The sequence below is a fragment of the Oryctolagus cuniculus genome, chromosome X (genome assembly GCF_964237555.1).
Source record: "Oryctolagus cuniculus chromosome X, mOryCun1.1, whole genome shotgun sequence".
NCBI classification, from domain to species: domain Eukaryota; kingdom Metazoa; phylum Chordata; class Mammalia; order Lagomorpha; family Leporidae; genus Oryctolagus; species Oryctolagus cuniculus.
In genome coordinates, this window is record NC_091453.1 from 11,498,274 (window position 1) to 11,570,362 (window position 72,089).

Consider the following 72,089-nt stretch of genomic DNA (forward strand, 5'->3'; position numbering starts at 1 on the left):
ATACAAAATGTTTATATAGTCTCATTTGATAATGAAGAAACATGATTGAAAACAGCTGGAGAAGAATAGTATGTAGCTGTTTGCCCTCATGTGGGAGATTCAGTTTAAGGGAAGAAACATTGGTTCACCTATTGGGTTAAACTAATGATTAGAAGGAAAGATTGAACCTTTATTTACTATTACCTACCTCCTCCTTTCTCTTAAAGCCTGAGAATTAGCTGAATGGGAACTCAACATGGTGAGCAAATAGAAGATTGTGGAGTAGAAGACTGCTGTTTAATTATTTACTGTGCATCTGTATTATGTAGCCATTAAAATTATATAGAATTCAGCATATGATAAGGGTCATATATCATCAAATAGGTTTTACCCATGGGATACAAGGAAGGTTCAACATAGGCAAGTGAAAAACTGGGATATGCCACATAAAGAAGATGAAGAGAAAATCATGATCACTTAAAAAAAATCAGAATATTTGACAAAATTCAACATCCTTTCATGATAAAAAGTCTCAACAGATAGACTGTATTTTAGGGTCATAAAGGACATATATGACAAGCTTATAGGTAATATCACACTAGAGGTGGGAAGCTGAAATTTTTTCTTTAGGATCAGCAGCAAGACAAGGATTCTCAGACTTCACCACTTGCATTCAACATAGTAGTAGAAGTAACACCTAGAGAAATTAGGCAAAAAAAAAAAAAAAGAATGAAAGGCATCCAAATCAGGTGGAAATAAAATTGTCTCTGTTTGCAGGTGACATGATAATATATACATAAAATTCCTGCAACCTGTTAACTAATGATCAAATTAAATAGTGTTAGAGGATACAAAGCACACAAAAATAAATTACATTTCTATGTAATAAAAAAGAACTATCTGAAAATGAAATTAAGAAAGGAATGCCACTTAAAATATCAAAACAGTGGTTAAGAATAAATTAAGAGCAGTGAATCATAGATGAAAGAGATTGAAGAAGAGTCAAATAAATGCAAAGATACCTGTTAATGGATTGAAAGAATTAATAGTGTTAAAATGTCCGTATCACTCAAAAACATCTGGAGATTCAATGTAATCCCTATCAAATTTCCAATGACTGCCTCCATAGAACTAGAAAATATTCATAAAATTCACACAGAACTACAAAAAATTCCAAATAGACAATGCAACTTTAAGAAAGCCAAAGCTGAGGCACCACAGTTGTGATTTCAAACTGTACTACAAAGTTACAGTAATCAAAACAGAATGGTACTACAATACTAACGGACATGTAGGCCAGTAGAATGGGATAGAGAGCCCAGAAAAGAATTCACACATCTATAGTCAAGTGATTTTCTTTTTTTAAAATTTTATTTGAGAGGTAGAGTTACAGAGAGGAAGACCGAGAGAAAGGTCTTCCGTCTGCTGGTTCACTCCCCAAATGGCTGCAATGGCTGGAGCTGCGCTGATCCGAAGCCAGGTTCAGGGGTCCAAGAATTTGGGCCATCTTCCACTGCCTTCCCAGGCCATAGCAGAGAGCTGGATGGGAAGGGGAGCAACCAGGACCAGAGCCAGTGCCCATATGCCATGCTGGCGCCACAGGCGGAGGATTAACCTACTGAGCTACAGCGCTGGCCCCAAGTGATTTTCAAGAGTGTAAGGGACACAAAGTGGGGAAAGGAAAATCTTTTCAATAAATGGTATTTATGACTACCTACATGAGAAAAATGAAAGTAGACTCTTAACACATGAAAATGAACTGAAATTATAGTAACAGCTTAAGTATAAGACTAGAAGCTTTAAAACTAGAAGAAAACATACAGGAAAAATGGGATAATGGTTTTTTGGATATGATTCCAATAGCATGAGCAGCAAAATCAAAGTTGCAAAAAGAATTCTAAAATTCATATGGGAACAGAAAAGACCTCATATAATCAGTCTTGAGAAAGAAAAACAAAATTGGAGGCTTCACTCTTCTGATTTTAAATTATATAGCAAGCTATAGTAGTCAATACAGTATGATACTGGCATCAAAATGGACAGTCTGTAAACCCAAGCATATGCAACCAAATTTTTGACAAAGCTAATTTTTGACAAATCCAACAAGACGGCACAATGTGTGGCAAGAATGGCCTCTTCAAGAAATGGTGTCGGAGCAGCTGGGTGTTCATTTGCAGAAGAATGAAACTAGAGCTTTTTCTTACTATGTGCACAAAAATTAACTTACAGTGATTTAAAGATTGAAATGTAAGATGCAAAACCAGAAAATTGCTAGAAGAAAACGGGAAATACTTTGCAATTCTATGGCTGTACGTGCTAGGTTCTCTTACTTCAATAAATAAGATATCTATGGAAGGTAGGGATATACTAATTCACTTAATGTAATAATGATTTCACTATGTGCATATGTCAAAATACCCTGTTGTATATTTGAAGTGTATTTAATAAAATAATGTGTATTTATGTATATACAACCGAAAAAAAAACAAAAATAGACAAAAGGAATGATACCAAATTGAAAAGCTATATAGCAAAGGAAACAATAGACATAATGAAGAGGCAACTTACAGAATGGGATAAAATATTTGCATATTGTATTTGATAAGAGGATAATAAAAAATATGAGGAACACGAGTGACTTAGTCACATGAAAAGAACCCAATTTAAAAATGGGCAGGTAGGGGCTGGTGATCCGGTATAGCAGGTAAAGCTGCCACCTGCAGTGCTGGCATCTTGTATGGGCACTGGTTTGAGTCCTGGCTGCTCCACTTCTGATTCAACTCTCTGCTGTGGCCTAGGAAAGCAGTAGCAGATGGCCCAAGTGCTTGGGCCCCTACACGTGCATCAGAGACCTGGAAGAGGCTCCTGGCTTTGGATTGGTGCAACTCCATCCATTGCAGCCATTTGGAGAGTGAACCAGTGGATGGAAGACCTCTCTCTCTCTCTATCTTTGCCTCTGCCTCTCTATAACTCTGCCTTCCAAATAAATAAACACATCTTTAAAAATGGGCAGGGGCCGGTGCCATGGTGCAGTAGGGTAATCCTCCGCCTGTGGCGCCGGCATTCTATATGGGCACCAATTCTAGTCCCGGCTGCTCCTCTTCCAATCCAGCTCTCTGCTGTGGTCTGCGAAGGCAGTAGAAGATGGCCTAAGTGCTTTGGACCCTGCACTCACATGGAAGACCGGGAAGAAGCACTTGACTCTTGGCTTCAGATCGGTGTAGCTCCAGCCATTGTGGCCATTGGGGAATGAACCAACAGAAGGAAGACCTTTCTTTCTGTCACTCCCTCTCACTGTCTGTAACTCTACCTCTAAAATAAAAAACTTTTGAAAAATGGGCAAAGGATCTGAAGTTTTCAAAACAGGATCTTGATTCTTCATCAGTGGAATAGGAGGACACTTAAGAAATCATCATGGAGATGAAGATTTAGTGATGTGGGAGAACATTCATTTTGTATTAAAAGGACATCAAATTACAAAAATGTGTACTACGACCCCAATTTTAGAAAGCAAAATATAGGTACACATGTGCATGGGGAAAAGACTGCAAAGATCTACTTGAAAGTGTCAACAGTGATTATGTTTGGATTTTTGAGTTATTTAATTTTTAAAAAGCTGTCTAAAATTAGGACTTGGAGAAAATTGTAGAGTTCTGAAGAGTTGATAGTATTTTGGGACTAGACCACAAATACCAGTATATTATATTTACATAACACTTGGTTAACAGATTAAATATATAGTTGATGGTTTTAGAAGCTGGGGTCTGACTTAGGTCATTTGAGTGATTTTTACTGTCACACAACAAGGAAGGGTAAAAGTTGAACCTTAAGGCACCATATTGGCAGGTCATGTCAAAAAAGAAATAGGTTTTTTTAAAAAAAATACTGGTTATGTTTGACCTGTATTTACACTCCAACTCTGTGCCTAGTACTGTACTAGATGCTGGAGTGGTTATAAATGCAAATTAGTAGAGATATTGTAGAAAAATGTGAAAATTCCTTTAAAAACTAAAAATAGTTCTATCATATTGCCCCAGCTATACTACTTCTGTGTATATATCCAAAGGAAATGAATTCAGCACATGAAAGAAAAGCTGTGCTACCATGTTCATTGCAGCAAATCAATAACAAATTAATGGAATCAACCTAAGTGTCCATCACTGGGTGATTGAAGAAACATTTTGTATATACATGAGGGAACATTATTCAGACATCAAAAAGAATGAAGTCCTGATGTGCAAAAAATAAGAAGTGAAATAAGCAAAAATAAGTGACAAAAGCCAGACACAAATAACATACTCTTCTCATATGTGGAAATTAATATATCTATGTGTAGGTATACATACATATAATAAAAATATAGATGACATATTTGTATATACACATTTATAGATGCTTAAGATATTTATAGATATTTAAGATACTTGTATATACATATTTATAGATATAAATATTGCCTCTACTCAATTATACCCAACATAAAACTGCACCTGTTTTTGCTTATTTTACAATCTTTTTCATAAATCCCATGTTATGTGATATCAATATATACACCCTGCTGTAAAAATTGTATGTTTGTGTGCATATATATACATATGTTTACATATGAGGCAAATATAACATGTTAAGAATTAAATCTATGTGCCCACTGAATTCTGTACCTCTCTATATTGGCAATATTTTAAAATTGGAAGAAATAAGTGTACTTAATAGTTTTCAGGCTGATTAGGGAAGCAAAGCATGAGCACATGAGTGCATTAGTGCCCTACCTCCATGGCTTACATCTTAAGACACTCAGCTTTCTTATGAAGACTTATTTGATGTCTGTCTTCCCACTTACACTGTCATTTCCATGAGGATGGTGTGTGTGTGTGTGTGTGTGATTTTTTTTTTCTGGTATCCCTGGAGCCTGACTTCCCAGCATAGGCAGGTAATAAATGTTAGTGGATTGGAATGGGGAATATCGTGAGAGTTTCGGCAGGGAGAAAAAACGCAGACCAAAGCAGATGGAGAAGGCCTATGGAAGAATTGGGGCTAAGAATGAAAAATGGCAGATGGGACCAGGAAGATGGTATTTGGGTATTGGATAGGGAAGAATAGGAAGAAACCACTTTGTAAATTCAGATGGAAGAATAGAGTCCAAATGACTGGGCTTTGACTTTTTGGTAATGGAGAGGGAAACCATGGTTACAAGAGACTAACCAAAGAAAAGGGAAAGCAGAACATCATAGAAAAGGGGTTATAAAGTTATGAAGAAAATAAATTTGGGGTATTATTAAAAAAACAATAGTTAACATTATAAGTGACTGATTCCTTTAGGAAAGCTTATCATATGAATCGGCTTATTTGAAGAGTGGCAAAATTTTAAATGCACATAGAGTTGATAATTCTTAAGATTTCCAGAATCTTTGAAGGTGTCAGATGTTCATTTTTCTCTTTTATGCTGTCAAAAATAGTCAGTCAGCTGTATAATTAATGTTTTCTAATTGCTAGGCGTTGTAATGAGTGATTTAATATATTAACTTGTTTTATCCCCTTGGTAATCCTTTTGTTAGTCTCAAATTACATTTGAAACAGATACAAAAAGAACTGAATACTTTTGCCCATGGTTACACAGCTAGTCAGGAGCAGGCCTAGGATTTGAATTCCACCAGCTTGGCTTCAGAGCCCACCAGTCAAACCCCTGAACTATGCCTCTCTATTTATGTTGTGCCTTTATAAGCAACAGGTAGTAGTAGAAACTGTAATTGCTAATCTTAATTTAAAATAAGATGATATACGTAAACGTGAAAAGGCAGGCAGGATGGCCAAGACAGATGAGGAGTAGATATAGATATTAAGATGAGATGGTATGCAAAATGATGGTAAAAGTTTTGATGTGTAATAACATGTGGTCATTCTTGCATATTGCTTACTGCAAATCCATATGAGAAGACTGCATGAAGTTCATAGAAAACTAATTGGAGAATTTTTATGGGTGCAAATATTTTTAAATCCATGTATCATTTTTTACACAGTATGATTTTTCTGAGTACTTTTTGAAGTACCCTCATGTATAATTAGAATGGCTATCTTAGAATTGTATCTATGAAATATATGAAAACTGTTCTGTTTATGTTAATAAAAAACAGGTAAAATGATTTTGGCAATGTATTTCATTTAACCAGTTGCATCCAATGTGTTCACATTTTAAATTATGTAAAAACTTTGCAGCTTTTTTTACATTAATGAATTTTATATATTTACTATGTACAACATGATTTGAGATACATATATATATATATATATATATATATATATATATATGTGGGATGTCATCATATACTTTGTGGGATGACTAAATGTGCATTACCACACATAGTTACCGTTTTTTATGGTAAGAACACTTTACATTCTACTCTTAGCATTTTTTTTAACAATAGTCAACATGTACAAAAATCTCTTGAATTTATTCTTTGTGTTTAACTGAAATTTTTGCCTACTTCAGCTGACATCTTCTCAACTTCCACCTCTAGCCATCCTAGCCCCTGGTAACCCCCATTGTATTCTCCACATTATGAGATCACCTTTTTATATTCCACATATAGAGAAAATGTCCAGTTTTTCTTTCTGCACTTTTTTATTTACAAAATGTCCTCCAGATTCACCCTTTTTCTCTATGGCTTGATAGTATTTCATTTGCTCCATGTTTAATTGACCTGTTCTGCCATTCATGATCTGCTTTTCCATTGGGTTATGTGTCTACATTTATGCAAGCACCATATTGTTTTGATTACTATATTTTTGTGGTATATATACATACTACAAATATAAGTATTTGCAATATATATATAAATAGTTTATTTAAAAGAGTGACAGGGAGGCATAGGGATATTGAGGGTACATGAGACACACATACACACAGACACAACTTCCATGTGCCGCTTTACTCTCTAAATGTCCACAACGGCGAGGGCTTTGCCAAGCCGAAGCCAGAAGCCAGGAAATACATCTGGGTCTCCCACGTGAGTGATGGGAATCCAAGCACTTGGGCCATCATCTGCTGCCTTCCAGGTGCATTAGCATGAAGCTGGATTGGAAGCTTAAGTAGGAATCAAGATCAGGGATGTGGACATCCCAAGCAACAGCTAAACCCACTGTACCAGGATACTTAGCCCAGGTAGTATATTTTGAAGTCAGGTAGTGTTAGGTGTCCAGTTTTATTTTTTTCTCAAGATTGCTTTATTTATGGTCTTCTGTAGTTCCATGCAAATTTTAGGATATTCTTGTTTCTAGGAATAATTTCATTTGGTTTTTCATAGGGATTGTGTCAATCTGTGCATCACTTTGGGTAATATGGACATTTCAACAGTATTCTTTGAATCTATGAACAGATTCTCTTCCCATTTACTTGTGTCTTTCTCAGTTTCTTTCAACGTTTTATAGTCTTCAGTATGCAAATAGAATGATTTTTGTGTTTTGATTTTGTATTCCGTATTTTTACTGAGTTCATATATTAGTCCTAATAGTTTTTTGGTTAATTCTTTAGGGTTTTCTGCATAAAAGACCTTATTGTCTGCAAACAGGACAATTTAACTTCTTTTTATATTTCATTCTCTTGGCTAATGAATCTGGCTAGGTCTTCCAGTGCTAGGTTGGACAGAATTTGTGGGCGTGGGTATTTCTGTCTTATTCTGTATCTTAAAGGAAAAGCTTTCAATTTTTCCCTATTGAGCATGTTAGATGTAGGTTTGTCTTTGTTGTGAGGGTTTTTATTACTGACTGAATCACATGTGGTTTTTATTTCAATATGCAATTATTACTGTGGTATTTTATATTCCACTTTTGTGTTTAGTCTTAAAAATATGAATATATTTTAAACTTAGTAATTATCAATTCATATTGGCCACATATCACATATTCAATAGCCACATAGCCACATATACCTAGTTTTTGTCACATTGGATGGTCTGGGCTCAGCCAAAACTGAGCCAGATTCATTAGGCAAGAGAAAGAAATTAAATGTCTTAGAGTAACCTGTTCAATTTTTATGTTTCAGTGCAAAGAAACGCAGATATCTTTTGCATTTTTGGGTATATTATATGCTGTAATTTAGTTCGCCTAAAAGATTTAATGGGTCTATTCCCATAAGTCTTAAGACACTGCTGTATTAATGGCAGAACTCAGGAATCCTAGACTTCCAGTAGGCTTTGAAATAATATTAATGTTGACTTTTCTGTATAATGAATTGTATACATCTTAATGGATCACTTTTTTGGAGTATTCACATAAGAGTCACTGGATATTCTTTCTCCATTTCAGAAGTCCTGCTTTCTTTATTTCAAAGAGAGTGCATTTGAGCTAATGAACTGAAATCACAAAACACTGTAAAGTCATATTCTCTCAGGAATGCAGCAGTATTCACATCTCTTCTTACAGTTTCTCAGGATCCAGGTAATTAACCTTTTTCCACTGAGCCTGAGGGATTCATATCTATGGGGCAATTAGTTTCTTTAAAACTTTTATAATTCTGTGGTATCTATTTGCCAGAACCTAGATTGACATATGTTCAGAGTTTTAAAACTGAAATGACAGCTGTGGCATACAATAGTGATATTAATGGATTACTGAAATAAAGTCTGGAAATCCATGAACATTGTAGTTGTTTTGTGTAATCCTATTAGCCAGAAATGTAATAAAAATGTAGATTGATTATGAATATTTGTATTTAACATATATATTATAAATATACCTATAAATATGAATATAAAGAATGTGCAAAAAGAAAGCCTAATTAAATTTCTTCACTTGAAGTTTTTGATAATTAGAAACAGTTCAGGTGATAAACGATGTCAAATGAAGCAGCTTACTGAGAAGCTACAGAAATGTTGAAAGAATGTTATTTATAAAGTGAATAATAGTTTCTTTTGTAGCAGTGAGTAACATTGGCTTGAGAAGGAACCTTAGTAACATTTTGATCAGTTAGACAAGATTGGACTTTGCTTTGTCTGTTAACTACTATAATAAATGAATTGTTATCCCAAGAGAATAAAAAAAGTATGCTTTCATACTAAGTACCATAGATAGACAAAACCAGTTTTTGGGATATCCTAACCTTCCTTCACTGAGTTTACACAGAATTTTGGGGTTAATCTTGCTACCCACTGGATGTCACTGTTGCTGCACCAAAAATGTCAAGTATTCAAGCATTTTTTTCAGTCCCCCAAAAGGCACATAAGGAAGCTTCAATTAAGAATATCGGTGATAATGTTGTGAGATGGAATAGAGAGGACCAATAGCTCAGTTTTCAGACTGATAAAATATCAGTCTGTATTATTCTTGATTTTCACCACAATGACAGTCGATAAAGCACTTTCATGTTGAAACTAGAGACTCTAGTGAAGTGACCCAGAGCTGTCTTTGATAGCACGGGGATGTTTTCATCATTCTGAAGCAGGACAGATGTTTTTACATCTGTTCCTTCTTGTCCCAATGAGGGTTGAAAGGAGTCTTGCTTGATTGAGTCCCTTTAGATAAGGAATATGGAAATTATATTTTTTAACCTTGGTGTGTCTGGACTGCTAACTAACAAATGGAAGAAAATGTCTTTCTTTTGATGATTCATTTGTGAAAGTTTTCCATTCCAATGATAATTACTCTAGAGCTGTCAAATCTCAAGAACTGAGAATATAGCTTTTGTTACTGAAATTGTTCTCTTTTATTTACATCTGGTCAGTTCAAATGCTGTCACTTAATGATGTGTGATATGCCAAAGCATTGGAATCACAAAAGAGTTCTGGTCTTTGAAGTCATAGTTTCAAAAGAATTAAAGTCATGTGGAGCTTATAGGGGGTGATTTGGGTTTGAAGTGTTAGGATTAGAAATTAACATATTTACGTTTATAAGGTGATGCTTCCTGTCTAGTGCTGGCTTTATTTATATTTCTAATACATGCTGTATTTAAGAGATTCAGAGAGAATATTCTGTTCTCTGTTAAACTTCTGGAGAGCATGTTGATTTTTCCTTGTTCCTTCAGCATCTTCAGTGCCCAGCATGGTGTCAGTTGTACAGTAGACATTCAGTAATGTTGGTTGGAATGGGTTTGATGGTGTGCTAAGTGAGAGACTATGAAGATGAACTAGTAGCTATCTCTTAAAGCTGTAGAGAGCTTATGATCTAGATGTAGAGAAGACATACTGAAAATAAACACAAGACTTCTTTTATAGAATTAATAAGTGTGCTTTGATATTTACTTTATCAGTTAGTGGGAATCTTATGGAAGGTGTTAAAATTTAAAGGGAAGTAACATGTTGAGAGGTAACATAGGGTGAAAGCATCAGATTCATCTACATTAAAATATGTAGAATGATTTTAAATGTTATCTTTGTTTATGTGGGTTTCTTAATTGCTTTGTGTGATTACTTGATAAGGGAAGATTTTGCTACTCAAAGGGAGGTCTGTGGACACTATCACTAACATCACTTTTAGCTTGCAAGAAATGCAGAACCTCCAGGCCCTGCCTCAGGCCTGTCAAATCAAAATCTGCTTTGTTACAAGACCCCTAGGTGGTTCCTGTGCTTACTGCAGTTAGAGAAGCACTGATTTAAGGGTGTCTGTTATGTTAGTCATAAGTGAAGGGCGCATGATGGTCTTTGCTTAGAAGAGAACAGAATTTTTTTGTCAGAGTGGTAAGTACTTAAAATGCTTTTTACTAGAGAATGATTAATGAAGGGAAACAATAAAAATGTTGTGAGTGAAATTTTTTTAACTTTTATTTAATAAATATAAATTTCCAAAGTATAGTTTATGGATTACAGTGGCCTTTCCCCCCCATAACTTCCCTCCCACCCACAACCCTCCCATCTCCCACTCCCTCTCCCCTTCCATTCACATCAAGATTCATTTTCAATTCTCTTTATATACAGAAGATCAGTTTAGTATAAATTAAGTAAAGATTTCAACAGTTTGCACCCACACAGAAACACAAAGTGTAAAATACTGTTTGAGTACTAGTTATAGCATTAATTCACATTGGACAACACATTAAGGACAGAGATCCCACATGAGGAGTAAGTGCACAGTGACTCTTGTTGACTTATCAAATTGACATTCTTGTTTACGGCGTCAGAAATCTCCCTAGGCTCTTGTCATGAGCTGCCAAGGCTATGGAAGCCTTTTGAGTTCGCCGACTCAGATCTTATTTAGACAAGGTCATAGTCAAAGTGGAAGTTCCCTCCTCCCTTCAGAGAAAGGTACCTCCTTCTTTGATGGCCCGTTCTTTCCACTGGGATCTCACTTGCAGAGATCTTTCGTTTAGGTCTTTTTTTTTTTTTTTTTTTTTTTGCCAGAGTGTCTTGGCTGTGAGTGAAATTATTATGAAATAGTTAGGAGAAGGTTTACCAGCACATGGAGGGGGCCATTTTGAATTGGCCAAGAAATGGAAAAAGTCAACAAGTGCAGACTGATCCCTGCTTCTCTCCAGCTGCTTAATTTGCATAGTGAGGCTGTTCTGTTGATTCTCCAAGATCAGATGAACCTTGCTGATTTTTCCTTTATTCCCCCGTCCCCAGCCCTGGAGACAACAATAGCTCAGATTTTGCTTTATTGCCAGATGCTTCTTTGGGAAAAGATTTGCTCACTTTGTGTAGTATTTTACATATTAACTTGCCTCCTCCCAGAAATTATTTCCACAATGAGATGACCAAGGACCTGTGGATTGTGCAGAACCTTTGCTCAACAGGATGCCTGTGAGCGGAGATGCACAGATGGGCTGGGATGAGCTTAATTCATTATTGCACACACATTACAGCTTTGTTTATTATTAATGACAGGCAGACATTTTCCTTAGCTTTGAAACTGAATAAAGCAATAACCCTACCATAAGGGAGACAGGAATTGGAAGATAATAAATATTTATCACCAAATCTCTCACTTTCCTAGCAACCACAAATGCAGGAGGAAATGAGTGTCTAATTTTTTGGAGAGCCAGTACCAGGAAAACAAAAGCTTAAAAAATTTCATTAATCAAGCAGATTGATTGCTATGGGTTCTAGAAATCTCAATACTTTAATAGAGGGAGATGCAATGATTGAGCACAGTTGAGACACTTGGAGACTCGCAATCTTGGCCAGATGCCACTTGTAAAAATGACTCTCATCTATCAGGAGTATTAAATAATACAATCTGGTGGCTCTGTACACAGAACAGTATTTTGTTTGTTTTACTGGACTGAATACACAGTACAGCAACAAAACCATAAAACTGCATTGCCTCACAGAGCAAGTTGAGTTCATTTCAGGGAATTTACTAAAACACAGGAATTGTGTTTGAAGATTATATATGTAAATATAGATGTGTTATACATACTTTTTGCACTTTCTATGGCATGCGATGGTGACCTGGAAGGAGCTCAAGATGTTTAAACTGTGTTAGAAGAATGGCTAAGCTCCTTTGGGCCAAGAATCAATTCTCCCTGTTGCTTCTCTGCCTAATACTACATAGGAAAAAAAAAACACCACCCAGAACTACTATAGGTTTTAAGTCCATCACTAAAACCAGTAATCTCTGTCACTTTGAACAAGTTGGTTTGTTCCTCTGGAACTTAGTTTACTCTTGATAAATGATGGAATGGACTCGGGTTTCCTGAGGCCCCATATTGTATTAGAATTCTAACTGTACAACTCTATTGCTATTCTTGGTTTTCTCATCAGAACCCTCATCCTTCAATACCTGTATAACTTGGGTGTCCAAACCATAACAGATTTATTTTTTATAGTATTTTCTTTTAAGACTTATTTATTTGAAAGGCAGAATTAGAGGCAGAGAGTGAGAGCAAGAGTGCATGTACTTCCATCTGCTGCTTCATTCCCTACATGGTTACAATGGGTGGAGCTGGGCTGATCCGAAGCCAGGGGCCAGGAGCTTCTTCCGGATCTCCACATGGGTGCAGAGGCCCAAGGACTTGGGCCATCTTGTGCTTTCCCAGGCCATAGCAGAGAGCTAGAACGGAAGTAAAGCAGCTGGCACTTTGAACCGGCACCCGTATGGGATGCCAGCACTGCAGGTGGCAACTTCACCTGCTATGCCACAATGCTAGCCTCTAATTTTACTCTTTTCTAACTTTGTTTTAATTCAGCTCAACTATAGTTTCTATAGTTTCACATTCATCAGTAAACCATGACATCACCACAATTTGGCGTCTTTCTGGATGGATACATAATAACTTTAGTTAGGGCAAACAGCACCACCGCTAATGGTATCCCAGTGAATTTTCTTTGTGGCTGTTGGGTGGCTTTAGTGTGATTCATGCTTTGGGGCTAGGTTCTCAATGAGTGAAGAAATCCTTAGGAAAGCATCCTATGACTTTGTCAGTGAAGAAAGGGAAGACAAATGGGAAGATGGATAGAGTTGAGATGCAAACATGGTCCATTAATTTTAACCATCTTTTTTGGTGGTGTTTTTTTTTGTTTTATTTAATAAATATAAATTTCCAAAGTACAGCTTTTAGATTAAGTGGCTTCATCCCCATAACTTCCCTCCCACCCACAACCCTCCCATCTCCCACTCCCTCTCCCATTCCATTCACATCAAGATTCATTTTCAATTATCTTTATATACAGAAGATCAATTCAGTATATATTAAGTAAAGTTTGCACCCACACAGAAACACAAAGTGTAAAGTACTAACACAAAGTGTTTGAGTACTAGTTATAGCATTAATTCACATTGTACAACACATTAAGGACAGAGATCCTATGTAGGGAGTAAGTGCACAGTGACTCCTGTTGTTGACTTAAAAATTGACACTCTTGTTTATGGCATCAGTAATCTCCCTAGGCTCTTGTCATGAGTTGCCAAGGCTATAGATGCCTTTTGAGTCCGCCGACTCAGATCTTAGTTAGACAAGGTCATAGTCAAAGTGGAAGTTCTCTCCTCCCTTCAGAGAAAGGTACCTCCTTCTTTGATGGCCTGTTTCTTTCTACTGGGATCTCACTCGCAGAGATCTTTCATTTAGGTACTCTTTTTTTTTTTTTTTTTTGCCAGAGAGTCTTGGCTTTCCATGCCTAACATCATACTCTCATGGGATCTTCAGCCAGATCCAAATGCCTTGAGGGCTGATTCTGAGGCCAGAGTGCTGTTTAGGGCATCTGCCATTCTGAGTCTGCTGTGTATCCCGCTTCCAATGTTGGATCGTTCTCTCCCTTTTTTATTCTATCAGCTAGTATTAGCAGGCACTAGTCTAGTTTATGTGATCCCTTTGACTCTTAATCCTTTCATTATGATCAATTGTGAACAGAAATTGATCACTTTGACTAGTGAGATGGCATTGGTACATGCCACCATGATGGGATTGAATTGGAATCCCCAGGCATATTTCTAATTCTACCGTTTGTGCAAGTCCGATTGAGCATGTGCCGAACTCCTCCCTCTCTTATTCCCACTCTTATATTTAACAGGGATCACTTTTCAGTTAAATTTAAACACCTAAGAATAATTGTGTGTTAATTACAGAGTTCAACCAATAATATTAAGTAGAACAAAAAATACTAAAAGGGATAAAGTATTAAGTTGTTCCTCGACAGTCAGGACAAGGACTGATCAAATCACTGTTTCTCATAGTGTCCATTTCACTTCAACAGGTTTCCTTTTTGGTGCTCGGTTGTCACCAATCAGGGAGAACATATGATATTTGTCCCTGTGGGACTGGCTTATTTCACTCAGCATGAAGTGCTCCAGATTCCTCCATTTTGTTGCAAATGACCGGATTTCATTTTTTTTTTTTACTGCTGAATAGTATTCTATAGAGTACATGTCCCATAATTTCTTTATCCAGTCTACTGTTGATGGGCATTTGGGTTGGTTCCAGGTCTTAGCTATTGTGAATTGAGCTGCAATAAACATTAATGTGCAGACAGCTTTTTTGTTTCCAATTTCATTTCCTTTGGGTAAATTCCAATGAGTGGGATGGCTGGGTTGTATGGTAGGGTGATATTCAGGTTTCTGAGGAATCTCCAGACTGACTTCCATAGTGGCTTTACCAGTTTGCATTCCCACCAACAGTGGGTTAGTGTCCCTTTTTCCCCACATCCTCGCCAGCATCTGTTGTTGGTAGATTTCTGAATGTGAGCCATTGTAACTGGGGTGAGGTGAAACCTCATTGTGGTTTTGATTTGCATTTTCCTGATGGCTAGAGATCCTGAACATTTTTTCCTGTGTCTGTTGGCCATTTGGATTTCCTCTTTTGAAAAATGTCTATTGAGGTCCTTGGCCCATCTCTTAAGTTGGTTGTTTGTTGTTGTGGAGTTTCTTGATCTCTTTGTAGATTCTGGTTATTAACCCTTTATCTGTTGCATAGTTTGTAAATATTTGTTCCCATTCTGTCGGTTGCCTTTTCAATTTGCTGACTGTGTCTTTTGTAGTACAGAAACTTCTCAATTTGATGCAATCCCAAATGTTAATTTTGGCTTTGACTGCCTGTGCCTCTGTCGTCTTTTCCAAGAAGTCTTTCCTTGTGCCTATATCTTACAGGGTTTCTCCAATGTTCTCTAATAATTTGATGGTGTTGGGTTGTAGATTTAGATCTTGAATTCATGTTGAGTGAATTTTTGTGTAAGGTGAAAGGTAGGGGTCTTGCTTCATGCTTCTGCACGTGGAAATCCAGTTTTCCCAGCACCATTTATTGAATAGACTGTCCTTGTTCCAGGAATTGGTTTTAGATCCTTGATCAAATATAAGTTGGCTGTAGATGTTTGGATTGATTTCCGGTGTTTCAATTCTGTTCCATTGGTCTATCCATCTGTTTCTGTACCAGTGCCATGCTGTTTTGATTATAACTGCCCTGTAGTATGTCCTGAAATCTGGTATTGTGATGCCTCCAGCTTTGTTTTTGTTGCACAAAATTGCTTTAGCTATTCAAGGTCTCCTGAATCTCCATATGAATTTCAGCATCTTTTTTTTCCAGATCTGAGAAGAATGTCTTTGGTATTTTGATTGGTATCGCATTGAATGTATAAATTGCTTTTAAGAGAATGGACATTTTGATGATATTGATTCTTCCAGTCCATGAACATGGAAGATTTTTCCAGTTTTTGGTATCCTCTTCTATTTCTTTCTTTAAGGTTTTGTAATTTTCATCGTAGAGTTCTTTAACATCCTTGGTTAAGTTTATTCCAAGGTATTTGATTGTTTTTGTAGCTATTATGAGTGGGATTGATCTAAGAAGTCCTTTCTCAGCTGTAGCATTGCCTGTGTATACAAAGGCTGTTGATTTTTGTGCATTGATTTTATATCCTGCTACTTTGCCAAACTCTTCTATGAGTTCCAGTAGTCTCTTAGTAGAGTTCTTTGGATTCCCTAAATAAAGAATCCTATCATCTGCAAAGAGAGATAGTTTGACTTCTTCCTTCCCAGTTTGTATCCCTTTAATTTCTTTTGCTTGTCTAATTGCCGAACAATATTGCAGAACAATATTGAATAGCAGTGGTGAGAGTGGGCATCCTTGTCTGGTACCAGATCTCAGTGGAAATGCTTCCAACTTTTCCCCATTCAATAGGATGCTGGCCGTGGGTTTTTCATAAATTGCTTTAATTGTATTGAGGAATGTTCCTTCTATACCCAGTTTGCTTAGAGTTTTCATCATGAAAGGGTGTTGAATTTTATTGAATGCTTTCTCTGCATCTATTGAGATAATCATATGGTTTTTCTTCTGCAATTTGTTAATGTGGTGTATCACATTGATTGATTTGTGCACATTGAACCATCCCTGCATGCCAGGGATAAATCCCACTTGGTCTGGGTTGATGATCTTTCTGATGTGTTGTTGCATTCTATTAGCCAGATTTTTATTGAGGATTTTTCCATCTATGTTCATCAGGGATATTGGTCTGTAATTCTCTTTCAATGCTGCATCTTTTTCCGGCTTAGGGATTAAGGTGATGCTGGCTTCATAGAAAGTATTTGGGAGGATTCCTGTTTTTTCTTTCTTTCTTTTTGACAGAGTAGACAGTGAGAGAGAGAGAGAGAGAGAGAGGGAGGGAAAGGTCTTCTCCTACCGTTGGTTCACCCTCCAATGGCTCCTGCGGCTGGCGTGCTGCGGCCGGCGCACCACGCTTATCTGAAGCCAGGAGCCAGGTGCTTCTCCTGGTCTCCCATGTGGATGTAGGTCCCAAGCACTTGGGCCATTCTCCACTTGATTCCCGGGCTGCAGCAGAGAGCTGGACTGGAAGAGGAGCAACCGGGACAGAACTGGCGCCCCAACTGGACTAGAACCCAGTGTGCTGGTGCCACAGGTGGAGGATTAGCCTATTGAGCCATGGCGCCGGGCAGATCCCCTCTTTTTCGATTGTTCTGCATAGTTTGAGAAGAATTGGAGTTAGTTCTTCTTTAAATTCTGGTAGAATTCAGCAGTGAATCCATCTGGCCCTGGGCTTTTCTTTGTTGGGAGGGGCTTTATTACTGATTGAATTTCTGTCTCAGTTATGGGTCTGTTTCTGTTTTCTATGTCTTAATGTTTCAATTCAGGTAGGCTGCATGTGTCCAGGAATCTATCCATTTCTGATAGATTTCTCTGTTTGTTGGCATACAACTCTTTGTTGTAATTTCTGATGATTCTTTTTGTTTCTGTGATATCTGTTGTTAGTTTCCTTTTTCATCTCCGATTTTATTGATTTGGGAGAAAAGTAGAGAAAAGTCTCTACTTTTTTTAGTTGGGCCAGTGGTGTGTCATTTTTGTTTATTTTTAAAAAAAAATCTTCAATTGGCTGATCTTTTGTTATTTTTTTGATTCAATTCTGAGATTTCTTCTCTGATTCCAATTATTTCTCTTCTACTGGTTTCGGGTCTAGTTTTCTGCAGTTTTTCTAGATCCTTAAGATGCATTGAAAGCTAATTTATTTGGTGCCTTTCCAATTTCTTGATGTAGGCACCTATTGCTATAAACTTTCCTTTCAACACTGCTTTTGCTGTATCCCTAAGTTTTGATATGTTGTGCTGTTATCCTCATTTACTTCCACTAAATTTTTGGTTTCTCTTCTGATTTCTTCTATGACCCAGTGTTCATTCAGGAGTGTGTTTTTCAGTCTCCATGTGTTTGCATATGCTCTAGGGATTCCTGAGTTGCTCATTTCCATGCTTCATTCCGCTGTGGTCTGAGAAGCTGCATGGTATGATTCCAATTCTTTTGAATTTGCTGAGACTTGCTTTATGACATAGTATGTGGTCAATCCTAGAGTAGGTTCCATATACTGCTGAGAAGAATGTAAATTCTTTAAGTGTAGGAGAAAAAGTTCTGTATATATCTGTTAGATCCATTTGGGCAATAGTGTCGATTAAATCTGCTGTTTCCTTGTTGATCTTTTGTCCAGTTGATCTGTCTGTTCCTGAGATGGAGTATTGAAGTCCCCCAGTACTATTGTATTGGAGTCTAAGTATCCCTTTAAGTCCCTTAACATATCTTTTAAATAAACTGGTGCCCTGTAATTAGGTGCATATATGTTTATAATAGTTATATCTTCCTGTTGAATTGATCTCTTAATCATTATACAGTGCCCCTCTTTGTCTCTATTAACAGTTTTTGTGTTAAAGTTTATTTTGTCTGATATTAAGATGGCTACTGTAGCTCTTTTGTGGTTTCTGTTGGCATGGAATATCTTTTTCCAACCTGTGGGGAGCAATCCGGACTGGACTAAGTTACTGGAATTAAGACTTATTCTATGCATCTGCTCTCCCACAATATGGCACTGGGAGAGGAGAAAACAGCTTCTACCCAGCTGCCTCCAGTTCAACCAATAAACAGCAGGACTTGCTCCTGATTGGAGGAGAGCAGCGTACTCGGCGTGTGGGCAGCCGAGTTGGGATTGGCGGAGGAGGACTATAAAGGAGGAGAGAGACGGCATGTACCAGGAACATCTAAGGGGAACACCTAAGGGGAACACCTGTGCAGCCCCCGAGAGAGCCGGCCGGCGGTGTGCCGCTCCCCTGCGGAAGTGGGGAATGTGGCCAGGGGGAACTGCCCTTCCATGGAGGTGGAAGGGACAGTAGCCAACCCGGGAAGAACCAGCAGCAAACCCGGGGAGGGCCGAGCAGACGAAAGAACAGTTCAGGGTCCTGTGTCGTTCCTCCATGAAGAGGGGGAGCGACACAACCTTTCACTTTTAGTCTACATGCATCTTTGTTGGAAAGATGTGTTTCTTGTAAGCAGCAAATAGATGGGTTTTGTTCCTTAATCCATTCAGCCAGTCTGTGCCTTTTAACTGGAGAGTTGAGGCCATTAACGTTCAATGTGACTATTGATAAGTAGTAACTTTGCCCTGCCATTTCCCAAAGATATTTCTAATATATGCTTTGAACTTCCAGTGATCTTTTGCTGTGAGGTTTCTTTCCTTTACCTTCTTTCGTATTGATGACCATGATTCTGTGTTTCTGTGTGTAACACAACTTTAAGCATCTTTTGCAGGGCTGACGAGTGCCGACAAATTCTTTCAATATATTTTTTTTTTGACAGGCAGAGTGGACAGAGAGAGAGACAGAGAGAAAGGTCTTCCTTTGCCGTTGGTTCACCCTCCAATGGCCGTCACGGCCAGCGCGCTGCGGCCGGCGCACCACGCTGATCCGATGGCAGGAGCCAGGTACTTCTCCTGGTCTCCCATGGGGTGCAGGGCCCAAGTACTTGGGCCATCCTCCACTGCCTTCCCGGGCCACAGCAGAGAGCTGGCCTGGAAGAGGGGCAACCGGGACAGAATCCGGCGCCCCGACTGGGACTAGAACCTAGTGTGCCGGCGCCGCAAGGTGGAGGATTATCCTAGTGAGTCGTGGTGCCAGCCATAATTCTTTCAATTTCTGTTTGCTATGAAAGGTCTTTATTTTGGCTTCATTCACAAATGAGAGCTTTGCAGGGGCTGGCAGTTTTTCTCTTAGTACCTGGGCTATATCTCGCCATTCCCTCCTAGCCTGTAGGGTTTCTGATGAGAAGTCTGCTGTGAGTCTAATTGGAGATCCTCTGAGAGTAATCTGATGTTTCTCTCTTGCACATTTTAGAATCTTTTATGTTTCACTGTTGTGAGTTTAATTACAACGTGTCGTGGTGAGAATCTCTTTTGGTCACGTTTATTAGGGGTTCTATGAGCTTCCCGTACTAGGATGTCTCTGTCCTTCTCCAAACCTGGGAAGTTTTCTGCTAGTATCTCACTAGAAAGGCCTCCTAATCCTTTCTACCTCTCCATGCCTTCAGGAACTCCTAGAACCTGAATGTTGGGTTTTTAATAGTATCCTGTAGATTCCCCACAATATTTTTTAGATTCCTAGTTTCCTCTTCTTTTCTTTGGTTTGACTGTATACTTTCCTGTGCTCTGTCTTCCAAGTCTGATATTCTCTCCTGCTTCACTCATTCTGTTTTTAAGGCTCTCAAATGCATTTGTCATTTCATCTATTGAATTTTTCATTTCATTTTGATTTCTCTTCAATATCACAATTTATGTTCTACTAGATTACTCATTTCATTTTGATTCCTCCTTAAGATTTCATTTTCACTAGAGAGATTTTCTATCCTGTCCGGTAAGGATTTCTTTAGTTCAAGAATTTGTTTTTGAGAGCTTCTAGATGTTCTTATCATAAATTTTTTGAAATCTGTATCTTGCATTTCTTCTATCTCATCATCTTCATAATCTTGAATTGGAGTGTCATGTTCATTTGGGCGCATCATAATGTCTTCCTTGTCCTTGTTTCCTTGGTCTCTGCATTTGTTGCTTGGCATTGTGAAGATATTCTTTGGTTTCTTCTTTTTTTTCCCTTCCTGTGGTGGCTTTTCTCATTATACTATGAGTCTAGATTAAGTGGACTGTCTGCTTTTGGTGGATCTTTAGAGGCTTGTGATGGGTGTCACCAGACAGTTCTATTCAGTTCTTAAGGGTTAAGGGTGTGCCAAAGGTGACACACCCAGGTTTGGCATGGTAAATCTTCTCTCTCTCTTTTTTTCTTTTTTTTTTATTCAGAAGGGAAGTAATTCTGTACAGCTGAGCTATTCTCCTTGAAGGCAGTCAGTGTCTGAGAGCTAGCCCCTGTGGGTATAGTATTCGTCTGCTTTGTCCCAAGGACCACACAAAGGATCTGTGCAGTCCTCAGTGTAAGCTCAGATTCCCCTGCAATCTCCCACCGGGTTGGCAAGGTTACCGAATTTGTGGCGTCTTCCACTGAGTACTCACGTCTCAGGTACTCTGTGAGTTCTCCCACACTGCCTCAGTTTTTTTTCCACAGTCCCAGTTCATAAGCTCCACACAATCACTAGTTCTTAACCTCCTGTTATTTTTCCCCACCAGAGTCAGGTTTTTCTGCTTGGCTGAGGGCAGGCGCAGCCCTGAGGTGGCACAGCTTTTACGTATGTCCAAAATGGTGCCTGCTCTTTGTCTTGCTCGCCTTTGTAAGGTGAGTGGAGAGAGAGAATCGTGTCTGTACCAGTCCCTTTTATTTTTTTTCCCCTGCTCTAGTCAGCCTGGTGAACTTTCCCCCATGAGGCTTCAAGCCTTGTTCCCTCTAGGCTCTTTCTGCCGCTTTTCCACCGGTGTCTCAGGCTACTGCAGTTTTGCCTCACCTCCCTTTCCAGCGCTGGTGCATAGACTTGGCAGCTGGGGTCCCGAGTCGTGGGCGCCTGTGCCCACCACATAGGTCCACCATGTCCCACTGATTCCAGAAGAGTTTTCTCTGCAGTTTTTTCCCTAACTCTTACCTGAAACTACAGTATCTCCACTTTTATTAAACTATCTTTTCCCGGACTATCAGTGCACTCCCTCCCGATTCTGCCATCTTGGAGCTAAAATCTTGTTCGGTGTTTAAGTGGTTTACTGTCTTTCCTAGGTATTATATGTGAGAATGTCTTCTAATTTGTGCTAGTGTGTCAAAGACAATGGTATATACCACATTTTTTGTATACTACATTAATAATTCTCAGGACACTGGATTAAATAATCACTTGGCCAAATTTCATGGGGTGATTGAACTACTCTCAGCATAGAAGATACTGCTTTTCCCATTTTCCTAACTTTGTTCCTGACCATTGTGATGCTATTTAATGCCCTGGGACTATGATTTACTTAATATTAAACTAATAGAATGGTCAATTCAAAGCCCCTCTCTAAATGTCTACCTTATATCCAGTGAGTAACTAATTCCCTATATTATCACATCTAATATACTATAGAAATGTCAGTAGGGCCATCACTATCAACATTTCACTTTTAAAATTCTCTTCAATTTTGTTATTAAGGTATGACTTCCTCAACCAAAAGGGGTGTGTCTTAGCACTAAGGCATATCTATCCCTGAAGATTAGTGTGAATGGAACTAGATTTCTAATTCTTTAAAAATGTGCATATTGAAATACCCAAACTATCCTTGAATTTAGTACCATGAAAGAGTCCTAATTATATTATCAGAGATGATCATTGGCCCAAAATACACATCTTTAATAGTACATTTTCACTGGTGATAATTTTAAATGAATTTATTCTCCAGCATTCATTCAAATATCTGTGCAATTCTGGGCCAGTATTCTGTGCAGCTCTTGCATTTTCAAGATTCATTTTCTAATCAGTGAAATCATTTACCTTTCTCGGATGCTAGGCCAGGAGTAATGGAGCTGAGAGAGTCATTAGCTATGATGCACTGCCGTTTCTCTGATCTTTCTGGTAAAGGGAGGAAAAAGAACACCTTAGCATCATTTTTCTTCACCCAAAGAGGAAACAGACGCTAATCAACATCCAATTCCACCCCCAAATTCAGCAACTCAATTGTCCGCAGTGTCAGAGTGCTATCTGTCACATGGGCTCCTTCCTAATCACAAAGTCTTCTTAAAAGAGTGACAAGTACATTTGGTGTGTCCCGGGTATGATCTGATGCACTGCCCAGGACCATCAGAAGGGAGAAATGATAATAATGGCCAAAGTGGTGGCATCCCCTTTCCAATTCACATCATGCAGTGAGACTTAGAGCTTTTTAGAATGCCAGGTAGTAGGCTTTGTTTTATAATGATAAAATTATATGTTTGGGCAGATTTGCATTTTTATCAAGGAAAGGAACATGACTCATTTAGGCTTCTAGAAAGTTACTGTAAGCAATGGTGTTGGAAGAAATGATTTAAGGAATTGAAAAACCACTGACCCTGTGAAATTAGGAAAGAAATACTAGAAAACCAGATGAGTTGATAATACGTTTTAATTTATAGTTGCCTAGCATTCTTTAGGGTGCTATATGGGAGCTAGGTTTTTATGCATCTTTCTTTTAAGTCATTTGGGCATTGATGAAATGTGTAGATTGGAAAGGGCCAGACCATGAAATTGACAGTGTCTGCCTAACTGTATCTGAGATAAATTCAATCTTGTCTTGTCACATCTTTCCCATTAAACCAGGCTGTTCCCAAATGTCTTTCACCAATCTTTCCTGGTAACCAAGGCAACACAGTAACTGGGACCTATCTCTCTAGGGATTGCCTCACTAAAATTTCTGCTTCTGTTAGGATTTCTGTCTTACCATTTCTTATGGTTGGATTAAAAATTTGTTCCTAATTTTTATACAATTTTTTATTTAAATAAGGTGAACAAACTTCATGTATCTCATATATATAGTGATACTTCCTACCCTATCTGCCCTCTTGCTCATGCTCCCACCCTCCCTCCTCCTCCTTTCCTTTTTCTTCCTTTTAATTTTTATAATAACATACATTTAGTTTATTTTATGATCATAAGATTAACCATCCACTAAGTAAAGAATTCAACAGATAGTAAGAAGAAACAAATAGTATTCCTGAGCAGTAGAGAGAAGTGTTGTATGCACTAGTTAATTCTCAAAACACTGATATTGCTTGTGTATATTACTTTTTTTTTAGTTACCACAGATAAGGGAAAACATACGTTATTTGTCATTTTTTGATACTGGCTTTTGGAAAGACCATGAGAGAGTTTAAAGATTATTTTAGAATTGTTTTATTTTTGTCAAAGTACTCTTTCCACAGGTTGAACATTATCTGACACTTTGGAAAGTTCAGGCAACTTTATTATTGATCCTAATAGAAGGGGATAGAGACATGAATAAGAGAAAACTGCAGGGAGCCCACAGATTATTACAATTTGGTTTTGAATTGAAATTACAGCATTTTCACTTAAAATGTTTTAAGTAGAGGTCTGGTCACTTATCAGTGCTTACAGTATATTTTCCCACTATTGTATGTAAGATCCCTGCTTTTGGATCTTTATTGAACTATGTACTCTGTATAATTCTTGTTCCTGTTACATTTTTAGTCTGTTGATTATTGTCGGCTGCTGATTCATGAGGTCAGGGACAGAGTTTGTGTTCATTGTTGTATCCTGTGTGGTCTCAAGTAGTTTGTGGTACACAGGGGACTATTAAACCTTAGATGAGTGAATGGAATGAACAGTTTATATAGTTGTAATACTAAGACATAATTCTTCTGAAAATAGTTGATAGAATTAATAAGTCTTTCTCTGACTGCAAACTTATTCAAGATATTTTGCAGAATAAAAAACATATACAAAGACATAGAAATTACCCATAGTCTTATCATCCAGAGATAACATCAGCATTTTGGTATATATGCTTCTAGTAATTTTCTTTATGTGCATTTACCCATATATACACACATATTTCCCCTCATGAATTGCTTTTCACTCTAATTATATTTGTGTTTCTATGTTTTTAATTCATTTTATTGGTTGTAAAATGTTTCTTATAATGGATTTACTGTGACATTTCATGAATCTCTCTATGGTAGAATGTGTGTACTACAGAGAATGGTGTGGAGTAAAAATTTAGCTTCTAGTTCTATTTTTTATATATCACAATTTTTGTATATTCTTAAGTATAAAAATTTTAGATATTAAAAATTAGTATACGGGTTGACATGTGTATACCCTTTCAGTTCACATATGAGATGATTATGTGTCCTGCATAGGGGAAGAGAAAATTAAAAAGAGGTGCACAATAGTGGCTAATTTTTTTATTGTTCCAGTCTGTTGTGGTGTATTCTCTGTTTAGTTGATTTATGGATAATACGATAACAGTATTATATTTCAGCTGATCTCTTGGTCTCAAGAGCAATTCTGCCAAGAAATTATAGGTAATTTCAAATGTAAGCACAAGTGAACCACAAGAAAATGACAGATATGATCCTTCTAGTCCTTGAGTGATTTCTTCGTTAGCCACATTGTCAAGTGTTAGCATTGATGCACTAATCAGAACCGGGTTGAGTTTCTAGCTCCCAGCTTCAGCCTAATCTAGTCCTGGCTAATGTGTGCATTTGGAGAGTGAGCTGGTGGATGGGAGCTCTCTGTGTGTCTGTCTTTATCATTTGGTAAACATGGGTAATGATGCATTTCATTCATTTGAAAGTACACTTTTTTGTGCTATGTCTTTTTCATTCACAGAAGCTATTAAAACTAAGAATTATAAACTGAACTTAGAATCTAACTTCAGATTGCTAGTTTAACAGTAGTGTGTTAAACTTAGATTTAAAAGGATGAAGATATTCAATCACATAATTCCTCCTAGAACAGCTATAGCATATTTTGGGAGAGAGGTTTTGGTACCATAAAGACTGAAAAAATTACTTAAATATTGTTTTTGTGATGTTTGCTTCATTTTAAAATCTTTTTGAGAGTGTTATATGTTACTTTCAGTTGCCTTTTTTGACAGGCAGTGTTAGGCAGGGAGGGTTCACCTCCCAAATGGCTGCTATGGCCAGCGCACCACGCCAGCCCAAAGCCAGGTGCTTCCTCCTGGTCTCCCATGCGGGTTCAGGGCACAAGCACTTGGGCCATCCTCCACTGCACTCCCAGGCCACAGCAGAGAGCTGGACAGGAAGAGGAGTGACTGCAACAGAACTGGCACCCCAACCAGGACTAGAACCCGGTATGCTGGCGCCGCAGGTGGAGGATTAGCCAAGTGAGCTGCGGTCCCAGCCTTCAGTTACTTTTTAAAAAAGATTTATTTGAAAGGCAGAGTTAGAGAGTCAAAGAGGAAGAAATAGAAGGAGAGAGATCTGATTCTCTCCCCAAATGGCAGTAACCCCCAGAACTGGGCCAAGCTGAAGCCAGGAGGTTTATCTTCGTCTCCCACATGGGTACAAGGGCCCAAGGAGTTGGGCCATCTTCCACCGCTTTCCCAGGATCATTAGCAGGGAGCTGGATTGAAGTGGAGCATCGAGGACTCGAACTGGTGCCTATGTATGATGCTAGCATTGTAGGTGGTGGCTTTACTTGCTATGCCACAATGCTGGCCCCTGCATATGTATTTATTTAAAATTAATATATATGGCAGATATTACATATTTATAATGAGCCTGCAATAAATATTTAGGATCACTTTCATACACAAAATAGAAATTAAGTTAGGAAATAAATGGATAAAGACTGTGAAATTACAGCTTATAACTACATGCAGGAACTAGTTAGACCATTTCACCAGAGAAAATATTCTGCTAAGAAATGTATTTTGAAAAATTTTTAAAAATTTAAAACTGAGAAGTAATAATTATGTGCATTTATGGGGTACAGTGTAATGTTTTGATACATGTATATGTTACAGAAAGACTCTACCAAGCTAATTAACATATCCATCACCTTATCAGTGTTTCAGAGGAGTAAAAACATTAAAAATCCAAGAAATTTTAAGTCTTAAAACTAGAGAAAAGCAATTGTATTTTGTAGCATTGGGACCAAAGCCTAATACACCTTAATTCTTATTATATTATGCCTCTGTCAACTTCAAGATCTTTAATTTGTTTCAGTCATAAGTCCCTTTACTTTCCTACATGTGTGGCCTGTGCACTTCACCTGGTCTCCTCTTCTCTTCTGTCTTTTCTAAGCCTAACTCACACCCACTCTTATGCTCAAACTAGACAAATGTATGTTTATGTGAAGCTGATAAGCAGATTTTCAGAGCAATAATACCATTTTGTATTCCTACGATCAGTACACTATGAGTTCCAACACCATAAACATCTGAATTGGTTCAACTTACACAATTGTGACGAAAATCAAACTGGAGTAACTTTCTGTCTGATGGATATTAAAACTGTTGCACCCAAATCAGCTTTAGAAAAGAATAGATCTTTTAATGTAAATTGTAAACAAATGGGATCAAAGTCATGAAGCATTTCTTTGAAGAACTGGACAGAAAATGAAACATAGATTTACTGATATCCTGGAAGAAAAAGCACTATCAAAGAAATGGCTTCCAAGAGAGCAAAGTCGTTCAGTCAAAGCAAAAGTGGACCAGTCAAGAACAAAGGTTATGCCAACAGTTTTTTGGGATATGCAAGGCATTTTTCTTGTTGACTTTCAGTAGGGCCGAAGAATGATAACATCTGCTTGTTAGGATACTGTTTTGAGAAAGTTAGCCAAAGCTTTAGTAGCAAAATGCCCAGAAAAGCATCAACGGAGTTCTCCATTACAATAATATTTCTGTTTATGCTTCTCATTAGACAGGGGCAATTTTGTGAGAGTTTCAGTGGGAAATCATTAGATATCTACCTTACAGTCCTGATGTGACTCTTTTAAAATTTCTTTTTGCTTTGCAATCTTAAATATTTGAAGAATGTCCATTTTTCTCCATTTTTCTTTAGTTAATGTGAAAAAAACTGTATTGTCTTGATTAAATTCCAAGGACCTTCAGGTTTTTGGGGGATTGGCTAAAAGAATAGTATGTAGCTTACAAAAGTGTCTCCAAGTTGATGAAGCTTATTTTGAGAAAGTTTCCCTTTTTATTTTTATCTCTTAATTGCATTTTCCATCAACTTGTGGAAATCCCTTTGTATTGATATTATTGGACTTAGGTTTACTATTTTATTATTGGTTTTCTGCCTATCCTCTTTTTCATTTACTTGTACTCATTTCAGGCATTATTTTGTATCATTTGATTTTAGGCTTTCATTTTAATGTATTGATTTTTGGTTATGTCTCTCTTGCATAATTTTTAGTAGTTACTCTAGGCGTTATAATGTACGTACTTTTCACAGTACTTAGAGCTAATATTTTATTACCTCAAGCAAGATGGAAAAACTTAAAACTAAATGTAGTTTCCTCTATTCTTTATACTATTGTTAGGTGTCTACATGCATTGACTACCCTATTGGATAAGTTTATAATTTTTATTTTCAGTAGGCATGTTTTTAAAAGTATTTAATAATAGAAAAACATCATATTTGATCACATTTCACATTTTTGTTATCCTTCCTGTCCCACTCTGAAGATGTTGTTCTGATGTTTTCAGAAATCCTCAGTCATTTGAATTGTTTTCCACCTATTTATATGCCATTTTCCACTGACTGCTCTGAAGATTTTCCTTTATGTTTTGTTTTTAAGAGTTTCACCGTGATATATAAGTGTGTGTGGTTTTCTCTGAATTTGTTTTGTTTGGGCTTCACAAAGTTCATTCAGTAAAGATGTCTGGAACCAAATGTGGAAAAAGTTAGCTGTGATTTCTTTTAATACTTTTCCTGTGCTTTGCACATTGTATCCTCTCATTCTGAACTCCAATGATACACATGCTAGACCGATACTGTCACAAGTCCTGGGACTCTGTTAGTTTATTTTGATTGGCTTGTTTTCTCTCTTTCAGATTGGATAATTTCTCTATCAATTTTGCTATTGTATCAATCCAGTGGATTTTTAAATTCAAATGTAGAAAAGAGAAGGTGGGGAAAGGAGAAAAGGTGGGGAGAATTGGACCCCATACCCACATAAACTTCAGTCTAAATACAGACTGGACACTCAGCTCCTTGCTGAGCTACCCACCTGGCCTGTCAGATGTATTGCTTCATTAAACTTTGCTAGCTTGCTTATAGCCAAAACATTTCCAGTTGGTTATTTCTTACATTTTATGACTCTGCTGAGAACTTCTATCTTTAAATTAATTTTAAGGGTGTTTACCCTTCACCAAGGATAGTTACAATAGCTATTTTAAAACCTTCATATTTCCAGTGTTTGGGTTATCTTGAGGTTGGCAACTGTTAAGTTTCTTTTCTCTTGAGAATTGGTTACATTTTCTGGTTCTTTGTATGCTGAGTAAGTTTTGACACTCCCTTGGACATTTTGAATATTAGGCTGTAAAACTCTGGATCCTGTTAAAATCTTATAGAGAAAGTTGACTTTTTTTTTAAATCAGGCAATCAGCCTGTTTATATTCAGAATGTAGGCCTGTTTTGGTTTCTGAGGCAGTAATCAGTGCCATTTTCTGAGTCCTTTCTTGCTATTTTGGCTCTACCTCCTACATACATTACTTGGGTAAATTTTGGGACTTCAGGTTGCTTTACATCATAGTTCAATTCATAAGGAAGTTCTTATACTACTTTGAGTCTGTGTCATACATACATAGCTGAGGGGTGCATACACAAAATTAGAGGATAACTTTGTCCAGCTCTCCCTTTTCCAGCATCCTCCCCAGGCTCTCTGGCTTTTGGATGCCCCTCTTTCTGGTCATTTGGCCAGTAGGATAGCATTTCTCTTGAAATCTTAATTGTCAAACTACTGCCATGCATTTCTATGTGACTAGGACTGTCCTTGGGGCAATGTCATTAGAGAAAAAGAGACAAAAATGGCAGTTTTATTACACAGTCTATGTCTTTTCAATTCCTCTGTCTAGCAAGACAGAATTTCTCTCAGATGCCAATTCATAATTCCATGACTGGAGTCCCTTACAGGGAAAGACAGAAGAAAGAGAAGTAAATGGAGAAGTGTGAATTCTCCTACAATTATCTGTTTATCCCTTTTCCTGGTTCACTGGTTAAGAGGATGGGGTTGCCCTCAGAAGTTTTGCTGCCTGTATTTGCTGACAATTTTATAATTAGTATCAAAGACGGGAGAGATACGAGGGAGAAACGTGGAAACTCAATGCCAGGGGGTTGCTTCTTCAAGTTTTGACTTCTCTCCCCTATTTTCCTACTGATATTTACATTGCAGAGTACTCACGCAGTTGCCTTTTGGTTTAGCACATTTGTCATTTTGGAGAGAGAGGGAGAGTGCTTTTTTCTCATTTTGGCCAGAATTGGAAGTCCTGGTTTGTATCTTGAAAAGATCAAGCTACTGAGCAAGACAAGAGAGCACGCAGTGTTGTGGTATAGATTATTGTAGTAATCCTACTAGCAGATGGTATTAGTTTGGATTAGGAAGGTGATAACCAAGATAAGAAAAGTATTGATTCAATATATAAATTGGAAACAAATTACTTTAATTCAGTAATAAATTGAAAGAAGAGAATGAAGAAGAAATGTAAAAAGATTATTTCTAGAAATCTGGTTTGAGAAAATGCATGGATGTTGTGTCATTTGCTGAGATAGGAAATACTTAAAGAAGATTAGTTTAAGTGTATATTTGTGTAAAAGGATGATCATGGAATGTTAGGAGGTCAACTTTAGATATATCCTGTATCTCTGTCTCTATACCTTTCAAGTGAAAAAAATTAAAAATTTTAAAATGTTGCAAAAGACAGATGTTTGCAGTCGTTAATAAGCCACTCGGGATGGCTGTGTCTCATATCATAATGCCTGAGTTTCAGACCTAGCCCTGTTTCTCTTCTAACTTTCTACTAATGTGCATCCTGGGAAGCAGTAGGTGATGACTTAAATAATTGGGTCCCTGCCACCCACCTGGGAAACCTCGATTGAGTTCTAGGTTACTGGATTCTGCCTGGTCCAACTCCAGCTGTTGCAGATATTTAGGGAATGTACCAGTGGACAGAAGACCTGTCTTTCTCTGCTTTCATATAAATAAAGAAAAGAAAATTAAGCATTTAGAGTTAGAAGTACATTTCAGACAACTAAGTGTTGATTAGGCAGATACATGTGTATATAGCTAGCAACCTACAAGAGAACTTTGAGCTGGAGGGTGTAAAATTATTAATTGTGCACATAAAGGTGGTAATCAAAGTTATGATTATGATTTTACAGAGAGTAATGATTTTATATTGGGAAGAAGAAAGGGCTCAAAACAGTTCTTCAAGAACTCATATATGTAATGACTTGATAAAAGATACAATATGGAAGGAAGACTTAGAAGGAATGAAAAGAAATATAGAAGTAAACTGGGAAAAGGGAGTGTGTTGTGGAAGCCAAGAAAAGAGGGTGTTAAAAAACATTGGTCAGATTACAGTGTGAAATATTCCTAAGGCATTACAGAAGATGAAGACTGAAAACTGTTCCCTTTTGGTTTAACAATACGGAAGCCATTGGTGACCTTAGTAAGAACCATATAGTATAGTTGCAGTGTGGTAACTGGGTTAGAATGAAGTAGAGAATGACTTGGTGAGCAGATGGACATCACAAATATAGAAAACTCTTGAGAGAAGTTTAATTATGCAGCGGAAGATGGAGACATTACTATTGGGAGAATATGAGGTAGAAGGAGGTTGCTGTGGTTTGGATGTGGTTTGAATGTAGCCCTCAAGGGTTCATGTGTTGAAATGGAATTTGCATTGTGAAGTAATATGATGGTAGAAATTTAATCTGTTATTTGGAGGTAAGGCTTGTGGGCAGTGATGAAGATCAGGTGAGTTCATCAGGGGACACCCGTATGACTGAATGCTGGTGGCTTTATAAGACAGAGATCAGAGGCTATAGACACATGAACCTGCTCCCTGTCTTTGATTATGTGATGTCTTGTGCTACCTTGGGACTGTACCAGCAAGAGGGCCATCACCAGATACAGGAACTTGAACCTCCAGAACTGTAAGCTAAGTAAACATCTTTAGCTTAGAGTTATCTGGCTTCAAGTATTTCACCATAGTAAAGAAGAGTAACGTAGATTTTTTTTTCTAATGGGAAGAACTTGAGCATTTTTAAAGATCAGGGGAATGATCTATTTGAGAGGGGGAGGTTGGATATAAATGAGAAAGAGAGAGGGAATAATGAAAAAGCAAGCCTCCAGGAAGGCTTTCAGATTTAATTACTCTTCTAAAATACCCAAGAAAAGAACCAGAGCAAAGTGAAATCCAAAGCATCAAGGGATTGGCCTTAGGTGGAAGGTAGACCTCAACCTTATTGTAAAAGTTCAGGTTAGGGAAAGAACTCTGTATGGTACCCAGCTGAGCTTTTTGGAGGTTTCTATATTTGGTAGCAGAAAGTTGACGGAGTCTTTGTTTAGTGGCATCTATTTTGTCCACAAAGTATTGGGTAAGGTAAAATTCTGATAGGTAAGGGAGTAGATAATGGGTATTGGACAAGGAACACTTTGAAGTTTGAGGCAACAAATGTTGTAGAGTGGTAGAAAGAGCTGTTCAAGGAAGTATAGTAACCCATGGCTACTTTGAATTCCATTTTCAGACATATTTAACTTTTAATTACTACAACCTATCATATGGTCATTCTGTGAACATTCACATATGCCATTAGCTGTGTCTGGAACACTGATCATCTCCCCACTTGTTAAAGGCAAGTTATGTGAGGTCAGGGACCACATAATTAGGGATGATGATAAGTAACATGGCTAGCTCTAACCTATAGCACAGGGTCTGCTGTGTAATGTGCTGAATGGATGCAGTGAACTCAGTGTTAAGAGACTGAACATATGACTAGAAGGATAACGGGGCTCTTGCTGGTTACCTGTCTGGATGAAAAGTGTAGTCTCTGACAAGTGCACTGTCACTAGCTCAGACACTGGCCATGTGGCAGCAGTAGCAGGAGAGAAAGCACGAGGGGTATGCAAGGCAGCACCTTGCTCGTGGCAGTGAGAGCTGAGGGCAGTGCTGACCCGTGCTTTGCCCAGCTGCTCTAATAACCTGATAGTGCTGAAAGGGGGATGCTGTAGGTACTAGAGGGTCGGTGCACTGGTGAAAAGCAACACTACGCTTCCAAATGAGCTCTAAATTGCACGGCACCAAGTGTGCTCATGAATCTTGGTGGCTCATTTCAACTCTGTTATTTAATGTTGCTCATTATATCAGCAACCTGAGAATAACAGCTGGACTGTGTGGGATGAAAGCAACTTTTCAAGGCAGGCAAACATATCGTGGCAGTTCTCGGAGAGAAATATCACTTGTTAGTTTGCAAAAATAAATCCCCCTTTTTGTGCTCATTCTTAAAAACTGCCAAGTTGCAAGATGTGCACACAAAGCATATGTGTAAGATGAGGCAAGGACAAATTGAAACTAGAGGAAGTACTTTGCAGCTAGGCTGCCTCCTTCTCCTTCAAAGGGCAATAAACTACAAATGTCATTTAGGCACTAGATTTACAGTTACTTTCGTGTATGCCCTAAAAACTCGCTTATCTTCAGGGGATACTAGTTTACAGAGAAAACAAGTGACTACTGAGAAGTTCAATTACTCTTCTAAAATATCAATAGCTTAGCAGTGAGAAAGCCAAAACAACAGGCCCCCCTCTGTATTCTCAAGACATCTATAAAGGCTTGCTACAAGCAGCAAGAAAGTAATAGTTGTAAATGCTTCTCTGTGGGAAGGTTTGGGGCTGGAGGCCCCTTCTGCAGTCTCCAGCTGGAAGCTGTGACTTGGACTCTCACTTCACAGCCCTGGCTCTCAGCCTGCATTTCTGTTTCTGTTTGTTTTAATTATGATGCTTGTTTTTCACACTGGTTAGACCACTTTCCATGGCTTTGGTGTAGGATTTCTGTTTTGTCTTGTTTCTCTTGACTTGTCTTCCTTTGGAGGACCCAGCTTTGTGCTTCCTGAAGAGCACTCGCTAAGCCAGGGATCTTGGCATTTCCTGATCCGCTTCAGTCCTCAGTGGCACAGTAATGTAATCAGCAGAAGAATCCCTGGGAGGGCTGAATTTTTAGGATTTCTATTTCAGTCTAAGCTGTTTAATAAATGTATTTTAGGGGCATGGGGTTGATTATTGAAATGCTTTCTTTGATGGTACCTGCCTTCTCCATGTGATAGGGCTCCTCACTGAGAGTGTGGTGAGAACTCAGATCTTGCTGAAGATCCTTTGCTTTAGAGGATGGTAAGATAAGTGGAAAAGTACTTGGCTTCAGAGAAGCTTTGACTTTAAGAATGCATGGTTGTTGGGTCATTCTCCATGACAATGTTTGTAATAGATTGACACTATAAGAAAATATTCCTGGGGCTAGCACTGTGGTGTAGCAGGTGAAGTTGCTACCTGTGATATTGGCACACACTTCCGATACTGCTCCCTGCTAATGGCCTGGGAAAATCAGCAGTAGATGTCCCAAGTGTTTGGGCCCCTGTACCCATGTGGGAGGCCTGGAAGAAGCTCCTGACTTTGTCCTGATCCAATCCTGGCCATCATGGCCATCTGGGTAGTGAACCAGCAGATGGAAGATCTGTTTCGCTTTCTGTGTCTCTTCCCCTTCTCTGTGTAACTGACTTTCAAATAGAGTATTTTTTCAAGAGATTTATTTAACTAAATCCTTTATATATTTGAAAAGCAGAAAACAAGGAAAGCAGTGACAAGTCAAACATAGGCAGTTATGCAGAAGTCTTAATGTTTGAAAGAAATGATTGACCCCAAAGGACAGTTGACTTGTTTTCTAAGTTTGCCATAACAAGCACCACAGAAAGAGGTAGCTTAAACAGTGGTGGAGCCTGGGAAGTCCAAGATCAAGGTTTTGGCTTCTGAACATCTGAACCTGATGAACCTCTCTCTGTGGCTTACTGATGGCTGTCTTTGCTCTCTAAGTCTCTCTGTCCTAATCTCCTCCTAGTATAAGGACATTCAGGTCTATTCCAGTGGTGTCACTTATGCTTAATTACCTCTGTTTTTAAATACAGTCAGATTTTCAGGTACTGAGGGTTATGACTTGCAATTTTGAGGGATATAATTTAGCCCATAACCAGACCCCAACATTTGTAATACAATCTTTACAGATGTACTCAAGCAAAGATGAGGTCATATTTGATCAGGACGGACCCTAAATCCAATGAATTGGTGTCCTTTTAAGGAGGCAGTGATACAGCAGAGGCATTCTGGAAAGAATGCCACGTGAAGAGGGGGCCAGATATTGTAGTTAAACTGCCATAAGTCAAGGGACACTAGGAATTGTAGAGCACCCACAGAAGCTAGAAGCAGCAGAGAAGCATTCTTCCTTAGAGCCTTCAATGGAACCACAAGCCTGCTGGCGTCTTGATTTTGGACTTTTATTCTGTAGACCTATGTGAGAATAAAGTTTTCCTTGTTCTAAGCCACTGAGTTTCTGGTAATTTTTACAGCAGCTCTGGGAAGCTAATATACTGCCTGATGTTATTTCTTTGGTAATTGTTCTGTCCTCATCTAGAATGTAAGCTCCATGAGGGCAGGTACTTGCCTGTCTTAGTCACTATTATATTGCCAGCATAATGAATATTTAATGAACAAATGAATGAATCAGTGAATGAGGGCAGTCTTGAAGTGCTGGGAGTGAGGAACAGAGATGAGAGATGGGAAAAGGGAAGGGAGGTATTATAAAGGCAGATGACCATCTAACTTACTCATCTACTACTCTACGTCTCTAATCTACTAATCTACTGTCATGGGAACTTCTAGTGGGAGCTGCTAAGAGTCCTGTTTCTAGTTTTATGTGGCAAGAAATATAGACAAAATGTGGAAATTGGGGCCTGAGGAGCCTTGGAAGAATAAACTTGGAGTGTGCAGAAGCTGAGTGGAGTACATTGGACTTTGTCAGGTTAGAGAAGTAAGCAATGTCCAAGCCACCAGCTGTATGTAGATCCCCAAGGAGCAAGGGGCCCAGCTCACATTTAGTTCCACGTGATGCAGGCAGTCTCCTAGATTCATCCTCCATGTCTCCTGCATTTTTCAATGATATTTCTCTTTATCCATTTCTTCTCAATTTGGAGAAACTTTGTCAAACTGTACATTATCTAGTTTAGTTTATGTAGTAGACTGCTTGGCTCCAGAAAGCATTTTTTTTCTGACCTTAGGTGGTTTTGCTCTTTGGAGATGAAATGTCATATATTTTATTATAACTCCAAATTGCAGATTTTTATGTTGTTCTTTATTTTTAAAAAAGAAATCTCATAAAATGTTCTTGTTCTGAATCCTCAAGGGTCTTCATATTTTGGACCATTTTCTTTTTCTCATTTTCCTCCTTCTCAACCATCCTCCATCCAGTAAGTTTTCTGTATCTGTTCTTCCTAATGTCTATACTTAACTGTTAATTTAATTGATATGTTGAAGACTGGATGGGTCCCAGTTAAAATATTTTGAGACACAAGGAAAAGTTTTATTTTCTATATTTTTACTTTGATAAGTAGAAGTTTCATTTCACTGGAAACAGTAGCAAGGGTGTTTTATAAAGGAGCTGAGGAGTGAGGGAAGTGTGGTTGTCTTCTTGGAACTATACCTATGGAATGCATAAAATCTGTTCTCTTTATATTAATGAAAAATTTTAAAAAAGGAAACAGACTTCAGGCAAGAAAATGAACTGATGAACCAAGTATTTTTTTTCTAAGAAGAACCATGCCTCCCTCCCTTCTTAGCTCCATGCATCCTTCCTTCCTTTTTTTTATTCTCTCCCTCTCTTTTCCCTCCCTTCTCCCCTCCTTCTCTCCCTTTGGCATTCTCTCGCTCTCGCTTTTGCCCCTTGCCTTTGCTTTAGACATAGAGCCAGAGATCTTCCATGTGCTAACTGACTTCTCAAATGCCTACAGCAGCTAGGGCTAGGCCAGACTGAAGCCAGGAGCCTGGAACTCCATCTGGGTCTACCACATGGGTGACAGGAACCGAAATTCTTAAGCCATCATCTGTTGCCTCTTGGGGTCTACATTAGCAGTGAGATGGATTCAGGAGCTGGATGCAGGACGTGAACCCAAGAATTCTGGTATGGGATGTGGGCATCTTAACCTGCTAGCCAAACAGCTGCTACATGGGCCAAGTATTTTTTATTCCATGCATATTGGAGCAAATGAAGAAGATAATTGTCCCTGTTAACAATCTGATTGTGATTGGGCATTATCTTTGATTTCTTAGCTGACAGTGATACCTACTGGCCTCATTGTTCCCTCTGTATACTTTCAGAAATGTTTGAGTTTTCTCTTTTCTATGTGCTTTGTAGCTTACCTGTGTTTTTTTTTTTTTTTTTTTTTTTGGTCTGGAGTGGCTGTAACGTTGGGAGCATCAGGAATCTCATCCATCATTCTCCATGTATTGGTAAATCTCTTGCTTAATCCTGTCCCATTTATCAAACATGTTACCCTTCCATGTTTCCTAGGTTTGATAAAGATTTTCCCAATGTTTTTGTTTTAAAGTTATTTCTATTTTTAAAAAAGATTTTATTATTTGACAGAGTGACAGGAAAGAAAAAAGAGATCTTCCATACTCTATTTCACTCCCCAATTGGCTACAACAACTGAGTCTGGGCCAGGTTGAAGCCAGGAGCCTGAAACTCCATCTAGGTCATTCACATGGGTGACAAGGGCCCAAGTACTTGGTCATCTTCCACTGCATTCCCATGTACATTAACAGGGAGCTGGAACAGAAATGGAACAGCTAGGATATGAACAGACACTTATATGGGATGCTGGAATTACAGGCAGTGGCTTAGCTCACTGCACCATGATGTTGGCCCCAATTTCCCAAGTATTTTCTAATTCACTGGTTATTATAATGAGAATGTGGGAGGGAAGGAATTGAACTCGACAGGATCAAGTTTCCATCTTGAAACAAATGACAGAATGATGGTGCTACTGGATATTTTACAGAGGAGATAGGCTTTAGAAGGTAGAAGGGAGTACACACGACCTGGACTTAGAATTTCTGCATTTTAATGCTATCTTGGCCTCTGGTTATTTGACCTTGGCTGTTTGATCTTTCAAAGTCAATGTCTCTTATATGTTTGAAATCTTCAGTAAAGGAAAGTATTTATAAGGTGAAAAAGAGGAGGGGGGCATTAGATGTTGAAAGCAAGAACAAAGTCACAAATGTTGTAATGCTGGTGATCTGTAGGGAGAAGAGGAGTCTGTGGTACTGCAAATGTTGAAGTTGTTTAATCTTAGAGCCAGTCTCTCTCCTTCCTGGATGGAAGAGCCCAGTTTAGTTTAGTTCTTACTATCTTTTACACAGGTAAGGTGATCTCTCTTTGCCATGGCTCAGACATGGGCCAGGCTCAGGTATGAGTGTATTATATGGTAGCCAGAGAATCATGAAGGGACATCATGGGACCTTCCTATTGTTATATAGGGAACAGAGAAGCAATGTCCTCTCTTGGCTTCTGAACAGTTACATGAAGATAAGCCCCCTGCTGAGAATGGATTGGTAGTCCTGAGTTAAAGAGAAAGCAAGCAGGGTACCTAATCACCTGGAGTTACTGAATTAGTAAGTCCTGGAATTTCTTTTCTTCAGACTTCATCAGTTTAAAAAGGCAGTAGAATTGTGTAAATTTTCTTCATGTTTAAAAAATGTATAAACCAAAGCATACCAAATAGTAGAGACCATGTATATTTGGCTGGATTGGGAAATAAATGCAGTTAGGTCATAAGGAGGAATGACATTGAAACCATATGAAGAGTTCAGATTTGTGGTAGATCATAGGGAGCAGCAGAAAAGTTTTCAACAAACAGATGTTTATAATGTAACATTTTAAAATTACATTTGAGAATGCTGTGCTGGCTAAAATAATGTACAAAAGTGTGTAGATTTAAGAAGATTAACTTAAAAAATGGCAGTGGTCTAAATATGAAGCAATGGGGACTAGACCAGTCCTTGTGCTAATGGAAATAACTGTATACTTTTCACTTTGCTTTTCTTTAGTTTGTTTTCCTTCCTGTAAGGTCTGGTGGAGAAGAACCTTCTTGTTAGTAAGATAGGGAATTTATCATTTGAGAAAGGTCTTTGGTATAACATGTTGTCAAAGAGCAGGTTGATGGCTTATCAAGAAGGAAAGAGAGTGCCCAGGAAGTAAGCGATGGAAGATTAAAGAATAATTCTTTCTGAGATGCAAATGATATTATCCCTGTGTGCTTTATCTCTACCAGTTCTTTGGGTTGGATGCACTGAGATGTCAAAACCAAATGGGAAGGAGAACTTATATTGCCCAATAGCAATTGGGGGCATCTAGCAGCATAATGCCTCTTAGCTTGAGAGACCTCTCAGGTGAGATAATCTATTCTACCATAGACACTGGACTCTATGCTGTGTATGCACTGTGTGGTATTCCTTTATGAAGAAAAGTTATTTCTATTTAATTCTTAGTTTAATATGAAAGCCTGTAAAATAGGCATGAGAAGGCTTTGAAAAGTTCATGGAAAATGCATGTTATCTTTTCTTTTTTTCCATATTTTGATACCCCATGTATATTCGGGTTCCTATTAAGCCAGATGTCTGAACATTTGGATTCAAGATAAAGAGTTTCCATTTAAAAATGTTCTCCAGCAGCTCAAATAATAACTTTTTCTGGTGTACATTAAAATATAATTGAGTTTTCAGTTGACTTTACCAGCAACATCACTATTTTGAAAAGTAAACTCCATCTTCAAAGAAAGTTATTTTCATGCTTGGTAAAGACAAGGTTGTTCTAAATAATGATTACAATGGAGAAATTAGAAGAAACACACAGCTTTTACCCAGCAGGGAGTATATCTTGAGACTCAATAAATTTAAGCTAATCTGATTTTTTTGAAAAGCACAATTTCTTCTTTATACATAATTGTATCAGCTAGGGATTGCATTTGGCAGAAAATCCCAGAAATGCTGACAAACAGTGTTTTAAAAATTAATGGGATTATTTGTCTATTGCTTCACAAAGTGTGGGAGGAAGCAACTCAAGGATGTCATCAAGGAATAAAATGTTTCCTTTCTTCCTCCTATAATCATCATAAGTAATGGCTGTTTCCCTTTGAGAATAATACAAAATCCAGACAAGAGGAAGGAGGAGGGAAGGAGCTTCAGTTGACTTGTACTTGTGTTTGATTGGACAGAGCTGAGTCACATTGTCACCCGAGAGAGGAGGGAATCTGAGAAAATGAGCTTTCAGCTGTCCTGCCTTGATAGTAAAAGGACACACGTAAGAAAGGGTTGGGATGAGTTTAACAATCTAAAAGCATGGCTTCAATAATACTAGTTCTTTTGGGAGAAGGAATGTCATATAAGGGCAGCTAAGATTTCAGGTGGCAGACTGGTTAGGTTTAGATACAGTAGACTGGAATCGTACTTAAATAGTGTAGCAGTCTGAGAAGGGTCAATAAACACTCTAACTCAGGAACAAAGGGGTTTAAGAAAGGAATAACAGCTCAGATAAATGTTGAGAAACTAAAAGCAAAGGTTGGGAGAGTTGCAGATCCCAATAGGCTCGGAAGTGGACCTTGGAGACCTCAGCCTGAAGCACCCAAGTAAATTATTCTCAACAGTGTTTTTGGGATACTTGTGTGATTCTTAAAGTTTCTCAGAAGCCCTAATGTGTTGTGTCTAGCACAATTGCAATGCTAAGCACAGTGGGGTTCAAAAATAGCTTATTGCTTCCTTGTTGAGTACACATTAAGTTCATAAGAATACTTGGGCTGTTGAAATCGACCTACCAATATTGAAACCCACATGTCAGCATTCAGATAAGTGGGAAGAAAGTTCAGTAAAAACGGCAGCAAACACAGAGGCCACTCCAGGGATTTCAAATGGAAGGAAATGAATGCAAGGAATTGGTTATGCAGGTGGTAGAAGAGCTATGCCAAGGAAAAGATGGTGAGGCAACATAGAAATGAACAACATAATGAAGCCACTACCACCCCTTGCCTTTAGGGCATGGGAATAAGTACTGTTACTGGCTTGCATAAACTGAGGTCGTGTGGCAGGAGATAGGTTTCTTCCTGGAGTTGGAGCTGTGAAGACACACAAAGTTTACCAAAAAAGCTCATGGGAAATAGAATTAAAAGATAAATATATTTAGTGTAAAAAAATTAAAATCCCTGCATAATCATGAAAATGCATATAATGGAAAGTTATGCCTTGATTTCAAAAATTTTTGCGCCATGATGAACTTAAGTTTTAACTCATTTTCCCACAAATTTTTGAAGTGCCGTTTTCATTCCTGTCCTGAGGTAAAGAGTGAGGAAGAAGGACCCTGATTTCTCCCTTTTTCCTACCCTACAGTCTTCTGCATTTGCTGCCCATTGGCTGGATAGAGCAGAAGCCAGTTGTGAACTGAGAAGGTGAGCATGTAGGGGCCAGCCTCTTTGTGACATAGAGCAGAGCAGGGTAAGCAAAAGAAATGGATCTGAGGGCAAATAGAAAGTGACCAATACAGAGTCAATGAGTGTCTCTCTCCCCGCAGCCTCCCCGCAGTACTTCAGGATGGAGAAGAATTTTGATAAGGCTTCTGTAACGGAGCATCTTCCCTGGTGCTTCAACATTACCTTATGTTATGAAAATCCTGGATATCCAAGCTCAGACCTACCAGTGCCATATACTGATTGCTTTATATCCATGCTGTTTTCATTTTTCCTTTCTGCCAAGTTAAGAGTCAGACTCTGATATAATCAATTTGTGGCAAGATAATAGTTGAACTATATGATGCAGTTTGAATTCCTTATAAATTAGAATAATGGTGGAATAATTTGCAGAGATGAGGAAGCATATTTGAGATTTGGAGAACATGACTGTCATTTCCTTGACAATATTCCAAAGGTAATTTCAAAGTGTTACTATTGGGGCTGGGCATTTTGTGTCATGGTTAAGATGCAAATTGGTATGATATCATTCCACACTGAGGAGAATGAAAATGGCCTGTAGTGAATAACGTTCAACTCTCAGCTCTAGCTCCTGATTCCAACTTCTCGATGATGCAGACTTTGGGAGGTAGGGCTGATGACACAAATAGTAGAGTTCCTGCCCTTTATGTAGGAGACCTTGATTGGGGCCCCAGCTCCTGACTTCTGCCTGGCCTAGTCCTGGCTCTTGTAGGTATTTGGGGAGTGAACCAGCAGATGGCAGTGTTCCATCTTTGAAGTAAAAAAATTGAAAATGTTAATATTGTTGGAGAATAGGTCTTTAGTATAAGAGTTTTTTTAAAATTAATTAATTAATTTATTTTTTGGCAGGCAGAGTGGATAGTGAGAGAGAGAGACAGAGAGAAAGGTCTTCCTTTTTGCCGTTGGTTCACGTTCCAATGGCTGCCACGGCTGGCGCGCTGCGGCTGGCGCACCATGCTGATCCAAAGCCAGGAGCCAGGGGCTTCTCCTGGTCTCCCATGGGGTACAGGGCCTAAGCACTTGGGCCATCCTCCACTGCCTTCCCGGGCCACAGCAGAGAGCTGGCCTGGAAGAGGGGCAACCGGGACAGAATCCGGCGCCCTGACTAGGACTAGAACCCGGTGTGCCGGCACCTCTAGGTGGAGGATTAGCCTATTGAGCCGCGGTGCCAGCCAAGAGTTTCTTTTAAAGATTCGTTTTTATTCGAAAGTCAAGTTACAGAGAGGCCAAGGAGGGGAGGTAGGAAGGTAGGTCGGTTGGTTGGTCTTACATCCTCTAGTTCACTCCTCAAATGCCCACAAAGGCCAGAGCTGGGCTGATCTGAAGCCAGGAGTTTTTTCTGTGTCTGCTATGTGGGTGCAGAGGCCTAAGGACTTGGGCCACTCCATCTTCTACTGTTTTCCTAGGCCATAGCAGAAAGCTGGATCAGAGGTGGAGCAGCGGAGACTCAAACCGGCACCCATATGGGATGCTAGCACTGCAGGTGGTTGCTCTACCCACTATGCCACAGTGCCGGCCCCTATTTGATTTATTGAAGAATGTATTGAAACTTGACAATACTGTCCTAAATTTAATCAGAAATTTAAAGGTTTGGGCATGGTACCTAAGAAAATTGACATCTTGGCCATGTAAAAACTTTCATACTATTTTTCATCATCTGTATTTTAACATCTCTAACCGACAAAGTGATTTTATTGTCTTCATTCTGGGTTATCTGAGAGGCAGCAATGCCTGATTCACCCGGTGAGCATTCTGAATATTAAAGTTCTCTTTAGGACATGTATAGAATGTGAAATTGGAATGCTGAGCCTTTTGGTAAGTTAATTCACTTGCAACATATGGCAAACCTGCATGCTGAAATTTGACTTAACATTTATGTGTACATACAAGAAATTTGTAGGAAAAAAAGGCCTATAGTTAATACTGTCATTGCTATATTCAGATGCACAATCTTTTAACTGGTATCTGTTGTTGACTCTCTCAGGGCTGTATCCATTTTTGCCTCTGAGAGAAAGTGCACATGTGCATAGACACAGACGAATTAGCAAGCCACAGTCTTTGAGAGCCTATTGGGAAGTGACTTACACCATGTACGTTGTGTTCTATTAGCCACGTAGAGTCGACCCTGGCACATTGTGGGAGGTAGCTACATAAGGGTATGAATATCAGGAAATGGGAGCCATTGGAGGCCATCCTGAGGACTGATTCTCAGAGTTTCTCTTGCTTTCCTGATCCTCACTTCCTTGTCTCCTCTACTCATTTCCCATGGAAGGGCTTATTTAATAAATTACTCTACATTGATTCTTGTGGTTTGCTTCAGGTGGGCCGAACTACATTAATTATATTTCTTGGTCTAAAACAGGGATGAGCAAAGTAGTCAACAGACCTCTTTAGCTACAGGTCCAAAGAAGACTTTTTCATAATATGTGTCTGTGTCTGTTGATAAAGTTTTATTGCTAAATGTTTCCTTTATGTATTGTTATTGTTTGCTTCCAAGCCACAGTATCAGAGTTGAGTAGCCGTGACAGGGACCATATGGCATGTAGGACTAAAATATTTATTTTCTGGCCCTTTATGGAGAAAGTTTGCTGGTCCCTGGCCAAAGTAAACTAGCTTTTTGTGGTTTATGTTCTGAACATTTTCAAGACTTCAGCACCACTGATCTACTTGACCTTTGGTCTGCAAGTCTTTGCAAGTGCTCTTGTGTCACTCCTAATTCTTTCCAGTGTCTTTTTTTTTTGTCACTCCAGGTAGGAATAAAAATGAATTATTTAGTATTTTCCCCCACTACTCCTCTGAATGGAAGGGAGGGCCTATTTCTGCCAGAAAGAAACAAAGTTCTTGCTTGGTCCTTTGATCTATGACAGTTGTCAAAACTCTAAATACGATGACTGTGGTGGCTTGATTCTCAGGGAATTTTTTTCTTACTGTAGTAGGTAGAAATTTCTAATCTGAAAAGCAGCCCTTCACATATCTTTGCTTTTTGAACACCCAACCACTTCATGTCCTTAGATTTACTTACAGAAGAAGGTACAATGTGATAATTGCTGATTGTAGTGATATTGAGATAAAATCTTAAAGTTTTCCTTTATCAGGAGTATATAAAGGGGATATATTAGCATAAAATATTTTACAATTTCAATGCAATCTCGTTCCCATTCATTCTCTCGTTATGTTCATGCAGGTTTCTGAGGCAGGCGAGTTAGTTTTAAATCTGATTTACTGATGAAGAAATGGATACAATGATAGATTAAAAGTTAGCTAATTGCATAGTGGTAGAGCTGGAATGAGAATCCAGGCCTCTTAACTTCTAATCCAGTGTTCTTTACACTAAACCACTTGACTATTTACTATGTGCATAGCATTGTATGAAGCACAGTGGGAACTTACAGTGAAATAATACTTACAATGGTACTTATATTTAAATACCACTTTAAACTCCCCCCTCCTACAAACATTTATTTTCTTCGCTGAAATTAGTATATATTAGATTACTCTTGTTCATGCTGTCTTGTTTTGTAGCTGTCAAATGAATTTCTATACACTCAAGTTTTACATTATAATCGATGTAACACAATTGGTATCTAGAAGGAAAGCCTTTTATCAGTTAACTCCTCCTTTATTGCTTCCATGTCCTCTAAGAAATAGAGCTAAAGCAAGAAACCCTTTGTAATTTTAGTCTTTGACTAATAACTCTACATGCAGAGGGTGTTTTAGAATTTTTTTTTTGTTAAAATGGGGAAACAACTTCTTGGTTTGACAGGTCATTTTTTAATATTCTGAAAGTCATCCTTTAAAAAAATTTTAGTTTTATTTATTTGAAAGGCAGAGAGAGAGAGAGCAAGCAAGAATGCGAGAGTGAGCACATGAGAGAGACAAACACAGAGACCCCCCCACCCCATCTCCTGATGTACTCCTGAAATGCCTGAAAGCAGCTGGGTCTGGGTTAAGAGCTGGGAACTCAATCCAGGTATCATACACGGAAGGCTGGGACCCAAGTACTTGAACCCCCTGCTGCCTCCCAGGGTGTACATTTAGAGCAAGCTTGAATCAGGAGTAGAGCTGGAACTCGAATCCAGACTCTGATACAGGATGTGCCAATACCCATCCTTGGTTTTAAAAGGACAAGAAATAGTAGTTTTAGTGATACTGGAAAAATGTGATTCACATGGGAGCTGCATGATAGAAATTGACTTAATTCAATTGACTGGCAAATATGAAGAATAATTGAAAGAATTATAATTTCTTACTATTTGAAAACATGCAAAAATTTTTTTCTGATTACAGTGTTATTATATGACATTATAAAAATATAGAAAGGGAGGGAGATGAGAGTAAAATGTTCTACCCTTTGACAGCACAGTAGAGTGACTGTAGGTTAGAACACAATATTAGATATATTATGAAGAACTAGAAGAGAGCAATTTGGAGGCTCCAATCACAAAGAAATTTTAAGTATACAAGGAGAGGGCAATGCTAATATCCCTGAATTGGTCATTACATGTTGTGCAATATATTGAATTAATGTGTTGTATGCCATAAATATGCACAATTGTATGTTAATTAAAAATATGGGAACTTCAGAAAGCCACTAAAGATTTATCCATGGCCTACCCAAGGGTGTTTACCATGCATTAACATGTTAGTATATCTCCTTCTAGGTACTTGTTTATCTTGGGCTATAATGTGCTCACCCTATAATTGTAAGGAAAAGCTAGGACATGCTGCTGTAACGTGTAAGCCTTAGAGCTCAGGGAGTTTAAACATTGAAGGTTTATTTCTCACTCGTGCTTCCTGTCTGTCACAGATGCACTGTGCACTCTGCTCGGTGGGGCTGTTTTCTCGTCACTGTACTTAGGCTGTTGGGAAGCTGTTATCTGGAAGCTGCTGTAGCAGAGAAGGAAAAAAAATCTCTGGAGATTCCTATACAAAAACTAAATGTTCTAGTCTAAAGTAACAAATATAAATCTACCCATAATTTATTGTACAAAGGTGCTCTTGTGGGCCAGCAATTACCATTGTACTATGTGTACAGAGAATAAGAGAACTAGAAAAATTTGGTAAGCAGCAGAAATATCCTACCATGCTGACCACTAAATTTTTAATGGTCTATCAAGATATAAAAAAATTATTATACTGAAATACAAATGGGATTGTGTCAAGTGAGTATACCATAATATATATATATATATAAATAATCCCCATTGTTAGACATTTGGATTGTTTCAAATATCTGTATTAGGAATGTTTTTATATGCTTTACATATGATTATAAATAATATTTATATTTTGCTGATTTTCTTTTGCTTCAGGGATAGATAGAGTGGACTATAAAGTTTATAAACAAAACACAAAAGCAACTCTTCTAAGAGATAATAGGAAGGTGAACATCAAAATTACAGTGTGGAATCCCTCACTTGATACTGTGATTTGGATGTAATTTGTCCACCAAGGGTTAGTGTACTGGAAGCTTGGTCCCCAGTGTGGTTGTGTGAAAAGTGGTGAATCCTGAAAGAGGTGGTACCTTAGGAAGGAGTAAACAGGTCATGGAGGCATTGACCTGGTAAGGGATTAGTGCTAGTTTGGGGGCTGAGTTATCACTTAAAGAGTAGGTGATTATAAAGCAAGGTAGCCCCAGGTACTTTGTCTCCTTCTGTATTCAGTTGGTTTCCTTTCTGTTTCTCCACTGTGTTACCCAATAAGGGAGCCTTCATGGAATTAGAAAAGATGAAGCTTCCCAATATTGCACTTGAAGTCTTTAAAACTGTGGGGTAAACTTCTCTTTAGAAGTACCCAACTTCAGGTACTATGTTACAGGAATGGAAAATAGACTAATATAGCATGATTATTGAGAAATTGATTAGCTCATATAAATACTTCAATGAGTCTTTCAGGTTTTTTTTTTTTTGCCCAGGTTCTAGCATACAAGGCTCAGTTGAATCCTGGAAAGAAAGGTGATATTTTTTTTCCTTGTACGAGTTCAGTTCTTCTCTTACTACAAGTACTACTTCACTGAAGACACCCTCACATCATGTGTCAGTGTTCTATGCTTATGAATCACCATATTTCTTCTCACTGGGGTTATAAGTTCTGAGCTGTCCAAAAAGATGTTTTCCAGTACCACAGAAATACTCCATATACATGTGTGTGTGTATATATATATATATATATATGTATGTATGTATATGTGTCATTTATATAAGTTGAACAAATTTCATGTAATTCATATATACAGATTTAGGAGCACAGTGATACTTCCCTCCCTCCATCCTGCCCACACCCCCACACTCCCTCCTTCTTCCTTTCTTATTCTTTGTTTAAATTTTTACAATGATCTACTTGCAGTTTACTGTATACTCAATGATGAAACTTAATTCTTTTTCATGGCTGAGTAGTATTCCATAGTGTATATATACACCATAATTTCCTTATCCATTCATCAGTTGATGTACATCTGGGTTGATGCCATATATTAGCTATTGTGAATGGATCTACAATAAACATAAGGGTACAGATAATTCTTTGATATGCTGATTTATTTGGGTAAATACCTGAGAGGGATTGCTGGGTCATACAATACATCAATTTTCAATTTTCTGAGGTAACTATATACTGTCTCCACATTAGCTATACTAGTTTACATTATCACCAACAGTGGATTAGGGTACCTTTTTCCTCAGATCCTCACCAAAGTTTATTTTTTGTTGATTGCTCTATGAGAGCCATTCTAACTGGGATGAGGTAAAACCTCATTGTGGTTTTGATTTGCATTTCACTGATGGCTAGTGATTCTGAGCATTTTTTCATGTGTCTGTTGGTCATTTAGATTTCCTCTTTTGAAAAATGCCTGATCAAGTCCTTTGCCCATTTTAAACTGGATTCTTTGTTGTTAATGAGTTTCTGGGGCTATTTATAGATTCTGCATATTAATCCTTTATGAGTTGTATAGTTTGCAATTTCTCCCATTCTGTCAGTTGCCTCTTCACTTTGCTGAGTGTTTGTTTTGTAGTGCAGAAGCTTCTGAGGTTGATATAATCTCAATTGTCTATTTTGGCTTTTATTGCCTGTGTTTCTGGGGTCTTTTCCAAGAAGTCTTGGCCTGTACAATATCTTGCAGAGTTTCCCCAATGTTCTCTAGTAATTATTGGTATTGGATTGTAGATTTAGGTCTTTGATGTATTTTGAGTGGATTTTTGTGTAAGCTGTAAGGTAGAGGTCTAGGTACAAACTTCTGCACATGGAGATCCAGTTTTCCCAGCACCATTTGTTGAAGAGACTGCCCTTGCTACAGGGATTGATTTTAGCTAATTTGTCAAAGATAAATTGGTTGTAAATGCATGGATTGATTTCTGGGATTTCTGTTATGTTCCTTTGGTCTACATGTCTAGTTTTGTGCCAGTACCAGGCTGTTTTAATTATAATTACCCTGTAGTATGTCTTGAAATCTGGGATTGTGATGCATCTGGCTTTGTTTTTGATGTTTAAGATTGCTTTAGATATTTGGGGTTTATTGTGTTGCCGTATGAATCTTAACATTGTTTTTTTCTAGCTCTGAGGAGAATGTTGTTAGTATTTTAATTGAGATCATATTAAATCTGCCAATTGTTTTGAGTAGTATGGACCTTTTGATGATATTGATTCTTCCAATCCATGAACATGGAAGATTCTTTCATTTTTTTGTGTCTTCATCTTTGATTTCATTCTTTAATATTTGGCAATTTTCATTATAGAGATCTTTCACCTCCTTTATCAAGTTTAATCCAAGGTAGTTAAATTTGTTTTAAAGATTTGTTTTGAGAGGCAGAGTTACAGACAAAGAGAGGGAGAGACACAGAGACAGAGGTCTTTTATCCATAGGTTCACTCCCCAAATGGTTCCAATGGCCAGAGCTGGGCCGATCCGAAGTCAGAATCCAGCAGCTACTTCTGGGTCTCCCATGTGAGTGCGGGGGCTGAAGTGCTTAGTCCATCCTCCACTGCTTTCCCTGGCCATGAGCAGTGAGGTGGATCAGAATTGGAGTAGATGGGAGTACAACTGGTGCCAATACACAATGTTGGCCCCACAGGTGGAGACTTAACCTACCATACCATCGAACCAGCTTCTTAAATATTTTGTAGTTATTGTAAGTGGTACTGATCTTACAAGTTGTTTCTCAGACATGGCATAATTTGTGTATACAAAGGCTAATGATTTTTGTGTACTGATTTTATAGCCTGCAACTTGACCAAATGGTCTAGTGAGTTCCAATAGTCTCTTAGTGGAGATTTTTGGTTTCCCTGATTATAGAATCATGTCATCTGCAAATAGGGATAGTTTGACTTCCTTGTTTCCAGTTTGTATCCATTTGATTTCTTTTTATTGCCTGGTGACTCTGGCTAAATCTTCCAGAAATAAATTGAATAGCAATGGTGAAAATGGACATCTTTGATTCTAGTTTATTCTGGAAAAAATTCCGGCTTTTCCCCATTCGGTAAGATGCTGGCTGTGGTTTGTCATATATTTCCTTGATTGTGAAAAGAAATGTTTCTTCTTTAATCAGTTTGCTTAAGGCTTTTGTCATGAAAGGATGTTGTGCTTTATCAAATGACTTCTCTGCATTTATTTAGATAATCATATGGTTTTTATTCTGCAGTTTGTTAATGTGATGTATTACATGTATCATTTTGCATATCTTGAACCATCTCTGCATACCAGGGATAAATCCCACTTGGTCTTAGTGAGTTATCTTTCTGATGTGTTGTTAGATTTGATTAGCATTTTGTTGAGAATTTGTACATCTGTGTTCATCAGTGATATTGATCTTGTTTTTATCTCTTCATCAGAATAAAGGTGATAATAGATTCAAGGAGTTGGAGAGTATTCCCTCCCTTTGAATCATTTTGAATAGTTTGGGTAGAATTGGAATCAGTTCTTTGAAAATTTCATAGGATTCAGTGGTGAAGCCATCTGGTCCAGGGATTTCTTTGCTGGGAGCATCTTTCTTACTGATTCAGTGTCTGTCATGGTTCTCAATCTATTTAGGTTTTATATGTTTTTATGACTCAAGATTTTTCAATTTTTGGCATATGGCTGTTTGTAGTAATTCACGATGATTTTTTTCTTTTTTTAACTTTTATTTAATGAATATAAATTTCCAAAGTACAGCTTATGGATTACAATGGCTTCTCTCCCATACCGTCCCTCCCACCCGCAACCCTCCCATCTCCTGCTCCCTCTCCCCTTCCATTCACATCAAGATTCATTTTCGATTCTCTTAATATACAGATGATCAGCTTAGCATACATTAAGTAAAGATTTCAACAGTTTGCTCCCACACAGAAACATAAAGTGAAAAATAATAGATGATTTTTTAAATGATGATGAAATCAGATCAGACCTATTGTCATGTTTAATCCCAGTGAGAGTCAAGTTGGGAATTGATAATTTCTTTTTTTTTCTTTACAGGAGATCAGTTTAGTATATATTAAGTAAAGATTTCAACAGTTTGCACCCCCATAGAAACACAAAATGAAATATACTGTTTGAGTACTCGTTATAGCATTAAATCTCATGATGATTTTTTTAAATTTCTGTGGTATCTGTTGTAACATCTCCTTTTCCTCTCTGATTATTAATTTGAGTCTTATCCCTTTTCTTGGTTAATAGGGCCAATGGTATATCAATTTTATTTATTTTTTTCAAAATAATAAGCTCTTCATTTCACTGATCTTTACTGTCCTTTTTTTGTTTTCGGTCTCAATTTTGTTTAATTCTTATCTAATTCTATCCTCCTAATAATTTTGGGTTTGGTTAGTTCTTGTTTTTCAAGGTCCTCGAGAAGCATTGTTAGATCCTTATTTGATGCCTTTTCAATTTCTTGCAGTGGGCACTGATTATTATAAACTTCCCTCTTAACACTTTTTTTGCTGTATCCCATAGGTTTTAATATGTTGTCATCTTCATTCGTTTCCAGAAATTTTTTGATTCCTCTTTTTATTTCTTCAGTGACCTACTGTTCATTCAGGAATGTGTTATTCAGTCTCCATGTGTTTGCATATTTTCTGGAATTTCTTATTAATTTCCATCCTCATTCCATTGTTGTCAGAACAGATACATGGATTATTTCAATTTTTTGAATTCATTGAGACTTGCCTTATGGCCTAACATATGGTCTCTTCTAGAGAAAGTTCCATGCACTGATGAAAAGAATGGAATGTGTATTCTGCATCTGTAGGATGAAAAGTACTGTAGATATACATTGGGTCCACTTGATCCATAGTATAGATTAGTTCTATTGTTAATTTGTTAATTTTCTGTCAAGTTGATCTGTCCATTGATGAAACTGGGGTGTTGAAGTTGCCCATTATTATTTTTTTAAAGATTTATGTATTTATTTGAAAATCAGAGTTACACAGAGAGGAGAGGCAGAAAGAGAGAGGGAGAGAGAGGGAGAGAGAGGGAGGGAGGTCAGTCGGTCAGTCAGTCAGTCTTCCTTCCACTGGTTCACTCCCCAGATGGCTGCAATGGCCGGAGCTGCACCTATATGGAGCCAGGAGCTTCCCCCAGGTCTCCCATGTGAGTGTCAGGGCCCAAGGACTTGGGCCATCCTCTTCTGCTTTCCCAGGCCATAGCAGTGAGCTGGATGGAAAGTGGAGCAGCCAGGACTCAAACTGGCACCCATATGAGATGCTGGCACTGCAGGCAGTGGCTTTACCTGCTACGCCACAGCACTGGCTGCATCCCCCTTTATTATTGTGTTGGTGCATTTGTCTCCCTTTAGACTGAATAACATTGCTTTTAAATAACCAGGTGCCCTGGTACTGGATGCCCATACATTTACTGTAGTCATATCTTCCTGTTGAATTGATCCTTTACTCATTATGGAATGCTCTTCTTTGTCTCTCTTAACAGTTTTTGTGTTAAAGTCTGTTTTGTCTGGTATTAGGATGGCTACACCAGCTCTTTTTTGGTTTCTGTTAGCATGGAATATCTTTTGCATCCTTTCACTTTCAGGCTGCATGTATCTTGGTTGGTGAGTTGCATTTCTTGGAGTCAGCAAATAGATGGATCTTGTTTTTTAATCCATTCAGCCAGTCTGTATCTTTTACTGGAGAATTTATGCCTTTTACATTTGAAGTTGTTAATCATAAGTAACAACTTGGACCTGCCATTTTCCTGTAAATATTCCTTTTGCTTGCTTTGGATTTCCTTTTCACTTTTACTGGGAGGTTTTCTGCCTTCATATGTTCTCGACAGCCCTGAAAGAGGGACTAAAGCTTCTTTTTAATTTGCCTTTAATCTTACTTACATATTCTGTTCTTTAATTTTGGATGTCTTCTATTTTCATAGTAAATCATTTCAAAGAGAGATAATCATGACTTCTTCCAGAGTAAATGACAATCCCTTTCATTTGGGGCTTCCTTTTTTTTACTGTGAATTATGTTTTTATGGTCTCCTGTAAGTGTTGAATGCATTGAAGTTTTAATTTTTTGGTGTGGAAAATCTAAGTGAATCTTACGGGACACACACACATGTCTATTTTCAATATAATCTTTGTATGATTTGGTGACCAAAGTCTAATACTCCTAAATATTAAGCTTTTTGAGGGATGCTTTCTTTCAATATGCTTGTATCCCTCATTTTTGTGTGTGAGATTAATAAAGGATTTTCTGCCTTCAATTCCTATAGTGTATGAACTTTCATAGAGGGTAAAATCTGTTTCTTGTTTTGTGAATATATAAATCATTGAAGATCACTCTACCAATAGCATAGTGAGTATTCTACTTCAGAGCCCAAAGAATATGGTGGCAAAGTTTGAAAAACTTGGGGCGATAATTACGGATAATTACATATGAGAAGAACTCACATACGTCCTTAGGCCTTTGAGGTATAGATGGAAGGTCTCCAATAGTTTCTATTATACCCCCATAAGGCTTCATGTCAGCATGACTTACAAGTGCCATTTTCTTTGGCTAACATTTCCTCCTCCTCTAGCTACTGGTCCTAACTCATATAGTTCCCATCACTGGGAAAGAAATGTTGAAAGACAAATGTTTGAATTCACATACTAATTTAGTGAAGCTAGATGAAGACTCAAATGAATGTCTGTATGATGTTAGTCTTTTAGGGTTGCCAAGCCATCTGCCTCATTCAGCAATGGTCTCATTATTTTTCAAGCTTATTCTGCATTTTCTCATAGATTTATTTAATAGATTTCCAGGAGCTGTTTGCCAATCTTGTGGCCTCTTTGAAAAAGCATCCAACACAACAAGAAATGATCTATGATGGCCTTCCTGCATTCCGAAAATGTCAAGATCAGGGTAGAGTCAGGAAGTTTTAGGTGGAGATATCTTTCAAGTAAGAGAGTGACATTTTAGGCAGGCGACAGATCTGGCCAAAAGCCTACGTTAAACATGTGTGAATCATAATAACCAATGAGTACAATGCTATGGAGAAAGTTGCTAACGTTCTATTGACTTGTTAACTTCTTCCATTTTGGATCCTTTCATGGCTTAAAAGTTAATATTTAGAAACTTATGCTTGGCTTGTCATTAAGATACCACTTGGGATGCCCAAATTCCATATTAGAGTGGCTGGGTTCCAGTCCTAGCTTTGCTTCGAATCCCAGCTTCCTACTAACATGTATGCTAGGAGGCACAGGGAATGGCCCAAGTAGCTGGGTCCCTTCCACATACATGGGAGACATGCATTGAAATGTCATTCCTGGCTTCAGTTTGGCCTAGCCCTGGCTGTAGCAGGCATTTGGAGAGTGAACCAGTGGATGGAGAGCTCTGTCTGCCTGTCTGTCTTCCTCTTTCCCTCTGCCTTTCAGTTAAATGAAAAATAAAAAAGAAAACAAATTTAAAGAGTTAATATCCAACCCCCTCATATAAGCATTTAACTCCATGCTACTCACTAGAACCAGAAAACTTAGTTGTTATATATAGAGATCTTTAAAATATACATATATTTATTGATGCTTACTTATAATGTATTGACTTTCAAAAGATATTGAAGAGGGAGATTACATGGAATAAAACTGAAAGCTAGGATGATTATAAGAAAAAGATAAGATCCCCAAAACTAGAAAGGTTAATTAAAGAACATTAATTTGAAATTATGTAATTAGTGACATAAATTTGGAAACTAGGTTTATCAAATGTTTTCTCTGGCTGGATAACTGCGTTTCCTCGGAACAGATTCTGGCAGCCTTTAAATTTGAAGAGGAGCCTAAATTGGAAGAGTGCCAGCAATTCACATGTTACTTAGCCCTTCCTTTGAATTTGGGAGCCCCAGGTAACCTGCTTAATGCACTGATACACTTATGGCATCATTCTAACAACTCTACACCTTATGGATGAAGATCATTAGGGTTTTACAGAGAATGAATAACCTCAGTACCCCTTACATCCTCTTAAGTGTAGAGTCCTGGACACATGTGCTACAGAGTTGAGTGGGAGAGCTGCAGTGCTTATAGTTTGTTGGGTGGCAACACCAGCACCATGCTGTATGTAGTTTGTAGACTTATGAACACAACAGAGTTTGCTGTGCTTGCCTTGCTCCTCTTATAGTTATTTTTCTCATGTCAAGGAGTTGTTTTTTATTCTCATTGCAGGTGAAAACAGAGATAAAAAAATTTCTGAGCCTAGGGGAACGATAGAGTGTCACTGGGGAATTGTGAAAAAAATATCAAAGCAAAGCAGGCCTCATGACTTGTCAGTCCTAAGTAGTGCTCTAAGGACTGGCAACAGATGATATTTACTTGGAAGTTACCTACTTTGCCATCTGGTTTCAGTTTTATCTGTGTCTTTATACACATACATACGCACACATATGAATTCACAACCCCTTTTGAGTTAAGATATCACATCAGGCATTTGCTACATATAGAGTAACAAATTAAAAATTAAAGGAAAGTTCCAGACTGTTGATATTCTGTTCACATCTACATTCATTATTCTATACCCTGAGAAGCTAGAGTGAGGAAAGAAGGATTATGCAATGGCTGCACATCTCAAATATCTTTTGCTCTTTAATTATAAAAGTAAGGATTTATTCATATACTTAAGTATCTTGTTTAAAGTTTTGATGTGCAAAGAAGGCTTCTTCTAAAGGGATTGTTCTTGACTAAGGTTGTTCATCAATTGGTGAAATTCAGTTGAGGCAAGTTTTAGCTCAAGGGTATAAAACAGTTATGTTCTTGAGGAAATAGGAATTATTTTACCTGAAAGTGTGGCTCCTAGGGAAAATGGAGAGAGCTTCAACAGTTGATGATCAGGTAGACTCATAGACTATTGAAGCATGAACCATTTTAGAAGTAGTCAAACCACTTAACTCTAATGATAATGAGGTCCTGGTCATTCTTAATTTGCCCTCTAGGATCCATACTCTGTCCCTCCCTGTCCTGACTTGCATGCTGGAGGCTGTTCACTGAGACCTGCACCACTTAAGCTCGCTTTCCAGTTGCCCTCATATTGGAATTAGACAATGGGGCACACCAATAAGAAATGAGGAGGGGAGGAGAGAAGTGGTGGATTAATGTTTCCAGGTTGTTCTCCAGTTTGAGGATATTCTTTTGTCTTTGGGTTAGTTTTTCATGAGCACAGCTACTGTGAGGAAAGTTCTGCCTCCACAGCTCCACATCTCACTGGGTCCAATCACCTCTTCCTCTTACATCTTCAATGCTAATGGTAGTAACAGCCTCCCATTACTGCTAATGTGTAGGTGTTTCACCACCCTTTATTGATTTCCCTTCACCTTGCCCTCACTTTTGGAAGCCTGCTGAGCCACTTGACTTGAGATTTTTCCTGCCAAGACCTTGAAGGATGTAAATGTGAAATAGTTTAAGATTCATATTGTGACTAGAGGCAAATTTGGTAAAATTCCACCCAGTCTGGTACTCTGTGTGATATCCTTGCCTATTTATATTAACTCATTTTAGGAAACTTTTGTAGGAAAGGCTTTGAGACTTTAGCAACCATAAATGCATTTTTTTAAATCTCCACTGCCTTTGGCTAGTCCCTTTGTCTGTAGCAAGAACCTTCAAGGAGAGAGATGCCTTCAAGAGTCCTGTTTGCTTTAATTCCAAGTTGCACTACAACTCTAACCTGGATATAACAGAGGAGAATGTGGCATAACCAAGGATAATGACAGTAGGAAAATATATTGGAATGAAAGATAAAGTGGTTTATCACTATAGAGAAATTCCTAGAGTTTTTTCCCTAATTCATTTTAATTCAATTAAAAAATTAAGGTACAATTTACATGCAATAAAATTCCCTCCTGTGAGTTTTGGCACATAGAATCATGTAACAATCAATATATAAAAGTTTCATCACTCCCCAGAAATCCCCCCAGCCACTCAGTTGTAGTTAGCCTGTCTACCTGCAACCCCTGTCAATCACTGATCCTTTTTCTGTCCTTAAGAATTTTCCTTATCCAGAGTGTCATATAAATAGTATCATTTGATATGTAACTTTTGAGTCTGGCTTGTTTCACTTACCATAATATGATATATTCTTGTATTGAGTATGTCACTAGTTTGTTCCTTTTAATGACCAATATTTCATTCTAATTTTGTCCATCAATTTGTTTATCCATTTCTCACCCCCTGGAGGGAAATTCCAATTCCTTGTAAGTTTTGGGTTTTGTGAATAAAGCTGCTCTCAGCAGTCATGTACAGGCTTTTATATGAACAGAAAATTTTCATTTCATCTAGGACTAGGATTGCTGGGTCATATGGTAAGTTTATACCCATACGGTAATGCCAAATAGTTTTCCAAATATACCATTAAATATTCAAGAAAAATTTGATTAACTTGTTAGAGTTAACATTTTAGAGCTATAATGCAATATTTCAATGTATGTATAGTACATAAACTGATCAAATCATTTCCTTTTCCTTTTATTCATGTTTGGAGCCTATAGCTCCTCTCTTCCAGTTCTTCATACGGTGTATACTAAATCATTGTTGAAATAGATGGCCCTACTGTTCTGTGAAAGACTAGAAGTTGCTATTCCTGACTGTGGTTCACTATTTAACCGCTCTATATCACCCTTAATCAGACTTTCCAACCTCTAGCAGTCACTGTTGTATGTTCATATTGCAAAATGTATGTTCTCTTTTGTATCTCCATAATTGAGTGGCTTTTACTTATAATAAGCAGAAGAATTAGACCCATACAAATAGATATTTTCCTAAGATACATTCTAAACATGAATGATTTGCAAAACAGGCTCTGTATTTTCCTTATTTCAGTGTCTAGCATATACTACAGTGTGCTTTCTGAATTTTTAACCTTATTAGATTCTGTTCTGTGAAAGACAGGTCTACAAACCTCAAGTGGACTTCTTGGGCTATCAGGATGTAAGGCGATGAGTTGAGATGGATGAAAGGGTAAAAAAAAAAAAACAGCTGAGGAGGCTTTGAACATGAATAGTTAGTTTGTGCCTTCATAAAAGGGACCAAATGATGACAGATGGTGTGAAACTTTGGGTTTTCCTTATAATGTGGGAATATGGACAATGATGAAGATGGGATGAAGATTGTTCCTCCTTGTTACATGTTTGTGGTAGAGTTGTCAGGAGGTTTCCAGGTGCTTGGAATGCAGTTGATGCCCAACTTGACTGTCTGTTCCTTTGGAGCAGCCTATTGATTTTGCTATTGTTGAGCTCCAAGGCTGGGGAAATGGATAGTGCAAATTAACAACAAAGCACAACAATCTCCCCTTCCTGTGACCTGCTGCTGCTCACTGTGTAGGGGGCAGCTGCCTAGTAGATGTGAATAATTGATTTTCAGCTGGCGCCCCAGCGTCAGTCATTTTCATCAGTCAGCAGGTGAGGACGTTCTGCAGCTTCTGACTGTCCCTGGCTCTGAGCATGTGACATTTTTGCTTAAGAAAGCCTCTGGTGTGCTGACTGTTAATTGCCTGTACTTAAGAAGTGAGTCTTCATGGGCTCTCATCCTCTGCCCCAAAACCCATTTGAAAATGTTATTGGGCCTATTTCCCCTCCTTGAATTGGATTGGCTGATAAGCCCTGGGGAGCTGTGATTTCACATCTCTGTCATCATTTTCAGCTCTCAAATGGCTGGTGATTAGAAAGCTGACCAGGTAGGGGATACGGTATTGGAGGCCATGAAGCAATGACCCCTAGGTAGTTCTGAGTATCAAGTAGCCCTTACTGTGCGACATCACATGTTCTCGCCATGTTTTAGCAAGTTCAGTCACATAGATGTTCTCTGAGATGGGGAATAGAAAAATCTTCTTTCTTGTAGGTTTTTCTAAATGGAAACATTTCAGAGCTTACAAGGAATTTTGATTCTCTAAACTTTTGGAAATAAGGTGATTGGCTTTTTTGTGATTACAGAAATAATAAATATATGAAAAGTAATTTAGGAACTAGAGTATAATGTTATAAAGGCATAAAGAAACTATGTGACCCAAAGAAAACACGTAGTCTATACACATACAAAAGTAGGATCATACTCTTTATATAGTTAAGTAAATCGGCTATTTTCCTTAACACTATCTCATGACCCTCTTTATATGTCAGTAAAAAGAAATATGCATCATTGTTTTCATTTTATTTATTTAAAATATGTTTATTTGGAAGGTTGAGAGGGGGAAGAGAAAGGGAGGGAAGGAGGGAGAGGGAGAGAGGGAGAAAGAGATGTTTTTTCTATTGGTTCACACTCCCCAAATGTCTGCAACAGCTAGCACTGTACAAAGCCAAAGCCAAGAGGTGGCAAGTCAATTTAGGTCTCTCATGTGAATGACAGCAATCCAAGTACTTGAGCCATCACTTGCTGAGTTATTTCTATGGGATGGTTACTAGAAGTAAAATTCATGGATGAAACTATAGGTGTACTTGAATGGCATGTGTGTGTATTTTCACAATGTGTGTGTATTTTCAATCTTCCAGGAATATTTTACCAATTTACCTTCCTACAAGCAAGGAGATAATATCCATGGATATTATAATTCTTTTTGACTTTAAGAAATTGTCCAGGAGTCAAATGGTATCTCATTAAAATTCTTATGAATCCTAGTAAGGATTACCATTTTTCAGATTTTATACATCATTGACATTTCCCTTTTGTGAGTTCTCTGTTCATAGGCCTTGTCTACGGAAAATGTGTTCTTTGGTTTCTCTTTTATTTGCAAGAATTCTTACAATGTCAATGATAGTAAGCCTCTGTTACATATATTTTGCTCATGTTTTCCCAGTTTTCTATAGAGCTTAGTGATTTAGAGTCTTAGGCACTGGAGCCCAAACTGCTTCAATTTAGATATTGGCAGTTCCACTTACTGGCTGACTTTGGTATCTTCTGTAACTTCTGTGCCTTGCTCACCTAATGGCATAGGATTACTGGAGGGATCAAATGAATTAAAAACACATAAAAGACTTAGTGTGATTCATGACATTTAGTAAATAAATGCTTTTAAAATAATTTGTTTAACATATATTTATGTCACACAGGAGTCTTAAATTTGCATATGTGCAAATCTGTCAATCTTTTCATCTAAGGTTTCTCCCTGTGGCTCATGTTTTAAAAAGTCTTCACCTAAATATGCTTTAATCTCCCATATTTCTGTTGGTACATTTACTTAACATGCAAATCTTAAGTCCATTTAGATGGAAAAAACTCTAGCATTTCCTGTTAGGGCATTGTGTATTGGTGATGCTATTCAGTATAATTCCTAATGCAGCATCTTATTGAGGAAGCTTACTAATGAGTTTGACAAACCACAATAAGGCAGTGTGCCTCTTTAGTCTCTCAGTGCATCTACTGTAGAAAAATTGGAGTTTGGAGCAAGTACAATATTTAGGTGTGCGATTCTAGGGAGTTTTCATTTCAGCTGTATTATTTTTCGTTAGATGTTAATGTCAAAACAGTAGCTGTATTAACCTTGATCAGAACTGCTTGTGGTGATTTTGAAAAGCATGGCTATAACATTTTGCAATTCACTTCATTGGAAAATGTAGTCTGCTGCCCCACCCCTTGAGTCTGGGTTGGCCATGTACTTTGATTTGACTGGAAGAATGTGGTATGGGAGTTCCAGAGCCTTTGTCCTCTGTAAGATTTGCTCTGGGACCACAATTCCATGAAATCTTAGATGTAGGTTCACATGGGGAGTGAATTTCAGCCATGCCACCTGTCCCAGCTGAGCCTAGCACCCAGCTGACCTACCAATCAAATATAGTTGCATGAGCAAGTCCTGGAGAGATTGGCAGAACTGCCCATTCAACCTGCGGACTTGTGTGAACCAATAAATTGTTTTAAGCTTTGAGGTGGTTGGTTTACAGTCCTAAATTTAATGCAATTCTAAAGAATTTTTATTTCAGCTTATTTCAACAGGCTCGAGTAGCAAAAAAAATTACAAGGTTTTAACCAAGTTCTTGTTATCTCTGTCAATGAGAATGCATCTGTTCGCTCTGCTTTCAAAATTGTGTCTACTCTAGGTTTTTTCTGCATTTTTTATATTTTCTGTGTTCTGTATTTTGTATTTTTCAGTGTTTTGGTGGGAGAGTACAAGGGTGCTATTTTTGGAACTGTGCCAGTAGTTATGGAGAGCGCCTCAGACTAACTGAACTCATTACACACACAAGCTACTTGTGATTTTCATATGTTGAGCTCTTACTAAGCATCAGGCAGTGTTCTGATTCAAAATTCCTAAACCCATTGTCCTTGAGCTGCTGAAATTGCCCTATGATTTGAGGTTAGACTCGAGGAGCCTTCACAAGCCAGTGAAGCATTTTTTGGAGTTGTTAGAGGTTATATAAAACATAGGAAACCAATTTACCTTTGGCAGTCTCAGTTTCATCAGCTACGAAGAAAGGTATATGAATCATATGAATTCTAAATTCCTTTCCAAGTTAAAGCATCTGTGATTCCCCTTCCCATTACATTTCTCCTGAGAATTTTGAAAATGTTGTACAATGCTACTTGAACTTGTAGCTTTTTTTTGCTTTAATAAACCACATTAATCGTTTATTTTAGCATTAGAAGCATATTTGCCCTCTATACATTAAAATACTTGTGTAGCTAGTGGATAATTGCTTTGCAATACATATGAGTAGATACAGACTTATGCAGAGATATTCTTAGACATGCTGTTCAACTGTTAAAAATTAAGACTGTTATCTGATTTAAATGGAAGCTTTAGATGTTAGTCCAAATGTTTTGAACCTTGTTGCTTTTAAAATACCTTGTTTGTTGTTGTTATTATGTATTGCATTCAATTTATAATTACCTGCTTTAGTCATTCCTTTCCTCTGCTTTAGGCCAAATGAATTCAAATAGTGTTATGTACACTGCTACGTTGTTAATTTTTTTCCAATAAAATCCACGCAACATGTACTTTACTTTTTAATATGAGTAAGTTAGAAGGCATTCTATATTTAACAGGGTGCATAACAATCACATAAAAACTTAGTGGCTTGAATCAATGGGATTATGTTTCGTCCTTCTGTGAGTCATCTGAGGGGCGCTTCTGGTCTCGGCCAGCATGACCAGGGCTATGGGCTTTTGTGGGGTCTCATTTCTGTCACAGGGCAGCAGGGGTGACATGGGCACAAATGATCATCCAGCAGTTTAGCCTAGGCTTGCTCTTAGGTTTTTGTTTTCAAGGTTTCCACGAACAACAAGAACAAGCTAGTTCTGAAGTACTAGTACTTTCCAAAAGGAAGTCACGTGGCAAACCTTAGATTTCAAGTGGAGGAGGAATAGATTGCTTTTTCTTGAAGGGAGGAGCTGCAAAGTCACATTGTAAAAGGGTCATATATGCATAAATGGAAAGAACTTGTGGCCATTTTTACAATCTATCGCAGTATCTGAAATTATGTAGTTGGCCCTTGACCATTGCTATGTCATTTCTCATTGAGTATTAAGTGTATCTTGATTTCCTCAATAGAATTACCTTGGAAAAGTCATTTTTTCCTTTTAAAAATATAATTACATCTGTTTTAAATGTTTGTTACTATTAGAAAACTTAGAAAATAATGACAAACAGGGATAAAAGTGTAAAAATAATATCTAATTCTACCAGAGATAAGTATTATCCATTTACTTGTATAAGGATGTAGCATTAGAAAGATATTTTATTTTTATCTATATTAGGTGTCTCAATTTTGTGGTTGTATATAATAGTATAAATTATATGTGTGTATATATACACACACACTAGCATGTACTCATAAACCCTTATGGATCTATTATTTAATAATACTTTTGGTTATTTTTCTGTAAAATTTTTCTATAATGAGCTTTTTAAAAAAGATTTATTTATTTATTTGAAAGGCAGAGTTACAGGGAGATAGAGGCAGAGAAAGAGGGTTTCCATCCACTGGTTCACTCCCCAGATGGCCGCAGGCAGGAGCCAGGAGCCTCGAGCCTCCTATGCATCTGCCACGTGAGTGCAGGGTCCCAAGGACCTGGGCCATCTTCTACTGCTTTCCCAGGCCACAGCAGAGAGCTGGCTCAGAAGTGGAGCATCCAGGACTCGAACCAGCACTCATATGGGATGCTAGCACTGTAGGTGGCAATTTACCTGCTATGCCACAGCGCTGGCCCCCATAATGAATCTTCTAATGTATTAATTATTTATAAATTAAACAACAGCCATAAAAATCCAAAATACAGAGGCTTAATCAAGACATACAATATAAATATATAAGGTGCTTATTTCTGTCTCACAAGTCCAAAAGTAGATGAATAGTATAGCTTGAGCAAACATTTCTGTTCCACTCAGCCAATCAGTGACCCAAGCCAGTGGGTTGTCTTTGCCATCTTGAATATGTTGCTTCTAGATGTTGGTCCAAGGTTGCACTTGTAGTTGTGATTATTCTCAGAAATCAAGAAGAGAGAAAGACGTTTCCAGAAACATTTTCATCTCTGAGATGATCTTAAAGTTGCACGTTAAGACTTTCTCTCACAACCCATCAGCCCAAACTTGGTCAAGCAGCTACACCTAGCTGTAAGGGTGACTGTGCATCAGATAAAACTTGAGGAGACTATTCCAAAAAGAAAGAAAATGGACACTGTTGGAGGTGGGCAATTAGCAAGTTATGTTATGCTAACCAAATTGCATCTATGTAGTTGACTTTTCATCCCTAAGCATATAGCTCCTCTGTGGTAGATATATTTGCTTTGCTCTGCCCTATGTCAGTTCTTCTCTGCTGGGGTATTAGCACTTCAATTTTCCTTTGGAAAACTCTTAGAGCATGAAATTTTTGGTGGGGCCAATATGCCTCCCCCACACTTCACTTAACTACAAGGGGATGTGGCTTGTCCTGACCAGTGGAACTCACAGCTGGGTGTTTTTAATGGAAATATTGAGAAAATGGCTCTTTTCCTCCTAATGAAACAGTTGAACTGGAAAAAAACCTGAGAAAAACAGAGCTCAAAACAGATAGATAAAGAGAGATGGAAACTTAAAGACATTGTTTGAGCCCTTATTCAACTCAGTCCTGAAGCTAGATAGTCCCTGGATTTTTAATTGTGAAATTATAACATCTGATTTGTTTGTGCCTCTTATATTAATTTCTGTTCCTTGCGATTTACCACAATTAGTCATTTCATTTATGTTGCACATATAGGAGCATTTGAATTGAAATTCTGTCATCTAAGATCAGATAAAGACTATTCTCCAAAATGGTCTCACTGACATTTATTTTCAAGTCATTTCCAATCTTCATGTCTTTGGTAAATGATGAAACAGGTTCTGGTATTTGGTCCTATGAATCCCCAATTGTTACTGAATTTCTATTCTCAACCTTTCTGTATATCATTAACCTTTCTTCCACCTGATAAAAAATAAACAAAGGAGAATAGGGTTTAGGCACTAGGAATAGGTGAGTCGTGTGGTAGAGGAAGAACTTATATATAAATAAAAAATCATATTTTGAGCCATCAACTTACCTTTGTTCCAACTCTGAATTCCAGTAATTAGATGGTAGAATTGGTCCAAAGAGTCAGGGCAAATTGGAAATTGTTAGTAAAAGTGATGCTACGGGTATTGTGAGTGGCGTGAATAGGATGTTTAGAGGGAGGCCAGTGGCATCCAGCAGAGACCAAGCTATTTGAGGGTTATTAAATTCATTATGTGGCTTTTTGTGTTGCTTTCACTTACATTCCATCTCCTGACAGTTTGAAGGTGAAGGCCAGCCATTTTCCTATGCCTAGATCTCTTGTTGTAATGTATCTACCAGCACCATGGATGCAAGGAATGCTGTTGGTTCATTATTAACATATCAAAACAAATCGCTATATGATATGGTACGCCTTATGTTATATTAACTGATGTTGAGGCTCTTATTCAAGGCTATTTATAGACATACAGACCATTACAACTAATTAGGGGAATCCCAGATGAGATCACTCCCTTCTGTTTTTCTATAGTTTATGGGAATTTAATCTCTTAGAAATATTCTTTTGGATGGGAAGGTCAATCAGATACATGGTATTCACTTCAGTCTTCTGATAAGAAGTCTCATAAATTAATTGAAACTTGTTATTGTTTCATTAAAAAGGGGAGAGAGTGGTGAAGTTCACAGGTCATAAAATTACTCCTTTGCACTATGTAGTATGTCCATTGTGCATTGAGGCCGTCTCTGTCCAATGACACACTACTGGCTGTTTGCAGTGATACACTTGAGTAGGGTGGTGAATAAGAAGAGGTGACTCAAATAATCAGCGTCTTCAGACTGCCTGACACCCTTAGACTCTATTATTTGGCATGCATCAGTAGAGTTCCCTGAGGTAATATTTTTCAATAGATGTAAAACTTCATCTTCGTGAATTATTTTGACCAGTATGGGTGAATTTCAGCACTATACAAACATATTATAGTCTTATTTTAAAAAGACGTTGCTCACCATCCCTAACGGATCTTTTAGCTGACTTTTTGTTATTTTCCCTTGTTATTGTGTCTCGGCAGGAACCGTATTGGAGAAAATCAGCAGATGAACAGAATGCTTCTGGTGTGCTGGAGCTTTTGTTTGTGCCTGTGTGCCAATGTAAACATGAGCAGCCTTTCAGTCACCCCCCAGTGCTCATTATTTGAAGCCATTTCCACAGCATGGCACCCCACAACACTAAGGAAAAGTTGAGTCCACTATTACTTGAATGAAACTGAGAATAAAAGAACCCATTCTTAGTGGAGAGAAAATTTGTCCATGCTCAAACTGAAGGAAATCACTGCAAATAGGCCATGCTTTTTTTTTTTATTGTTGTTAAACCCAAGCAGACCTATTCATTCGACTATAATGCATACCCAGTCTCTGAATTTTTCTGCATTTCTCTCAATTAAATTTTGAGGCTTTCCTTTTAATATACATTGATTTCTATGAGGATTTTTGGAGTTAAAAAACCTCATAATTTTCAAGCCCTTAAACGTTACATAGGAATTCCTTTTTTATTTTATTTATAAATTATATTTGTAGTAGCCCTAAAGAAGTACAATAATACAAAAGCAAATAATGTGATTAAAAAAACTTTCCTATCCCATTGAAAGATGATATTCTTTTACTGAAATGTCCATTCTTTTTGCTACAAAATGAGTTTTGTAGGTCAACCAGTTTATTGTTTTATTGTGTTCACTCAGCCAGTGAGAATCACAGCAGGTGGGAAATTCTTGGACTTACCCAATCAAAATCTACAATGTTTGATACCATTATCACATTTTTAAAAGAGAAGGCTGACCTGCATTCAGCCTGCTTGTGGTTGGGTCTGAGTGCTAAGAGCAAAGTTAGATCTATGTTGAAAGCTGTTAGCACCATGAATAGTCTCAGTAGAAGTTTTCAGGAAAATAGTAGCTATTATTACAAATATGATGTTCTCTTTCAAGGATAGCTTCTGAGGTTGATATTCTTACACTCCATACTATTCAACGAACTGTGAATATGCTATGTTTCAGGACTATAGTGAGCTGTATCCGTTTTATAAAATTTTCTTTTCTCCCAACAGTCTGGCGAGGTAGATATTATTGTTCCCATTTTATAGAGGAAAAACTGAAGCTTGGAAGGATTAACTAACACAGCATCATGAGCTGGTAAGTAACAAAACCAGATCTTGGGTCTGTGTCTACCAAACATTAAAGCCCATAGTTTGCCCAGCACCAATTTGCCTCTCTAACCACACAAAACATGGATTACTCCTAAGGGGAAGTTTGTCATTCTGACAGTGGCTCAAATATCCATCCAGTGGTGCTGTAGTGGAAAACATTGTGAGGGAGTCCAGTAAAGGTAAGAAAAGCCAAGAGCTACTCTGCCATTGGTATTCCTCAGGGTTTCTCTGTTGATTTCACTCCCATTTTAGAATATTGCATTTAATTACCTGTCAAACATATATCTAAACTTTCTGGATGCAAGAGGGTCAGCCCAATTAGTGCTGTTATTTTTCTGTTTAGTTCTCTGAATATATCTAATTTCAAGTCTGGTCTCAACAATAACAATTTCAAGCACAAGCCTTCAAAATCTAAGTGTTTTAACCTTGATAAATTTGATGTAAAATAATTGAGTTTTGTAACCGCTTTAGAGAATCCCTAAGAACATCAAAATTTTGGTGTTCAATTCTCTTTATTTCTCTTTCAGGGCAAACAAATAATTTCCAAATTCCCTGGATGATATATTGTGCTTCCTTAGTAGAGCAGTCACTTTACTTTTCAAGATTAACTTTGTATCCTGCAGTCCTTTTCCTACTGGCTCTGTCCTTGCTTCCCCATTCCATGTTCTCAAAAAAGAGCAGCCTCTTGATTGATTATATCCTTGAAAGTCACTGTTGAGGGAGGGAGGCCCTCATCTGAGCTGGCGAAAATGAAACATTGATGAGGCCAAGGCAATACAGTTATGTTAGGACCCACTGGAGATTTTTGACTCAGCAGGAATTATTTCCAACTGGAACATTCAGGCTTCTAATGAACATGACCTTTATCATGATATCAAAATTCTATGAAGGAGAAAGATCTGAATAGATGCTAGCTTTCTGTACTTGGAATACTATGTAGTACACAAGATACTAACTTGTCTACAACTTGTTTGATGACTTCATTATTTCACACTTTTTTAAAAAAACAGTTTTTACTTTATCTGTAGAAATTTATGTACTTTTATTTGTTGAATATGTCAAACACTTTCTTCAGGTACTCCCAAACCAAATGTTGTTTATTTTGAATGATTTTTTTTCAAGCCTTGGGAATTGGTCCTGACATATGGTCCTATTTACCATCTTGTTAATTGTTGACCTAGAATCTAATACATTCAGTGAAGTAGGAATGGAGTTTACTAAGGATTAAATGTAATGTTGGGCTTTTGAACGTGTAAGTTTTGTTGATGGCTCAGCTCCTTGTCTGTGCTTGGGATAAGTTCAGTTTCACTCTTATACTAATGTCAGTGTGATTTACAGGTTTCAAGAGTATGCTCAAGATGGCTGTCTCATTTGACTCTGAACACAACCTTGTGAGGTAGTTGGGGCAGATATTTTTGTGTCCTTTTTATGCACCAGGAAACTGATAAATAAGTGGGTATCTACTTTGTTAGTGCTAAAACAAAATCTTCTGACAAATTTATCTTGTGTTTTTCCACTTGTAAATCCACTTAGATAATTCATTCTTATAAGTGATATTTCTACTGTTTGTCTTAGGAGATACTGTTATCATATCTAAGATGACATAAAATAGCTTAATTTCATTCCATTGGTGTTTTATTATAGCCCTTCATCCAATGTCAGATTTGCAAAAGAGTGAGAAAATATTTAACTGAACTGCAAAAAATTTATTTTTTTTTCTAAAGGGGTGGGGGCTGAGAAAGAGATCTGTATCTTCCATCTGTTGGTTCATTCTGCAAATGTCCACAACAACCAGGACTGGGCCAGGCCAAAGCCAAGAGTCTAGACCTCAATTTAGGTCTCCCAAATGGGTGGCAGGGATGCAACCACTTGAGCCATCACCTGCTGCTTCCCTGGGTATACATTAACAGGAAGCTGGAACCAGAAGTGGAGCCGGGACTTGATTCTAGAAACTCCAATATGTGATATGGGTGTTAAACATTGATTTTCTAAATATTTAATGTATAAATTATTTATTACTCTGTAGACCTACCATTGGTATAGCAGGAAGAAGTCTAACAAGAGTTTGGGAATTTGTGCCTGATGTAGACTTCATAAAACTAATGTAATGTCTTAGAATTTGTTCAAATAGTAAAACTTGGTTCTAAAGAGCCATGTAGAAGTAATCAGGAATTGTAAAAAATTGATAGAAAACTCCTACCATAAGATAGTTTGCACTGAATAAAAATGAATTTATTCCAAAAGCATTAAGTAATTTTCAGCAGCTACTATGTGTATAGCACTGGGGAGTTTATAAAGAAGTGTGACTGCAGCAAGCACTTACCATCTAGTTATATCTACCTACATATAAATGATTTAAAAAAATCACAGTAACCCTCAACTGGTGTATGTCCCTTACTGATTAATTGCTGACTGGCTTCAGAAAAATTATTCCATCCAGTGACAGTGGTTCTAAAAATGTACATATTTTATGATAAAATATACATAAAAGGGGTTCTAGAAATGGATATATTTGGTGATAAAATATTCATAAAATTGTACTGTTTAAAGTGTATAACTCAGTGGCATTAAATATATTTACAGCATTGGGTAACCATTACAACAATCCATTTCTAGAAATTTTTGTCCTCCAAAATAGAAACTCTGTATCCATTAAACGCTTCATTCATCCCCACCCACAGCCCTGCTAACTCTCCATGAATTTGCCTGTTCTTGGGATCTCATGTAAATGGAACCATATGATAGTTTGTCATTTTGTATCTTACTTATTTCAGTTAGCATAGTGTCTTAAAGGTCCATCTATGCTTGCAGGATTTCACTCCTTTATGAGGCTGAATTAAGTTCCATTGTATGTATGAGAGTCTTTAAAAGTTAATTGAAAATGCATGTTATGAAAACTAATTTATTTTAAAATCCATTTTCTACAAACTTTTTGAAGTCTCCTCACATGTATCACATTTTGTTTATTCATTTGTTGATGAGAAATATACATTTAGAGATATCCCTAATCTTCTGCCTCCCTCCTCCCTTTCTCACCAATTATTGCCTGAAACCACCCATCATTGTCTGTTATTATGGATTCAATGTTGGGCAAGAGTGAATGGGAGAGTAGAAATACAGAATGCAGAATGAAATCTGATTTTCAGATACAAAATAAGTACTTGTTAGTGAAAGAATGTCCCCTGCAATACTAGGGATATATTCATATTTTAAAAGATACTAGTTGTTTTTAGGAAATTTAATTTAGCTGGATGTCCTGTATTTTATCTAGCAACCCTAAGGGAGAGGTAAAAATTGCCTCTTGAAAGGCCCCATTTCCAAATAGAGTAGCATTCTGTGGTACTAGGTGTTAGTACTTCAACATATGAATGGGAGAAGTACAATTTAGCCCATTGCAGTTATCGCCAAATAATATTCATATTTTAAGACATTCATTTTAAATTGTGAAATAAAATACTTTGTTCTTTCTAAAAACAATTTAAGGTATCAGCAAAAATTTGGGTAAATTTTTTCAGCTGTCATAATAAATGTACAAATGTTGATTTTATACCTTTTTCTTAAACTAGCTTAATCAGATATATCAGTCAGTTGTTGCCAGAATGATGCTGCACAACACATTGCTTCAAATATCACTGGCTTAAAACAACAATAGTTGATAGTTGCTGGCCTATCTGTAGATTGGGTGGCAGTGGGGCTGCTGCTCTAGGCTTGACTTTCCTGGGCTTGACTCAGACTGTAAGTTGGATGGAGGTTTCCACAGGTCTGTCATCTTTCTTGGACCATCAGCTTAGTTGAGGTGTGTTCCTAAGGATATGGCAGAAATGAGGGGCAAGCTGAAATCTGCAGTTCCTGTTAATGTCTAAAATCTTAACTGACGCAGTCACTACACTCTCTATTACATTGACTAAATTAAGTCTTACGGCCAAAGCCAGCATTAATGACACAGGGAATTTTACTGTGACTCTTCTGAGAGGAACTGTTGAGTAACTTGGCAAAGGGTGTAGGTACAGGAGGAAGTGAATTGAGAACCAATGTCTCAATCTGCAAATACTGAACTCATCTGCACAGTCTGTTAGTTGTAAGATCTCCTCTCCTGAGTGAAAGAGCTAAGACTGCTCCAATACAGAGGATATAGTGTTAATACTTTCTGGTTGTTGGTATTGTTGAATCTGTGGGCTTATGTCACAAACACTTAGGTACCTGGACTCATTCTGTCCTAACACAATTTTGTTCAGCTAAGGAGATCTCTTCTTTTAGATGCTTTCTTCTCTACCTGACCTTGGCTTGATTTCCTCATCGAAGCTTCTAATGCTTTGTTCTTGCCCTCTGTGTGACTTCCTACCGCTCATTAACATCTGGTATACTTTCTGGAATGAAGTGGGTAAATGCTTTGGGGTCAACTTGTGGAGAAGGAAAGAGCTGAGAATTTAACCACCATGCTAGGGAACCCCTGAAATGTGATTTCTTCCAGAAATTTAAGACTTTTTGAGAATTAAGTAAAATGTAATAAATGATTTTCAGTAAACTAATTAAAGATTATTGAAAATAAGGCCGAGTAATCTTTCATGACATTCAAATAGTAAATATTCATTTAATTTTTTACATATTCCCATGGTTCAAACGTCAGAACAATATCAAAGTGTACATTCAGCAGGCATGTTCCCATCCTTGTCCCTGTCCTCTCTGGTCTTCACCCTTGACCTCCACGGGTAACCACTTGTCTTCATTTCTTAAGTATTTAATATTTATACAGATAGGATTGCATTCTTCTTTGTTCTCTGTCTTATATATGGTAGTGTACTATATAGTACTGTATAATATATTCTGGAAACATTTCTGAATATGTGGGGAACTTCCTGATTGCTTGGCCATTTATTTTGTGAATGCACCATAGTTTATTTAATCAGCATCACCTTGTTGTACACTTGATTTGTTTCCAACTTTTGATACTACAGATAATGCTATAATATCCCTGTACAGAGGTTACTTCTAATTACAAGTATACTTACAGAATGAATTCTTGGCAGTGGGATTTCTAGACTAGAAGGAAAACTTATTTGCAATTATGATAGATAATTCCAAATTGTTCTTCATAATAGTTTTACCATTTTGTACCTTTTAAAAAAGATTTATTTTTATTCATTTGAAAGAGTTACGGAGAGGTAGAGGCAAAGGCAGAGGCAGAGAAAGAGAATCAATCTTCCACCTGCTGGCTCACTCCCCAGTGACTACACCAACCATAGCTGGGCCAGGCGGAATTTAGTAGTTTAATCTGTGTCTCCCAAGTGGGTGCAGGAGCTCAAACATTTAGGCTGTCTTCTGCTTTCCCAGGTGCATTAGGGAGCTGGATCAGAAGTAGAGCAGCTGGGACTCAAATTGGCACCCATATGGGATGCCAGCACTGCAGGCTGCAGCTTAACACACTATGCCACAGTGCCCCCTCCTTTAATATTTTTTTTTATTTATTTGAAAAAGTTGTTCATTTTTATGGGATACCATGTGATGTTTCTATACATGTATATACTGTGTAACATTCAATTGCAGTATACAGATCTTGCTCTAAATTGGGATTTAAATGCTTCCAATTTCATACTTTTCTTAGGAATGTTATAGTCAGGCTCTACATAACAGAGGTCTAAAGTGCCATGCTGCTATGACTTTAGACTCAGTTGTTGGACTTGAAGATCCACTTAGGCTCTTGGGATGATCCTGGCATCCTGAAAGCAGGAAGGGTAGCAGGGGCACCGACCTGGTGCACAGATGACTTTCGAGTTAAACTTGCTAATAGGATCACCTTTCACTCGAATGTACTCTTGCTGTTTGTATTTCTCTGCTAACTTTAACCTCTTTCTTCTTTTTGCCCTCTAGTCTGCTCTTTTCTTTCTCCTCCTTTGGCCTTTTAATTTCTCATTATTACTATTTTGAAATTTGTAGTGACAGAAGT